This window comes from Oncorhynchus kisutch, linkage group LG4 (genome assembly GCF_002021735.2).
Source record: "Oncorhynchus kisutch isolate 150728-3 linkage group LG4, Okis_V2, whole genome shotgun sequence".
Lineage (NCBI taxonomy): Eukaryota > Metazoa > Chordata > Actinopteri > Salmoniformes > Salmonidae > Oncorhynchus > Oncorhynchus kisutch.
Genome location: NC_034177.2, coordinates 19,332,475 through 19,398,847, shown reverse-complemented (window position 1 = coordinate 19,398,847; position 66,373 = coordinate 19,332,475). Strand labels below are relative to the sequence as shown.

General features: G+C 42.8%; 3 protein-coding genes across 3 annotated transcripts; 1 reads left to right on the top strand and 2 right to left on the bottom strand.

Annotated features, from left to right (window-relative positions):
- Nucleotides 1-11,452: 11,452 nt before the first annotated feature.
- LOC109889202 (kelch-like protein 23) lies at nt 11,453-13,831 on the bottom strand. Its single transcript, XM_031822599.1, has 3 exons — nt 12,782-13,831; nt 12,182-12,593; nt 11,453-12,060 (listed from the first exon to the last, which is right to left on the bottom strand). Exons 1-3 carry the CDS (start codon nt 13,743-13,745, stop codon nt 11,757-11,759), a joined length of 1,680 nt encoding a protein of 559 aa, XP_031678459.1. The 5' UTR covers nt 13,746-13,831; the 3' UTR covers nt 11,453-11,756.
- Nucleotides 13,832-28,795: 14,964 nt separating this feature from the next.
- tmprss9 (transmembrane serine protease 9) lies at nt 28,796-52,578 on the top strand. Its single transcript, XM_031822598.1, has 16 exons — nt 28,796-29,236; nt 32,055-32,234; nt 32,340-32,467; nt 32,571-32,638; nt 32,879-33,054; nt 33,303-33,344; nt 33,446-33,559; nt 33,671-33,836; nt 34,174-34,448; nt 34,563-34,705; nt 35,219-35,480; nt 37,130-37,243; nt 48,456-48,624; nt 50,230-50,495; nt 50,630-50,766; nt 51,255-52,578. The coding sequence occupies exons 2-16, from the start codon at nt 32,099-32,101 to the stop codon at nt 51,414-51,416; spliced, it is 2,358 nt and encodes a 785-aa protein (XP_031678458.1). The 5' UTR covers nt 28,796-29,236; nt 32,055-32,098; the 3' UTR covers nt 51,417-52,578.
- Nucleotides 51,914-53,829, bottom strand: LOC109889203 (mitochondrial import inner membrane translocase subunit Tim13). The gene is made up of 3 exons (XM_020480453.2): nt 53,580-53,829; nt 53,116-53,184; nt 51,914-52,934 (listed from the first exon to the last, which is right to left on the bottom strand). The coding sequence occupies exons 1-3, from the start codon at nt 53,697-53,699 to the stop codon at nt 52,836-52,838; spliced, it is 288 nt and encodes a 95-aa protein (XP_020336042.1). The 5' UTR covers nt 53,700-53,829; the 3' UTR covers nt 51,914-52,835.
- Nucleotides 53,830-66,373: the final 12,544 nt, after the last annotated feature.

The window sequence follows — 66,373 nt, the reverse complement described above, 5'->3', positions numbered from 1 at the left end:
ACCGCAGGACGGCCTCAGCTTTCATAGGAAAACCATTACTTTCCATTCCAGATTATAGTTAGTGTTCACAGCAGATTTCCAGCTTGTTTTGCTGAAACTTCCTTTTCATTTTTGTAGAGTCGTGTTTCCTCAAAGGAACTGCCTGCAGAGGTGGTTGATGTTTTCAATGATAACTACAGTATGTATCTGGACGTTGTCCACTGAGGTTTAGTAATTATACACTAGTCCTGCCCCTCAGGACCCAGGTTACCTGCTCCCTGCCAAGCTTTCCCATCCTCTCCTCATTCAAATGGGCAACTGAAAGGTCACTTATTTGAATCCCCAAGCCGACAAGGTGAAAAGGGAGAGTTTGGGATCTGCAAAAAACACATTTTCAATTCACACATTAGTATTAATACACACTTGTACATGTGCAAAATAGGACAATTATAAGCACCCACCTAATTATTATGATTATTCTCTCCTGCTATTCCCTCTGCGGTACTGATAAAACATCTACCTGTAATCTTTCCACAGATTGTGTCACGTACGGTGCATTCGGAAACTATTCAGACCCCTTGATTTTTTTCCACATTTTGTTACATTACAGCCTTATTCTAAAATTTTCTAAAACATTTTTTCAATCTACACACAATAACCCATAATGACAAAGCAAAAACAGGTTTAGAAATAAAAAACAGAAATCACATTTACGTAAGTATTCAGACCCTTTACTCAGTACTTTGTTGAAGCACATTTGGCAGCGATTACAGCCTCAAGTCTTCTTTGATATGACACTACAAGCTTGGGACACCTGTATTTGGGGAGTTTCTCCCATTCTTCTCAGCAGATCCTCTCAAGCTCTGTCAGGTTGGATGCGGAGAGTCGCTGGACAGCTATTTTCAGGTCTCTCCAGAGATGTTAGATCGGGTTCAAGTCCAGGCTCTGGCTGGTCCACACAAGGACATTCAGAGACTTGTCCCGAAGCCACTCCTGCGTTGTCTTGGCTGTGTGCTTAGGGTCGTTGTGGGCTATTGTATTCCTGGTCGTAATGCTGGTGAGTTACCGCCGCTCTGGTATCCAAAAGTTCTTTCCGGCTGTATGTAAAAAAACATTATGGGCTAATAATGTACGAAATAACAAACAAAAAAGAATATTGCAAAGTTGCTTAGGAGCTAGAAGCAGAGCTGCCATGTCTGCTTCACCGTAGGGAGGGTGCCAGGTTTCCTCTTGACGTGACGCTTGGCATTCAGGCCAAAGTGTATCTTGACTCCTGTCAGTCACCATATTCTTATCGGCAGACTCAGTAGCCTCGGTTTTTCTAATGACTGCCTTGCCTGGTTCACCAACTACTTTGCAGACAGAGTTCAGTGTGTCAAATCGGAGGGCATGCTGTCTGGTCCTCTGGCAGTCTCTATGGGGGTGCCACAGGGTTCAATTCTTGGGCCGACTCTTCTCTGTATATATCAATGATGTTGCTCTTGCTGCGGGCGATTCCCTGATCCACCTCTACGCAGACGACACCATTCTGTATACTTCCGGCCCGTCCTTGGACACTGTGCTATCTAACCTCCAAACGAGCTTCAATGCCATACAACTCTCCTTCCGTGGCCTCCAACTGCTCTTAAACGCTAGTAAAACCAAATGCATGCTTTTCAACCGTTCGCTGCCTGCACGCCCGACTAGCATCACCACCCTTGATGGTTCCGACCTAGAATATGTGAACATCTCTAAGTACCTTGGCTGTCTGGCTAGACTGTAAACTCTCCTTACAGACTCATATCAAACATCTCCAATCTAAAATCAAATCTAGAGTCGGCTTTCTATTCCGCAACAAAGCCTCCTTCACTCACACCGCCAAACTTACCCTAGTAAAACTGACTATCCTACCGATCCTCGACTTCGGCGATGTCATCTACAAAATAGCTTCCAATACTCTACTCAGCAAACTGGATGCAGTTTATCACAGTGCCATCCGTTTTGTTACTAAAGCACCTTATACCACCCACCACTGCGACCTGTATGCTCTAGTCGGCTGGCCCTCGCTACATATTCGTCGCCAGACCCACTGACTCCAGGTCATCTACAAGTCCATGCTAGGTAAAGCTCCGCCTTATCTCAGTTCACTGGTCACGATGGCAACACCCACCCGTAGCACACGCCCCAGCAGGTGTATCTCACTGATCATCCCTAAAGCCAACACCTCATCTCCCTCACCAACTTCAAACATCTGCTATCTGAGCAGCTAACCGATCGCTGCAGCTGTACATAGTCTATTGGTAAATAGCCCACCCAATTTTACCTACCTCATCCCCATACTGTTTATATTTATTTACTTTCTGCTCTTTTGCACACCAGTATCTCTACCTGCACATGACCACCTGATCATTTATCACTCCAGTGTTGATTTGCAAAATTAATTATTTGCCTACCTCCTCATGCCTTTTGCACACAATGTATATAGACTCTTTTTTTTCTACTGTGTTATTGACTTGTTAATTGTTTACTCCATGTGTAACTCTGTGTTGTCTGTTCACACTGCTATGCTTTATCTTGGCCAGGTCGCAGTTGTAAGTGAGAACTTGTTCTCAACTAGCCTACCTGGTTAAATAAAGGTGAAATAAATACATTTAAAAAATGGTCTGACAGTCCTTTAGGTGCCTTTTGGCAAATTCCAAGCGGGCTGTCATGTGCCTTTTACAGAGGAGTGGCTTCCGTCTGGCCACTCTACCATAAAGGCCTGATTGGTGGAGTGCTGCAGAGATGGTTGTCCTTCTGGAAGCTTCTCCCATCTCCACAGAGGAACTCTGGAGCTCTGTCAGAGTGACCATCGTGTTGTTGGTCACCTCCCTGACCAAGGCCCTTCTCCCCAGATTGCTCAGTTTGGCCGGGCGGCCAGCTCTAGAAAGAGTTTTGGTGGTTCCAATCTTCTTACTTTTAAGAATGATGAGGTCACTGTGTTCTTGGGACCTTCAATGCTGCAGATGTTTTGGTAGCCTTCCTCAGATCTGTGCCTCGACACAATCCTGTCTCGGAGCTCTACAAACAATTCCTTTTTGCTCTGAAATGCACTATGAACTGGGAGAACTTATATAGACAGGTGTATGCCTTTCAAAATCATGTCCAATCAATTTGATTTACCACAGGTAGACTCCAAGGTGGGCTCTAATTAAGGATGATTGATGGAAACAAGATGCAACAGAGCTCAATTTCGAGGATCAAAATAATGGGTCTGAATACTTATGTAAATAAGGCATATTTTTATTTTTAGTACATTTGAAAAATGTCAACCTGTTTTTGCTTTGTCATTATGGGGTATTGTGTGTAGATTGATGAGGAAAACGTTTTATTTAATCCATTTTAGAATAAGGCTGTAACATAACTACAGTAAATGTGGAAAAAGGGAATGGGTCTGAATACTTTCGGAATACAATGTAGATCTTATTTGTACTGTTTTTTTTTTTTAAACAGCCTTTTCGGCATTCTGTACCATTGTTAAATCAACCAGTACTGTACCCAGCTGACTGATTTACAGCAGCAGGGGTGAAGGACTGCTGAAGCCCAGGTTATAGTATCCTCTACAGTTGTGTGGTTTGTTTGTTTCCAGGATTTCAAAGAACAGATTATCCACCACCATTGCTACCGTTTTCCTCATCGGGTTCTCGTACTGTGCCAACTATGTGCACGTTGGCACTCAGATGATGCTAGTTCACTATTCCTCAGACTTCCTCCTAGAGGTAGGAGATCAGTCTCAGCTTACAAGTCTCACACAAATCATACACACAGTAAACTAAAGTCAAGTAAAATAGGAATACAATAATTATTCTTATCATACATGCTCAAGCTAATTTGGCATTACCATTTTCCCACAGACTGTTTTGATGGGTTGTGTGGTTATTTAAGCAAGGTTCTTGGCTGACATGGAGGTCACTGTAAACTTGATTTGAATACAGGGATTGTTTATTCACATAACATCCTCATCTATTTTGACCATGAATGTCTCTATTTTCATAGCAATCAAACATTTGGTTTTAAGTAGCAATTTTTTTGTGGAAAGCAAAACTCGTCTTGGGGGTCAACTTCTCTTACCTCTCTCAAGAGACTTTCAGCTCTGAAATACGACTCCTATTGTCACATTTATTCCTAAAAGTGTTTTTAAACAAACTCCGTAAAGTCTAGTATTGCCTTGATGTTATCTCATAATAAACATTGTCTCTATCATCTGAGCCTGATGAAATATGTGTGGCTTGTGGTGAGGATCGAGGCATGAAGAATACCTCCTTTAGAAGCAGTCAATGGGAGACATTGGAACAGAAGGGGACAAGGTGTCAGGTAGCCTAGCGGTTAAGAGTGTTGGGCCAGTAAGGTTGCTGGTTCGAATCCCCAAGCCGACTAGGTAACAAATATTCCAATGTGCCCTTGAGCAAGGTACTTAACCCTAATTACTCCTGTAAGTCGCTCTGGATAAGCGTAAATAGCTAAAATGTGTAATGTATGTTAGAGAAAACCACTACACTTGTCCATCAGAGAGTAGGAACTCGGAGCTCATACAATATCATCCCTGTACTGTACATTACTATTTGCTCAACCACTGTGCTATATTAGTAAACCCAGATGATAATTAAGCAATAAGGCACCTTGAGGATTTGTTGTATATGGCCAATATACCATGGCTAAGGGCTGTGTCCAGGCAATCTGAGTTGCAGCCCTAAGCCGTGGTATATTGGCTATATACACCATTGACATTGACTAGTGGTCTTCCCTGGCCGGTGAGACTGGAGGCTTTTTCACAAATTGGCGCAACAATTTATTAGGAGTGTATTATGAAGGTCAAGTCTAATAAAAGTAGTAATAAGATTACTTAGGGTCCATTTTATAGTCATTTTATAGATTGTTTACAGTTGAAATTGAATGTTTACATACACTTAGGTTGGAGTCATTAAAACGTGTTTTTCAACCACTCCACAAATTTCTTGTTAACAAACCATAGTTTTGGCAAGTCGGTTAGGACATCTACTTTGTGCAAAACACAAGTAATTTTTCTAACAATTGTTTACAGACAGTTTATTTTACTCATAACTCACTGTATCACAATTCCTGTGGGTCAGAAGTTTACATACACTAAGTTGACTGTGCCTTTTAAACAGCTTGAAAATTCCAGAAAATGATGTCATGGCTTTATAAGCTTCTGATAGGCTAATTGACATCATCTGAGTCAATTGGAGGTGTACCTGTGGATTTATTTCAAAGAATCCCTTCAAACTCAGAGCCTCTTTGCTTGACATCATGGGAAAATCAAAAGAAATCAGCCAAGACCTCAAAATCTTTTATAAGGCTCCATAAGTCTGGTTCATCCTTGGGAGCAATTTCCAAATGCCTGAAGGTATTACGTTCATCTGGACAAACAATAGTACACAAGTATAAACACCATCGGACCACGCAGCCGTCATACCGCTCAGGAAGGAGACGCGTTCTGTCTCCTAGAGATGAACGTACTTTGGTGCGAAAAGGGCAAATCAATCCCACAGCAAAGTACCTTGTGAAGATGCTGGAGCAAACAGGTACAAAGTATCTATATCCACAGTAAAACGAGTCCTATATCGACATAACCTGAAAAGCCGCTCAGCAAGGAAGAAGCCACTGCTCCAAAACCGCCATAAAAAAGCCAGACTACGGTTTGCAACTGCACATGGGGACAAAGATCGTACTTCTTTGAGAAATGTCCTTTGGTCTGATGAAACAAAAATAGAACTGTTTGGCCATAATAACCATCGTCATGTTTGGAGGAAAAAGGGGGAGACTTGCAAGCCCGAAGAACACCATCCCAACCGTGAAGCATCGGGGTGGCAGCATCATATTGTGGGGGTGCTTTGCTGCATGAGGGACTGGTGCACTTCACAAAATAGATGGTATTATGAGGGAGGGAAATGATGTGGATATGTTGAAGCAACATCTCAAGACATCAGTCAGGACCCCAAGCATACTTCCAAAGTTGTGACAAAATGGCTTAAGGACAACAAAGTCAAGGTATTGGAGTGGCCATCACAGAGCCCTGACCTCAATCCTATAGAAAATTTGTGGGCAGAACTGAGAAAGCGTGTGCGAGCAAGGATGGCTACTAACCTGACTCAGTTACACCAGCTCTGTCAGGAGGAATGGGCCACAATTCACCCAACTTATTGTGGAAGCTTGTGGAAGGCTACCCGAAATGTTTGACCCAAGTTAAATCAAATCAAATCAATTTATATAGCCCTTCGTACATCAGCTGATATCTCAAAGTGCTGTACAGAAACTCAGCCTAAAACCCCAAACAGCAAGCAATGCAGGTGTAGAAGCACGGTGGCTAGGAAAAACTCTCTAGAAAGGCCAAAACCTAGGAAGAAACCTAGAGAGGAACCAGGCTATGAGGGGTGGCCAGTCCTCTTCTGGCTGTGCCGGGTGGAGATTATAACAGAACATGGCCAAGATGCTCAAATGTTCATAAATGACCAGCATGGTCAAATAATAATAATCACAGTAGTTGTCGAGGGTGCAGCAAGTCAGCACCTCAGGACTAAATGTCAGTTGGCTTTTCATAGCCGATCATTAAGAGTATCTCTACCACTCCTGCTGTCTCTAGAGAGTTGAAAACAGCAGGTCTGGGACAGGTAGCACTTCCAGTGAACAGATCAGGATTCCATAGCCACAAGCAGAACAGTTGAAACTGGAGCAGCAGCACGGCGAGGTGGACTGGGGATAGCAAGGAGTCATCATGCCAGGTAGTCCTGAGGCATGGTCCTAGGGCTCAGGTCCTCCGAGAGAGAGAGAAAAAGAGCATTAGAGAGAGCATACTTAAATTCACACAGGACACCGGATAAGACAGGAGAAGTACTCCAGATATAACAAACTGACCCTAAACTACTGCAGCATAAATACTGGAGGCTGAGACAGGAGGGGTCAGGAGACACTGTGGCCTCATCCGATGATACCCCCAAACAGGAAGGATATCTTCAACCACCAACTTACCATCCTGAGACAAGGCCGAGTATAGCCCACAAAGATCTCCGCCACGGCACAACCCAAGGGGGGGCGCCAACCCAGACAGGAAGATCACATCAGTGACTCAACCCACTCAAGTGACGCTCCCCTCCTAGGGACGGCATGAAAGAGCACCAGTAAGCCAGTGACTCAGCCCCTGTAATAGGGTTAGAGGCAGAGAATACCAGTGGAAAGAGGGAAACCGGCCAGGCAGAGACAGCAAGGGCGGTTCGTTGCTCCAGAGCCTTTCCGTTCACCTTCACACTCCTGGGCCAGACCACACTCAATAATAGGACCTACTGAAGAGATGAGTCTTCAATAAAGACTTAAAGGTTGAGACCGAGTCTGCGTCTCTCACATGGGTAGGCAGACCATTCCATAAAATGGAATGGTTGTTTTGTGTTTGTGCACCACTACTGTTCAAGTTTAGTTATTGGTTTAAAGTTTCACCGTAATAAAGATGTGGAACTTCAATCACGAATGCGCATTGATCCACTCATTACGACGATCGTGACATTGGCTAAGGTGTATGTCAACTTTAGACTTCGACTGTACATGTGTAAATCAAATGTAGGCCTCAATGCAAATATTCCATTGCTTCTGATGCACGCACATCTCAACTGTGTTCAACAGTGTTGGATCCTGCCTAGCCATCGGTCTCAAGAGGACCACAATGGAAATAGGTCCCAGACTTTATTGTGTTATTCTCCATGATTTTATTCATGTGCATGTATGCTTTTTTAATGAACTAAACTAAAGTCAGAATAGAGTACATAGTGTTTACTGTAAATCAGATGGATGTGTTCAGAAGTAGGGTGGCAGGTAGCCTAGCAGGTAGAACATTGGGCTAGTAACCGAAAGGTCACTGGTTTGAATACCTGAGCCATATGGGGGTAAAAAATCTGTTGATGTATTCTTGAGCAAGGCTCTTAACCCTAATTTGCTCCAGTGGTGCCATACTACTATGGCTGAACCTATAAAACAACACATTTCACTACACCTATCTGGTCTGTGACAATAAAACATCTATCATGTAAGAAATGTTCAAAATGCAAGGCTTGAGGAAGGGTTCATTTACTGTTTTCTATGACACTACTTCCTGATTTTCAGAATAGTCCACAATACCCTGTTTGTTACTTTAGATTTATTCCAGCCTTTCCTTTCCTAATACTTCTTCAATGCCCTGCTCCTTGTGCTGCAAGCTCTGCACATCTTCTGGGCCTGGCTGATCCTACGCATGGTCTACAAGTTTGTCTTCATGGGCAAGGTAAGTAGACTAAAGTCGTCATCATCATTTACCTTACTGCCTAGTAGGGATTTCATTGGTACCATGATACAGTACAATAATAGATTATTTGTCAGAAGTAGCTTGGTGCTGAATCCTTGTAGTAAAGCCCATAATGATAGAAATTGACAGTTACACTATACATTATCTTCATTGATTTATTTATTCTCTGTATGGACGTGTTTCATCCTAAACGTTCAACACACAGCAGACAAAACGTGTCCCTACAGAGAATACATGAATCATTGAAGATTATTATGGTGTACAGTCCTTTTCTTTCAATATACAGTACATATACATGTCCCAGAGTACTACCTTTAGAGCATAGTGTTTGTAAGATTTATTGGCATTATCAATAATTTCTCTTCTGTACCATCTGGTAATTGTCCGTTATTTTTTAAAACCCTTTTTCTCCCAAATTTCGTGGTATCCAATTGGTAGTTACAGTCTTGTCTCATCGCTGCAACTCCCGTATGGACTCGGGAGAGGCGAAGGTAGATGAGCCGTGCGTCCTCTGAAACACAACCCAACCAAGCCGCACATCTTCTTGACACAACGCCCACTTAACCTGGAGGCCAGCCGCACCAATATGTCGGAGGAAACACTGTACACCTGGCGACTGTGTCAGCATGCACTGCGCCCGGCTCGCTACAGGAGTCGCTAGTGCGAGATGGGACAAGGACATCCCTGCCGGCCAAACCCGCCCTAACCCGGACGACGCTGGGATAATTGTCCGCCTCCCAATGTGTCTCCCGGTCGCGGCCGGCTGCGACAAAGCCTGCCTTATACCACTGCGCCTCTCGGGAGAGATTTACAACCTTGGCCTGTCACTTAAATATATACAGTGGGGGGAAAAAGTATTTAGTCAGCCACCAATTGTGCAAGTTCTCCCACTTAAAAAGATGAGAGGCCTGTAATTTTCATCATAGGTACACTTTAACTATGCCAGACAAAAAATAAAAAAATTACAGAAAATCATATTGTAGGATTTTTAATGAATTTATTTGCAAATTATGGTGGAAAATAAGTATTTGGTCAATAACAAAAGTTTATCTCAATACTTTGTCATTGCCAACAAAGGGTATATAACAGAGGTCAAACGTTTTCTGTCTTCACAAGGTTTTCACACACTGTTGCTGGTATTTTGGCCCATTCCTCCATGCAGATCTCCTCTAGAGCAGTGATGTTTTGGGGCTGTTGCTGGGCAACACGGACTTTCAACTCCCTCCAAAGATTTTCTATGGGGTTGAGATCTGGAGACTGGCTAGGCCACTCCAGGACCTTGAAATGCTTCTTACGAAGCCACTCCTTCGTTGCCCGGGCGGTGTGTTTGGGATCATTGTCATGCTGAAAGACCCAGCCACATTTCATCTTCAATGCCCTTGCTGATGGAAGGAGGTTTTCACTCAAAATCTCACGATACATGGCCCCATTCATTCTTTCCTTTACACGGATCAGTCGTCCTGGTCCCTTTGCAGAAAAACAGCCCCAAAGCATGATGTTTCCACCCCCATGCTTCACAGTAAGTATGGTGTTCTTTGGATGCAACTCAGCATTCTTTGTCCTCCAAACAAGTTGAGTTTTTACCAAAAACGTATATTTTGGTTTTATCTGACCATATGACATTCTCCCAATCTTCTTCTGGATCATCCACATGCTCTCTAGCAAACTTCAGACGGTTTACTGAAGTACATTACTGTTTACTGCACTGTCAAAATAATGGTCTGGCCAAACAACAAGAACACTGGTTTTACTTTTAGATCAAAAGAAACAACCTAGTAATCTATGGCCTTTTTGTTCATTATACTAACAACTGACATTAATAACACAAGTATGATGGTAGAATTTAGAAAAATGTATACATTTAGCTTTTTATTAAAATTAAGGATATCTCAGGCAACATTGACAGCCTCTAGAATTAAATGTGCAGTTACTGTAGCTTTGTGGTTTTAGCTGACAATTTATACAAACTTCCCAAGCATTCTCATTTTTTGTCATCAATTTGTCATACTGGCCATATTCCTTGTTAGAATTGTGATATCGCCCTCTAGTGAAGAAAATGAGAACATGCCTATTCGTTGGGGCGGGGCAGGAAACTCTGCCTTATGGAGCAGCGTCATGACCAGGCATTTAACATTTTATAAGAAAAACCTTGTGGGAAAAAATAATGTTTTTCTATAATTGTTTTATATGAATATCACTGTGACAACAGAGAGGAGTTTGCAGCATGTTTCACCAATAGGTTGTTTTACTCTGTGCTACTGAACTTGAATACTTTCTGTCACAAGCACTTGTTAGAAAATATGACAATGTTTTAGATTCTGTCTGAATCTATAACTGGAATGTCTCAATCGATACAATTTTACTACTCATATTGGTTACAGGAGCTTTTGCAAAAATGTGATGTCATTGATTGACAAAATGTTCAAGCACTAAAGACATGATACTTCTGTGCTGTGAAAAGATGGGGGTTTGGAATTACTCTTTTGCCCAGAGACGTGTCAATCACAATCATCTCTATCTCACACTGGATTAAGAGATCTGTATGAGCTTGTCCTGCAATGACAGCGATAATCATATGGGATCTGGGACCAGGGTAGGAACACACTTCTTTGAGACTGACTATGTTGTTACCAGGGTCTAGGTGTGCCTCACACTGTTAATGCTGCTTTTGTACTGTAACACCAGTGTTACACCCTTATGTTATACTAGGGACATGTTGTTTCCATAGCTAGGGCTGACAGTGAGGCCTTGTGAAGAGCAGAATCAACAACCTCTGCATAACCAAAACAGTTGCTTTGTTTGGAAGGTATTAAAGTTCACAGTTAGTTGTTATGCTCAAAAACATACAAAAATATATTCTTAGCAAAGAGCAATTTCTCAATCAAGAATTTAGCTAGAACTGTCTGGGAGTGGTCTGAGTGGGGAGGGGAAAACTGAAAACTAGCTGTTATTGGCAGAGAGGTTTGGAACTCTCTTTCTTATTGGTCTATTAACTGTGAAATTGTGAAAATTATGATAATTCCCTTTTTAGTGTAAGAGCTGTTTGAAAAGACCGCCTGAAATGTTTGACTATTTTGGTGGGATGAAGGGCATTATCAGCATGTTCAAATGTTCACAACCTCATAGTGTGGAAATGTACTGCATATATAAAACACGGGGAAAACCTTCCATCATGATTATTGGATGTTTATTTTATTACAAGTTCTATTAGTGCAACGATACAAATGGCAATAACACATAACTAGTCTTGTTCTGAATGCACACATACGTTTGTTCACTCTGGCCAGTTCAACAAAATCAATAAATAACCTTTATCAAACTATTGATAAATGTGTTTGTACCTTTCCATTCAAAAGCTAAATCAATAGCTGATAAGTGTCTGACCATTTCAATAGAATATCTCTTATATTGGGGAGAGGGAGTTGGTGAGAAGGATGTGAACTGCTAAATGATTACTGGCAACTCACCAGTGTCATGTGACCAAGCGCATGGTAACACAGCCACGGAGAGGCACAGGACAGGGTATGGCATTGTCTATTTCCATGCAGGTGTCGATGTAAGGATCCATCAGTACCATGTTGGAGAATGCTTTGTTCATCTTTCGCTCGCTCAGCAGGTAGATCTGCCCATTGACTGTGGTGCAGCCACCAAAGAACTTTCTGTCCAGACATTCTTCTTCTAGAACTGTCCATTCATCTGTTTCCACATCTAGCCGCAATGCCTGACCTCCCAGGAGATAGAGGGCCCCGTTGAGCACTGTTGCAAGAAGGTCATACCTATGGGACATAAATCTATTTTTATAAGGAACCTGCCCCAGACAAAAGTCTGTTGATGCAACCTAGCTAGTTCCATGACTTTCAACCTAGCAGAACTAGTGCAAGCTCTGATTTCACTTACCTGGGCAGAGGGGAGTAGGTGACCACGTCCCATTGGTCCTCCTTCACCAGGTATCTCTGAATGCCACTGTACACCTCCCCATTCTCATCCAGTCCACAGGCGACATAGATATACAAATCGCGAGCAACGGTGGCAGCCCTATCCACAGCCCGCACCATGGGGCTGACATCCTCCCAGACCTGTGCTCCCAGAGGCAGCTTCTCCACGTGGGCCACAGGCCCCTCGTCCATGGTGCCCCCCAGGACGTACAGCTCCTGCCCCAGGCCCACAGAGCAGTGGCTGTGCCTGGACTTCTGCAGCGGAGGGCCATCCACCCAGCGATTGTTCCCACACTGGAATATCCGCACCCAGTCCACGCTGTACCAAAAGATCTCATCACGGAAGTTTCCTCCGGTGACTACAATGTTTTCTCCTGGTAGAGGAAGAAACAAGAGCCTGGCATAAATTACTTGAATTATGACTCCTATGGCTTATTCAAGTATACATGCTCCCGATAGCATACGGATAGTAAGTTCATGGATCACTTTAGCTGACTTAATTTATTCAGAATAAGAAAGGGTGTTTAACTTCAGAAAGTGAGTCAAATTGTCAAATCATTACCTACTGCTGCCACAGAGTACTGTGTGAGATTCTTCCTCTGAAGTGGTGCATGGGACTGCCATCTCCCACTGTGGGGGTAAAACTGGTAGAGAGACTGTTTGTCCTGGTCATGGGGCCCTCCGAGTATGTACAGTGTCTCGCTGGCCCGAGGTATGGACCTGCCCATAGACCAGCTAGTAGGAAAATTGTCATTCAGTTTACAGATGAGTTTGGCTTGTGGGTCAGACCCTTTGAGCCTGGTAAGCAGATCAGTGATGTAGGGCAGAGACAGGCTCTCTAGTCGCACCAGCTCCACCAACTCCATGAAGTCCTCCTCCCGACTGGGGTCAAAGGTTGCCCAGCGTAAGGTCATCTCCAAGGCTTGATCCTCCCTGGATACAAATAGTTTATCACTGGCAAGAAGGTCCGCCACACTCTCCTTAGACAGATACATGAAGTCCTCCTCTGTGGCGATAGCAGGTAGGTGGGTTAGAGCCACCTCACGTGCTGCTGTGTAGAGCTCCCGGCATCCCAGCTGCCAAGCGTAGGACATCATGCCCAAGCAGTTGCTTAGATGCAGCTCTCTCTCCAGGAACTTGCAGCATAGGAGCCTGGGTCTCTCCAGCTGGAGGAAGTCTGCTGTCTCTAGGATCCTCAGGACATTTTCTCTGCTGAGCGATAGCTTGGATGTCTGGGTGTATTCCATCAGGACACGAAACTGGTCCGCACCCACACCTTTGATCTCAACGTGGCGCTTGCCACTCTCTCTGCCGCCGCCATAGAAAAGTGCACGGAAATAGGGGCTCTGAAGAGCCAGCTGTTGACGGTTCACAAAGAAGGATTCTGTCTCTATGTGAAGAACTGTGTCAGGTATCTTCACATTTATCTCAGCCTCCTCGTTGGAACTATCGTTATCGGGGCATAACACAGGAGAAGGTGTTGCTCTTACAGTATACGGCACCAGCTCTGGATTTCTGCAGGCCATGTCACAACAGCCACGGTCCTCCCCTCGTCTTACTTTCTCTGGTGCGACCTTTCTCTGGTTCTCTGTTGGCTACCAATGGGGAAAATAGGTCAGGTCAGTTTGCAAAACACAAGCTAAATATAACTGTGGCCTATGTGCCAACCAGACAGCAGGCATACCAAACTATTTGTTGTGGGTGAAAGGGGTTTGTAAAGACCCCATGTAATAACATTGAATTATAACGTTGGCTCCTTTATAAATCGCAGCTTTATGTGTTAAATAGAGAATTAGCAATTTACATGTATTTTTGTAGCCCCTGCATGTGACCCCTGCTCTTTCCCGAACATGAGAGATTTCTGCACAGAGGGAAATTAATAAATATCAGGTCAGGTTTTTTTGGAAAAAACACCTCTTTATTATTAATAGAATATTCTATTGTTATGGTCTCAACTACACACAAAAAACGTCAGATTGGAGGACTAATCAGGTCAAACTGTCACTGAATTTACGGAACAGCGAAAATGGCCGGGAGTTCGTGTTTTGTTCGTCTTGTTTGAATGAATAAACAAAAATAATTGAGCTAATTTCCATACATTTTGTAAAGGGTTCAACTTTTAAATATTTTTGTAGTCTTTACTTATCATTCCGACTAGATAGAGACACCTAGCTCTGCTCCATGGCATTACATGTGGCTTGAGTCTACTTCAATGCCCTCTATCGTTACTCACCAAAGTGAAATATGTTAAAGTTCTGACAATTCGACGCAATGTGCGAGCAGGTCCATGGGCATACGTCGGATCTGCATTACGAGCTGTGTGCGCATGGACAAGAGCTAGTCTGAAGACAACCAGAGTGCTCGAAAGTAGTTTATTTTGGACAAATGACAACTTAAATAAGTTTGTCAGCACTCCTGCAACACTTATGTTTGCGAGTAACGAAAGTATATTAAAGCCAGTCAGTAAACATAATTAGAAAACAATCCTCGATGGAGGGTAGCCATGTAAACTCCAACCTCAGCTGCATATCTAATATGCTGTTTATTAGCAGTAAAGATATTTTCGACTAAGCTTTACTTGGTGATAGTTTCTTTGTTCTCGATTTGGAAGGGGCCGGTGTCTTATAAACCTCTGTGTCCAGTTGCAGGTGGAACTCCAATAAGGAGGACATATTCAGAAAGATATGAAAACCACGTTCTGTGTGGTGCATACGTTGGATAAATTGAACGTATGTGTTGACGGCTTGACAGAAATGGTAGCGGAAGGTGAATGTTGAATTTATGTTGCATACATATCCCGATGAGGCTCTACCATTTTGCGCAATAACACTGTCGGTGTGATCGAGGTGTTACAAATGACTAGTTCCTGCAAAGATGCCAAACGCCAGATCTCCAGCAGCTAAAGTGGCGAGGAACCTCCTCCTGTGGTGCAAAAAGTAGATTAAATATTTTTCAGAATATTCAGTTTTTTGGAGTACCACCTGCAACTGGCCACAGAGGTTTATAAGACACCCGTGCATTCCTAATCAAGAACGAGGAGTATCGCCAAGCAAAAGGTGGTCAGAAATTTGATGACTACGGCTAAATAGGAGCATAGTAGCGACGGCTATCACAAGCAAATGAAATTAATACGCATACGTTAAATTGATGATAGTCGTTTGATTTGATATCAGTTATATTAATCGAAATATGCAGGCCGTTGAAGTCGAGGCTCAAGCCACACATAACACCCTGGACCAGAGCTAACATGTTTCCAATCCACACATGACACATTGTCAATTCATAAGTTATTTCCTCTGCAGCATAAATTAAGAACTATATTTGACCTTTCAAAATATATTGACATACCAATCCGAGTGAAATTTCAGAGAGGATAAGAAGGTAATTGTCGCAGCTATTTTGACCTAGGACTGGTCATTCATGTTTTGAAATTCAATGCACCTCAATTCCAAACAGTAATTGTATTCACTGACAATCGTTCACAGCCAGTGGTGTCCTGAAGGGTTTTGAACCTCTGTTGAACCTACTGTTGGATGAAACAGTTCAATACATATGTGGAAAGGGATACAAACTCCCTTGTGATACAAATTTAATTGCATACTCATGTCCTCTCTCCTTGCCTCCTTTCTCAAAACCCATTGGAGGAGAAGGTCAGAGAGGAGGAACCTCTGTCTTTCTCATCCATTCCTAACACCTTTTTACAGCAGCAGGAGGGCTAGCCAGTAGCAGCACCTCCACCACCTCTCTCCTATTACTCTCAGGGGATGCATCTCAATAGTCTACATTGGCTTCCTCTCCTTGTATTCTCCCCTTTATCTGTTCCCGAAAAGACAAGATCGGTGAAAGCAGTAGGACTACTAGAAATGTTTCTAGCATTTGTCCAGCTATTCTTTTTATTTTAATTGAACCTTTATTTAACTAGTAGTTCATTTATTAGTTCATTTATTTATTTTTAATTGAACCTTTATTTAACAAGGAAAGTCAGTTAAAAAACAAATTCTTATTTACAATGACAGCCTACCAAATGGCCCCCAGCAGGGACGGCTGCTGGGATAAAAAATAAAAAAATAAAAAAAATCACTTTTTTATATTTTTAATTCACCTTTATTTAACCAGGTAGGGCAGTTGAGAACACCTTTATTTAACCAGGTAGGGCAGTTGAGAACACCTTTATTTAACCAGGTAGGGCAGTTGAGAACACCTTTATTTAACCAGGTAGGGCAGTTGAGAACACCTTTATTTAACCAGGTAGGGCAGTTGAGAACACCTTTATTTAACCAGGTAGGGCAGTTGAGAACACCTTTATTTAACCAGGTAGGGCAGTTGAGAACACCTTTATTTAACCAGGTAGGGCAGTTGAGAACACCTTTATTTAACCAGGTAGGCTAGTTGAGAACACCTTTATTTAACCAGGTAGGGCAGTTGAGAACACCTTTATTTAACCAGGTAGGCTAGTTGAGAACACCTTTATTTAACCAGGTAGGGCAGTTGAGAACACCTTTATTTAACCAGGTAGGCTAGTTGAGAACACCTTTATTTAACCAGGTAGGGCAGTTGAGAACACCTTTATTTAACCAGGTAGGGCAGTTGAGAACACCTTTATTTAACCAGGTAGGGCAGTTGAGAACACCTTTATTTAACCAGGTAGGCTAGTTGAGAACACCTTTATTTAACCAGGTAGGGCAGTTGAGAACACCTTTATTTAACCAGGTAGGGCAGTTGAGAACACCTTTATTTAACCAGGTAGGGCAGTTGAGAACACCTTTATTTAACCAGGTAGGGCAGTTGAGAACACCTTTATTTAACCAGGTAGGCTAGTTGAGAACACCTTTATTTAACCAGGTAGGGCAGTTGAGAACACCTTTATTTAACCAGGTAGGGCAGTTGAGAACACCTTTATTTAACCAGGTAGGGCAGTTGAGAACACCTTTATTTAACCAGGTAGGGCAGTTGAGAACACCTTTATTTAACCAGGTAGGGCAGTTGAGAACACCTTTATTTAACCAGGTAGGGCAGTTGAACACCTTTATTTAACCAGGTAGGGCAGTTGAGAACACCTTTATTTAACCAGGTAGGGCAGTTGAGAACACCTTTATTTAACCAGGTAGGGCAGTTGAGAACACCTTTATTTAACCAGGTAGGGCAGTTGAGAACACCTTTATTTAACCAGGTAGGGCAGTTGAGAACACCTTTATTTAACCAGGTAGGGCAGTTGAGAACACCTTTATTTAACCAGGTAGGGCAGTTGAGAACACCTTTATTTAACCAGGTAGGGCAGTTGAGAACACCTTTATTTAACCAGGTAGGGCAGTTGAGAACACCTTTATTTAACCAGGTAGGGCAGTTGAGAACACCTTTATTTAACCAGGTAGGGCAGTTGAGAACACCTTTATTTAACCAGGTAGGGCAGTTGAGAACACCTTTATTTAACCAGGTAGGGCAGTTGAGAACACCTTTATTTAACCAGGTAGGGCAGTTGAGAACACCTTTATTTAACCAGGTAGGGCAGTTGAGAACACCTTTATTTAACCAGGTAGGGCAGTTGAGAACACCTTTATTTAACCAGGTAGGGCAGTTGAGAACACCTTTATTTAACCAGGTAGGGCAGTTGAGAACACCTTTATTTAACCAGGTAGGGCAGTTGAGAACACCTTTATTTAACCAGGTAGGGCAGTTGAGAACACCTTTATTTAACCAGGTAGGGCAGTTGAGAACACCTTTATTTAACCAGGTAGGGCAGTTGAGAACACCTTTATTTAACCAGGTAGGGCAGTTGAGAACACCTTTATTTAACCAGGTAGGGCAGTTGAGAACAAGTTCTCTTTTAAAAATGCGACCTGGCCAAGATAAAGCATAGCAGTTTGAGTTACACATAAACAAACGTACAGTCAATAACACAATAGAAAAATTATTGTACAGTGTGTGCTAATGTAGAAGATTAGGGAGGTAAGGCAATAAATAGGCCATAAAGGCGAAATAATTACAATTTAGCATGAACACTGGAGTGATAGATGTGCAGATGATGATGTGCAAGTGGAGATACTGGGGTACAAAAGAGCAAGGAGATACAAATCAATATGGGGATGAGGTAGTTGGGTGTGCTATTTACAGATTGGCTGTGTACAGTGATCGGTAAGCTGCTCTGACAGCTGATGCTTAAAGTTAGAGAGGGAGATATAGAGTTGAAGTCGGAAGTTTACATACACTTAGGTTGGATCATTAAAACTTGTTTTTCAACCACTCCACAAATTTCTTGTTAACAAACTATAGTTTTGGCCAGTTGGTTAAGAAACCTACTGTGTGCATGACACAAGTAATTTTTCCAACAATTGTATACAGACAGATTATTTCACTTATAATTCACTGTATCACAATTCCAGTGGGTCAGAAGTTTACATACACTAAGTTGACTGTGCCTTTAAACAGCTTGGAAAATTCCAGAAAATGATGTCATGGCTTTATAAGCTTCTGATAGGCTAATTGACATAATTTGAGTCAATTGGAGGTGTACCTGTGCCTCTTTGCTTGACATCATGGGAAAATCAAAAGAAATCAGCCAAGCCCTCAGAAAAAAAATTGTAGACCTCCACAATTCTGGCTCATCCTTGGGAGCAATTTCCAAACGCCTGAAGGTACCACGTTCATCTGTACCAACAACAGTACGCAAATATAAACACCATGGGACCACGTAGCCGTCATACCGCTCAGGAAGGAGACGCGTTTTGTCTCCTGTTGCGAAATGGGAAGCCGATTCTATATTTCATTTTGGATTGGAGATGCTTAATGTGAATCTGTAAGGAGAGTTTACAGTCTAACCAGGCACTTAGGTATTTGTAGTTGGGTGCGGGCAGCAATCTGTTGAAGAGCATGCATTTAGTTTTACTAGCATCTAAAAGCAGTTGGAGGCCACGGAAGGAGTGTTGTATGGCATTCAAGCTCATTTGGAGGTTTCTTAACACAGTGTCCAAAGAAGGGCCAGATGTATACTGAATGGTGTCGTCTGCGTAGAGGTGGATCAGAGAATCACCAGCAGCAAGAGTGACATCATTGATATATACAGAGAAAAGAGTCGGCCCGAGAATTTAACCAAGGCTATCGATAATGCAGATAAGAATGCGGTGATTGACAGAGTCGAAAGCCTTGGCCAGGTCGATGAAGACGGCTGCATAGTACTGTCTTTTATTGATGGCGGTTATGATATCGTTTAGGACCTTGAGCGTGGCTGAGGTGCACCCATGACCAGATCGGAAACCAGTTTGCATAGTGGAGTAGGTACGGTGGGATTCGAAATGGTCAGCAATCTGTTTTTTTAACTTGGCTTTCGAAGATTTTAGAAAGGCAGGGCAGGATGGATATAGGTCTATAACAGTTTGGGTCTAGTGTCTCCCCTTTGAAGAGGGGAATGACCGCGGCAGCTTGCCGATCCTTGGGGATCTCAGACGATATGAAAGAGGGGTTGAACAGGCTAGTAATAAGGGTTGCAACAAGTCCATCACGACGAGAGACAACACAACACTACATAAAGAGAGACCTAAGACAACAACATAGCAAGGCAGCAACACATGACAACACAGCATGGTAGCAACACAACATAACAACAACATGGTAGCAACACAAAATGGTAGCAGCACAAAACATGGTACAAACATTATTAGGCACAGACAACAGCACAAAAGGCAAGAAGGTCGAGACAACAATACATCACACAAAGCAGCCACAACTGTCAGTAAGAGTGTCCATATTTGAGTCTTTGAATGAAGAGATTGAGATAAAATTGTCCAGTTTGAGTGTTTGTTGCAGCTCGTTCCAGTCGCTAGCTGCAGAGAACTGAAAAGAGGAGCGACCCAGGGATGTGTGTGCTTTGGGGACCTTTAACAGAATGTGACTGGCAGAACGGGTGTTGTATGTGGAGGGTGAGGGCTGCAGTAGATGTCTCAGATAGGGGGGAGTGAGCTCTAAGAGGGTTTTATAAATAAGCATCAACCAGTGGGTCTTGCGACAGGTATACAGAGTTGACCAGTTTACAGAGGAGTATAGAGTACAGTGATGTGTCTTATAAGGAGCATTAGTGGCAAATCTGATGGCAGAATGGTAAAGAACATCTAACCGCTCGAGAGCACCCTTACCTGCAGATCTATAAATTACGTCTCCGTAATCAAGCATGGGTAGGATGGTCATCTGAATCAGGGTTAGTTTGGCAGCTTTGGTGAGAGGAGCGATTACGATAGAGGAAACAAAGTCTAGATTTAACTTTAGCCTGCTTTGATATGTGCTGAGAGAAGGACAGTGTACTGTCTAGTCATACTCCCAAGTAAGCTCTAAACCCTCTGAGGTAGTAATCTCACATGTGGGGAGAGGGGCATTCTTCTTACCAAACAACATGACCTTTGTTTTGGAGGTGTTCAGAAGAAGGTTAAGGGTAGAGAAAGCTTGTTGGAGACTAAGAAAGCTTTGTTGTACACACAATCCTGGGAGGGATATAAATATAAATGTAAATGGATGAGAGAGCTTACTACTGCCTGTGCTATGTTGTTGATGTAAATTGAGAAGAGCTTGGGGCCTAGGATCGAGCCTTGGTGTACTCCCTTGGTGACAGGCAGTGGCTGAGACAGCAGATTTTCTGATTTTATACACTGCACTCTTTGAGAGAGGTAGTTAGTTAACCAGGCCAAAGACCCCTCAGAGACACCACTACTCCTTACTAAAGAACAAATTCTCATTTTACAATGACGGCCTACCCTGGCCAAACCCTCCCCTAACCTCAGTGGTGTAAAGTACTTTAGTAAAAATACTTTAAAGTACTGCTTCAGTAGTACTACTTTAGTACTCTTTGAAGGACTAAATGTCAGTATTTTTCATTTCAACCACACTTCTGTATTCAAAAGAAAGCAGAGCCTCAGAAAACAGTGTTTTCACAAGCAAGACTGTCTACACATTGTATTGTGGCAAAACTATCAGTGTTTTGTGTTATGTCATCTTTATAGTTATGCTGCCATATATCCAGAGAACTCTGCCTCCCAATAGCCAATGTTTGCGCATTAAATTACTATTGACTGCCTGTCTGTGTTTTGCTTGTTGATATGCTACATACAGTGCCTTGCGAAAGTATTCGGCCCCCTTGAACTTTGCGACCTTTTGCCACATTTCAGGCTTCAAACATAAAGATATAAAACTGTATTTTTTTGTGAAGAATCAACAACAAGTGGGACACAATCATGAAGTGGAACGACATTTATTGGATATTTCAAACTTTTTTAACAAATCAAAATCTGAAAAATTGGGCGTGCAAAATTATTCAAAGTTCAAGGGGGCCGAATACTTTCGCAAGGCACTGTACATATAGCTTGCCTACATAGCAGTGGTGTAAAGTACTTAAGTAAAAATACTTTAAAGAAAGTACTATTTAAGTCGTTTTTTGTGGTATCTGTACTTTACTTTACTATTTATATTCTTGACACCCAAAAGTATACCTTACATTTTGACAGGAAAATTGTCAAATTTGAAGAAAACTGTGCTGTCTCGTTTGCTTAATATAAGGAATTTGAAATTAATTGTACTTTTACTTTTGATACTTAAGCAGTGGCGATTTAGCAAATACATCTTGGTTGGGCAAAAAACAAAACAAGTGGGATGCATGCCAGCAAAGCCACAGCACAACACTAAGCAATACATTAATTGCACTATAACGGTGACAAACGGTGTCCACCAACTGTTAGGCCCTACATAAAGCTGTCCCAACAGCAGTCCCAACATCTTACCACTGCTACACCTGGCTATCAGCGGAGCCTTGTCTGGCAGCGAAATAGTTAATTTAGCCTCATTAACTGCCTTTTAAGCAAACATAGCTGATATGGCTGACTTGCTTAAACAAATGTGGTTTCTAATGACAATTGAGATGTACAAACTATGGCATAAAGGGACGACATAAGAGGCAATCCGTCATTTAGATTAAGACATTAATGAGCGAGCTAGGATGGACGTAGTCAATATAACTATTTGTTTAACACTTTTGAAATGTACAGCGACAGAATTCAGAACATGGGCCATTCTTACAGTGTTCTCCCTGTACACCAAGTCAGAACCGTAGGATAAATAAAGCAGACAATGAACGATTTTACATAATTTTACATAGTAAGCAGACAATGAAAGCTTTTACAATATTCAATGATTACATTTCTCTAAAACAGGTTATAGGCTACCTGTGCACCACTAAGTCAGAACAGTAGGTGAAAGTAAGTGGGGTAAATATACCAAATTATTAGGGTGAGGCACATGGGCTACTAACATCTTATTACACAACATACACTTAGTATTAATTTCCTAGCTACAGCATACATATCTCCCTGGCATATTACATAATTTATGTAGCAGCATACAATGCATTTTTGGACTCACCTTATTATGCTGTGCTCATTTGAACAGGAAGGTGGCGCGACGGTTCTTCGTGGGCAAAACAACTGGGAACTTGGGAAAAAAACAAGGTTGAATCATGTTGACATCATTGGTCTTCAGGTCGTAGCTCTAGAAAGAGGCCAGATTTACAATTCGGAGTTGGATGACCGTTCAAAATGTATTTTCCCGACTTCCCAGTTGTCTTGAACTCACTGAAGTCAAGTTTTCGCAGTTCCGAGTTAACAGTTGCTTTGAGTGTGGCACCACTCATGCTTCATTGACACCATGACCAATGTTGAATGCTTATCATTTAAAATCTGGAAAAGAGCCCCTTAATCGCAGATTTGGGACCATACAGCCACTCTACTGAATAGCAGGCTAGTGATTGCATTGCAATGCTTGCAGTTAGCCTCTGTCACTAATTTCTTCCAAACCACTCATTGTTGAATTTGTGATTTCCAACTTGTTGTGGAATGTTTATGTCCAATGGCCGATGAACACAACTACGTTTTATCTATAATTTCTCGTCATTATTTCTCTTCATAGGACAAGCATTAAAAATGATTGTCGACTTGATTCATGATGTTGACATGATCAGTCCAATCAAAGCTACTGTACATACAACGTGATTTGCCGTAATTTTATCTGTGGCCAATGACCTTGAGCCTTTTTGGATGAGCACTTCTATTGTAACTATATCAAATAAAATATATTTTTGTTGTTGTTACATGCGCCGGATACAACAGTGAAATGCTTACTTACAAGCCCTTTACCAACAATGCAGCTTTAAGAAAAATAAGTGTTACGTAAACAATAGATAAGTAAAAAATAAAAGTAACAAATAATTAAAGAGCAGTAGTAAAATAACAATAGTGAGGCTATATACAGGGGCTACCGGTACAGAGTCGTTGTGCAGGGGCACCGGTTAGTCGAGGTAATTGAGGTAATATGTACATGTAGAGTTAAAGTGACTATGCATAGATAATAAACAGAGAGTAGAAGCAGCGTACGGGAGGGAGGGGGTCAATGCAAATAGTCTGGGTAGCCAATTTATTAGCTGTTCAGGAGTCTTATGGCTTGGGGGTAGAAGCTGTTAAGAAGTCTTTTGGATCTAGTAGAGAAAACAGTCTATGACTAGGGTGGCTGTAGTCTTTGACCATTTTTAGGGCCTTCCTCTGACACCGCCTGGTATAGAGGTCCTGGATGGCAGGAAACTTGGCCCCAGTGATGTACTGGGCCGTACACACTACCTACCCTCTGTAGTGCCTTGCGGTTGGAGGCCAAGCAGTTGCCATACCAGGTAGTGATGCAACCAGTGCTCTCGATGGTGCAGCTGTAGAATCTTTTGAGGATCTGAGGACCAATGCCAAATCGTCTCCTGAGAGGGAATAGGCTTTGTCGTGCCCTCTTCACGACTGTCTTGGTGTGTTTGGATCATGATACTTTGTTGTTGCTATGGACACCAAGGAGCTCTCAACCTGCTCCACTTCAGCCCCGTCGATGAGAATGGGGGCGTGCTCGGTCCTCTTTTTCCTGTAGTCCATAATCATCTCCTTTGTCTTGATCACGCTGAGAGAGATATTGTTGTCCTGGCACCACACCACAAGGTCTCTGACTTCCTCCCTATAGGCTGTCTCATCATTGTTGGTGATCAGGCCTACCACTGTTGTATCATCTGAAAACTTAATGATAGTGTTGGAGTCGTGCCTGACCATGCAGTCATGAGTGAACAAGGAGTACAGAAGGGGACTGAGCAAGCACCCCTGAGGGGCCCCCGGGTTGAGGATCAGCGTGGCGGATATGTTGTTACTTACCCTTACCACCTGGGGGCGGCCCGTCAGGAAGTCCAGGATCAGTTGCAGAAGGAGGTGTTTAGTCCCAGGGTCCTGAGCTTAGTGATGAGCTTTGAGGGCACTATGGTCTTGAACACTGAGTTGTAGTCAATGAATAGAATTCTTACTTTGGTGTTCATTTTGTCCAGGTGTGAAAGGGCAGTGTGGAGTGCAATAGAGATTGCATCATCTGTGGATCTGTTGGGGCGGTATGCAAATTGGAGTGGGTCTAGAGTTTCTGGGATAATGGTGTTGATGTGAGCTTCTGTCCAGCCTTTCAAAATACTTCATGGCTACAGACGTGAGTGCTACGGGTCAGTAGTCATTTAGGCAGGTTACCTTAGTGTTCATGGGCACAGGGACTATCGTGGTCTGCTTGAAACATGTTGTTATTATAGACTCAGTCACTCAAATGTCAGTGAAGACACTTGCCAGTTGGTCAGCGCATGCTCGGAGTACACGTCCTGGTAATCCATCTGGCCCAGCGGCCTTACTCACATCGGCTATGGAGAGCGTGATCACACAGTTGTCCGGAACAGCTGATGCTCTCATGCATGTTTCAGCGTTACAGTCCTTGAAGCGAGCATTGAAGTAATTTAGCTTGTCTGGTAGGCTCGTGTTACTGGGCAGCTCGCGGCTGTGCTTCCCTTTGTAGTCTGTAATAGTTTTCGAGCCCTGCCACATCCGACGAGCATTGGCACTGGTGTAGTATGATTCATTCTTAGTCCTGTATTGACGCTTTGCCTGGTTCGCCAGCGGGCATAGCGGGATTTCTTATAAGCTTCCGTGTTAGAGTCCCGCTCCTTGGAAGCGGCAGCTCTACCCTTTAGCTCAGTGCGGATGTTACCAGTAATCCATGGCTTCTGGTTGGTGTATGTACGTACAATCACTGTGGGGACGACGTTATCGATCCACTTATTGATTAAGCCAGTGACTGATGTGCTGTACTCCTCAATGCCATCGGAAGAATCCTGGAACATATTCTAGTCTGTGCTAGCAAAACAGTCCTGTAACTTAGCATCTGCTTCATCTGACCACTTTTTTATTGACTGAGTCACTTGTGCTTCCTGCTTTAGTTTTTTTCTTGTAAGCAGGAATCAGGAGGATATAGTTATGGTCAAATTTGCCACCAAATGGAGGGCGAGGGAAAGCTTTGTACGTGTCTCTGTGTGTGGAGTAAAGGTGGTCTAGAGTTTTTTTTCCCTCTGGTGCACATTTAACATTCTGGTAGAAATTAGGTTAAACTGATTTAAGTTTCCCTGCATTAAAGTCCCCAGCCACTAGGAGTGGCACCTCTGGATGAGCGTTTTCCTGTTTGCTTATGGCCGTATACAGTTCATTGAGTGCGGTCCTAGTGCCAGCATCGGTTTGTGGTGGTAAATAGACAGTTACGAAGAATATAGATGAAAACTCTCTAGGTAAATAGTGTGGTCCACCGCTTATCATGAGATACTCTCCCTCAGGTGAGCAAAACCTTGAGACTTCGTTAGATTTCGTGCACCAGCTGTTGTTTACAAATATACACAGACCCCCACCCCTTGTCTTACCGGAGGCAGCTGTTCTATCCTGCCGAAAAAGCGTGAAACCCGCAAGCTGTATGTTATTCATGTCGGCGTTCAACCATGACTCGGTGAAACATAAAATATTACCGTTTTTAATGTCCCGTTTGTAGGATATATGTGCTCGTAGTTTGGCTATTTTATTATCCAATGATTGCATGTTGGCTAATAGGACCAATGGCAAAGGCAGATTACCCACTCGCCATCGGATCCTTACAAGGCAGCCAGACCTACGTCCCCAATATCTCTGTCTCTTTCTCCTGCGAATAATGGGGATGAGGGCCTTGTTGGGTGTCTGAAGTAAATCCTTTGCATCTGACTCGTTAAAGAAAAAATCTTTAACGAGTGAGCAAAGCTGTCATCATGGCAAAGGGTTTTGATTTATTTTGATTTGTTTAACACATTTTTGGTTACTAAATGATTCCATATATGTTATTTCATAGTTTTGATGTCTTCACTATTATTCTACAATGTAGAAAATAGTAAAAATAAAGAAAAACCCTTGAATGAGTAGGTGTTCTAAAACTTTTGACCGGTAGTGTAGTTCTTCATGTACAAGCAGCAGCGGCTGAAACTTGGAGGGGGAAGTGCGCAGATGATCCTGCACATATGTAGAAATCTTTAGTAAAAAAAATCTGGGTTCCAGAAAATCCGGAACCGCAACCACTGTAAAAAGAACATTGTGGAGGGTTGGTAGCTTTCTGGCTATAGTGTCACATTTATAGCTAAGTTAGAGGGGCTGAACAGCTCTTTTCATCCTCCAGGAAGGGAGGCTTGTTGATTGTGATCAGCAGGCTGTAATTCTTAGCTGCTGTAGGGGGCTACTCAAGCTTGTGGGCACAAACAAAGAGACGCTTGTGGGCGGCTCGGGTCTTCCTGGGGTCTTAAGCGGTGCATGGCTGCGAAATGAATATAGGGGAAACACTGTTGACTCTTGAAAGCATTTACATTTAAACCAGCTACTGGCAATTATTTATCTGTAGATAGATCAAAATGTAATGCCACTTTATTTTCATCCTAAATAGTGTACTGCGTGAGTGGCACAGTGGATGTGGTCTAAATGCACCATGTAACTAGAACTGATAAGCGAAGTTGGCTAGAGAGACTGCAGTCCTGGTAAGATAAGTAAAGATCTGCCAAGAGCAGTGAGCCCAAGGCATCGAGCCAAAAGTTAAAAGAATTCCAGGACTCTCCCCTCCATCTTGAAGTGTTTTACTATGTCAGGAGATAAGGTAATGATGTATACTGAACAAAAAATATAAACGCAACACGTAAAGTGTTGGTATTTCTGCCTGTAATAAAGCCCTTTTGTGAGGGAAAACTCATTCTGATTGGCTGGACATGGCTCCCAAGTGCGTGGGCCTATGCCCTCCCACGTCCACCCATGGCTGCAACCCCTGCCCAATCATGTGAAATCCATAGATTAGGGCCTAATGAATATATTTCAATTGATGGATTTCTTATATGAACTGTAACTCAGTAAATTCTTTGAAATTGTTGCATGTTGCGTTTATATTTTTGTTCAGTATAATAGCCTACATGACCACAAATATTTAGACACTACATGATAAAAAGTAAGTGAAAGTTTGTAAGTGTAAGTAAGTGAAACACCTGCTCGTCAAAAAAATCTCATTCCAAAATCTTGGGCATTAATATTGAGTCCCCCCCCCCCCCCCCCCCCCCCGTGGCTGCTTTAACAGCCTCCACTCTCCTGGGAAGGTTTTCCACTAGATGTTGGAACATTGCTGCGGAGACTTGCTTCCATTCAGCCACAAGAGCATTAGTGAGGTTAATCACTGATGTTGGCCGATTAGGCCTAGCTCACAGTCGCCGTTCCAATTCATCCCAAAGGTGTTCGAGGGGGTTGAGGTCAGGGCTCTGTGCAGGCCAGTGAAGTTCTTCCACACCGATCTTGACAAAACATTTCTGTATGGACCTCACTTTGTGCACAAGGCATTGTCATGCTGAAACAGGAAAAGGTCTTCCCCAAACTGTTGCCACAAAGTTGGAAGCAGAGAACCGTCTAGAATGTATGCTGTAGCTTATTTCCCTTCACCTTAACTAACGGGCCTAGCCAAAACCATAAAAAAGAGCCCCAGACCATTATTCCTCCTCCACCAAACTTTACAGTTGGCACTATGCATTCAGGGAGGTAGTGTTCTCTTGGCATCCGCCAAACCCAAATTCGTCCATCGACTGCCAGATGGTGAAGCGTGATTCAGAGTCCAATGGCGGAGAGCTTTACACCACTCCAGCTGACGTTGGCATTGCGCATGGTGGTCTAGACTTGTGTGCAGATGCTCGGCCATGGAAACCAATTTCATGAAGCTCCCGAAAAACAGTTATTGTGCTGATGCTGCTTCCAGAGGCAGTTTGAAACTCGGTAGTGAGTGTTGCAACCCGAAAACAGATGATTTTTACACATTATGTGCTTCTGCACTTGGCGGTCTGTGAGCTTGTGTGGCCTACCACTTTGCGGCTGAGCCGTTGTTGCTCCTAGACGTTTCCACTTTAAAATAACAGCACTTACAGTTGAACGGGGAAGCTCTAGCAGGGCAGACATTGTATGAATTGACTTGTTGGAAAGGTGGCATCCTATGAAGTTGCCACGTTGAAAGTCACTGAGCTCTTCAGTAAGGCCATTCTACTGTCAATGTTTGTCTATGGAGATTGCATGGCTGTGTGCTCGATTTTATACACCTTTCATCAATGGGTGTGGCATTAATAGCCAAATCAAATAATTCGAAGGGGTGTCCACATACTTTTGTATATATAGTGTATATCCAATCAAAACTTCTTTTGGTTTGACATTCAACTCCTATGAAATTCACCTTTTTTTTAGCTCAAAATAAATGTCACAACATTTCAAGTAATTCCATGATGAATACTAGGGAGCACCCTTTGTTTTGATTTACCTGTAGATTTTTACACACCTTATAATACTGTTAGGTCACATCATTTGTACAATGAAGCCTATGTAAACCGGGATGTAGCCAAAACCTTTTTTAAGGCTCTAGGTGGGATCAGGGTTGGTGGGAGGGGGGACTCAGAGGATTTGTGAAGCGAAGTACATGAACACAAGGTGATTCTAGCGCCTTCACGCCCACTGGCAGGTTGAACAAATACTGGACCTGTTTCCGATGTATTTAGTCTCCATGGATCTTTTGTCTGTCCCGATTCATCCTCTGAAAAGGATACTGTGATCGTCAGTGTCGGACATTGGAGACGGGACAGGTGAGTTGGCATACTTTAAATCGTTTTACTTTTTACTGTAAGCAGTTACTAATGAGTGCTAGCACCTGTCGTGTCGAATTGCTCGACATAACTTTATGCGTAAAAGTGGCGCTTAGGGTTTCTAAAATTACATTAAACTAGTTTAGTCTGCTCATCTCACAATGCCATTGGTGGCGTGTAGACTCATAGCATTTGTTTTTCTTACATGGACTTCAAACAACAGACTACTTCTCCTATTTATCATGCTTTTTATTTGGCCTATCCATTCCTTAGGGCGATCCATTACTCCGATGAGCTTTTGACGGATGAGCGTACGTTTCGAAATCGGCCAAATTGAAGCCATCAAATAAGAAACTTAGATGAAAATCATAAACACCTAAGTATAGCCTACTAAATATGTATAGTTTTATTTCACCTCCACTTTTATTAATAATACCAATGTCTAGTGATATTGATTGTGCATGTTTACTTATAGTAAATTGCTAGCTTTCTTTGCATTAGTAGCTAGGTTTTCATCCAATTGCTGACAGATTTTCATGCGATTATTCTAAAATCCGCATAAAGAAAATATCCTATGTGAATTTTCCCACCATTGGTGTTTCCACCAAATGGACTTGTTAAGGATAAAAATCAGTGCGTGGTGATTTAGTGCACACAACATTTACGTTTTTGTTAAAATTTTCATGTACCCAATAAAAACCTAAAGTTCAATGTGTTTCTATCGCATTTTCAACTTTACCGATAGTTTTGTCACAAAAACGGTTGAGTTTAATAGCAAATGTGCTTACTCTGGTATTGGAGTGTGCAGGCCTGCAGATACAATGCATGTAGTAGGCTAGACATGATGACATTATGGATAACAGCGAGAATATTTGTATTTGTCAAATGGCAGTCAAGCATTGACCATGTCACCAGAATAAGACCCTCGATATTTATTGGAAAGGAGCATCAAAATCACCTTGCAGTTTTCACCACCCTGGGAAGTTCATCATAATTGAATACATCTGTAGCCTAATAAAATGCATGGTTTCCAGTCATAGTGGGAGGGCCACACATCATATCATCGCGTGAAGTTTACTTAGATTTGTCGTAGTGGGAGGACCACACAACATCTCATCGCACAGCCTGGTCAACCAGCCAGCCAGCGTTTAACTACATGTTCTCTTCAATATTATGGTTATTATATCAATATTTGTGCATAAAATGGTTCCGCCGAAATTTCTAGTATAATTCATTTTACCGACACAAAAAGATCCCACCTTGTCTAGCGTTTTTGGTTTTGTGGACATTTGTAACGTTTACCGAAACATGTTCTGTTGTCATCAGGCCTGTCATTACATTTGTTTTATCTTACTGTGTACTTTACTCGCATACAACGGATGGATGGAAACCTGGTTTAAAACTTTTAATGGCCTAGTTAAATAGAATATTTAGTTCCATTGCTCCAGGGTGGTGTATTTCAACTAATGGAATAACATTGGATGGGAGACCAGCCCTTTCTCCCCATGAGAGCCGCACCCATCATTATGATGACCTTAATTAACAGAGTTATGCAATGTAAATATCATCTGGTCAAAAATAGATATCTCATGTAACTAAATATCACCACAAGTTGTAGTATCATTGCGGGATAAAGAAGTTTGACCAGTAGCCCTACATTATATTCCATTACCCTAAATCTTTGCTAGCTAAAGCTCTGCCTTATCTCAGCTCACTGGTCACCATAGCAACACCCCCAAAGCCAACCCCTCCTTTGACCGCCTTTCCTTTCAGTTCTCTGCTGCCAATGACTGGAACGAATTACAAAAATCGCTGAAGTTGGAGACATATCTCCCTCACTAACTTTAAGCATCGGCTATCTGAGCAGCTTACCGATCGTTGCAGCTGTACACAGCCCATCTGTAAATAGCCCATCCACTACCTACCTCATCCCCATATTGTTTTTATTGACTTTTTTGCTCTTTTGCACACCAGTATTTCTACTTGCACATCATCATCTATAACTTCAGAGTTAATTTGCTAAATTGTAATTACTTCGCCACTATGGCCTATTTATTGCCTTACCTCCTTACTCCATTTGCACACACTGTATATAGATTTTTCTATTGTGTTATTGGCTGTACTTTTGTTTATCCTATGTGTAACTCTGTGTTGTTGCTTTATCTTGGCCAGGTTGCAGTTGTAATTGAGAACTTGTTCTCAACTGGCCTACCTGGTTAAATAAAGGTGAAAAGAAAATTGCCCTTAAATTTCATACCCATCTTGCCATTATTCTTTATAACTTTCTGTTAAATGGAGTTTGATATGCTTCACGTAGAGTAGGCTACTATTACAGGGTTACATTTAAGGTGTACAGGCTACTATTACAGGGTTACATTTAAGGTGTACAGGCTACTATTACAGGGTTACATTTAAGGTGTACAGGCTACTATTACAGGGTTAAATTTAAGGTGTACAGGCTACTATTACAGGGTTAAATTTAAGGTGTACAGGCTACTATTGCAGGGTTACATTTAAGGTGTACAGGCTACTATTACAGGGTTACATTTAAGGTGTACAAGCTACTATTACAGGGTTACATTTAAGGTGTACAAGCTACTATTACAGGGTTACATTTAAGGTGTACAAGCTACTATTACAGGGTTACATTTAAGGTGTACAGGCTACGACTACAGGGTTACATTTAAGGTGTACAAGCTACTATTACAGGGTTACATTTAAGGTGTACAGGCTACTATTACAGGGTGTGCCAAAAAAAGGAAAGCTTACAATGCATTTCCCAATCTTTGACTGACTGAGTATTCCATTCCATGTGCAGATACTGGAATGCTCTGTATGAGGTAAGGTTGCTTTGAAGCCAACATGGAGTTAAAGAAGGATCATGAGTGGCCCCCAGGGGAGCCCGCTCCTACTCCCCCCAACTCTGTCTGCTGTAGGAACATCACCCTGGCTTTTATCCTAGTCTTATTCATCAGCGTCTTTGTGGGCTTGTTGGTTGGTGAGTCATGTAACTTACATAATGCCTATTACAGATAATGTATCGGCTATTTGAGTAGTAATAATCAATTGCATACAGATGTTTGATCCTCTCTGACATCAACAGCATACTTGGTGGAAGAGGAGCATTACTTCATGGAGACGGTAGAGTTGAAGGGTCTCAAGTATGGTCCTGACCTGCAAGATGAAAGCTCTGCATTCTCTATAGTGCTCACTTCTACTCTAAAGACTAAGGTAAGAGCTGACTGCACTGAGATCCTGGGACCTGATTTCATGTCACGTTCACATTTCAATGATTTTATTAATAAATAGTTCAAATCTTTCAATCCACTTGCAGATCAAGAATATTTTCATTGCCTCATCAATAGCACATCACTATATCGACTGTAATATTGTTACCTATGGGTAAGTCCAAAGATAATGAATGTTACACTGAATAATAACATTTATCGAAAGAAACTTACGTGCATGCATACATTTTACGTTTGGGCAGTCCCGGGAATCAAGCCTACTATCCTGGCGTTGTAAGCGCTATGCTCTACCAACTGAGCTACAGAGGACCGCACATACTTATATGAAATAATAGTAAACAAGTGTTTTGGAACCTTTTATATTTGTTTACTTTGATGTTTCCATTTATTCCAGTAACATCAATGGCAATGTGATGGCCACATATCGACTGGTCTTCAGCGTGTCCAAGGTCCAGCAGTACTCTGATAACTTTATTCAGGACCTTTTGAGGGTAGGACTGAATGCCCTGTTTCATGGGAAGTCCATAAAAGTGCCTGAGTTTGGAGAGATCAACACTATTGTTTTACTGGGTACTATGTCATCTTTTTTTGTCCGATAGTTATGATGTATGACAGAAAATCCCACTCACACTCAAACACCCTGACTAACATATATCCTGATTGTAGTTACATTGTTTTGACCAAAACAGATCAAGAGATGTTGAAAAAGAGGGGGTATAGATAATGCATAGTTCACAACTATCATTTAAGTGTATAGTTAGATATTATGTCATGCTTTCTTCCTCATTCAGTCTTTTATTTTCATGTTCACTCCCCAGGGGCCAGTGGGAAGTCATTCTATAACATTGGAGACGATATGGGTGAGTGTTTCTATTCTACTCTGATATTGATTGCTCTAGAAAAGTCAGGGCACCACGGGTCAGGGTTTTCCGTCTGACCATATGATACTGTCTCTCCTCAGCCAGCTGTCCTGACAACACTTTTACCTGTGACAATGGGGAGTGTGTCACCAAGGTCAATGCCGAGTGTGATTTCATCCCGGACTGTGCCGACGGCTCTGATGAAGCGTACTGCTGTAAGTGCTCTTTAACCTATGACTGACAGACAGAGACAGATAGTCAGGACAGACAGAAACACTAAAACATACAATTTTCACAATATAGTAACTGACTGCTGTTGTCCCCAGCCTGTGGGACGCGCCCGGCCATGGGCAGTAGAATAGTGGGTGGAGTGGATGCCCGTCCTGGGGAGCTGCCCTGGCAGGTCAGTCTGAGGCTGCATGGCAGACACAACTGTGGAGCCTCCATCATCAACAGCCATTGGCTTGTCACTGCTGCTCACTGCTTCGAGAAGTAGGTTACTACACCATGCACCGGTTTCCACTAGATAGCACAGCCACAAAGTCTAAATTGGATTTAGCGTAAAAATGTGGTCTTAATTTAAGGTTAGGGTAAGGCATAAAGTTAGCAGTGTGGTTAAGGTTAGGGTTAAGGCTATGTTCAAAATCTCATTTTAAGAAGAGACATTGTAGAAATACGTGTGGTTTCTTTGTGGCTGTGGTAACTAGTGACAACTCCTTGCACCTGTCAATAGACTTGCCACACATAGGCTATCAACGTTGAGAAGTGAAGAGTGATTGGGTCAGTTTGAAGTTGAGTGAATTGACCTCTCTTTTCCAACTCCCTACAGGGACAATGACCCAAAAGAATGGACAGCCCTGGTAGGAGCCAGCCTGGTGAGTGGAGAAGAGTCAGAAGCCATCTCTGTGAACATCAAGTCTGTGTTTGTGTCCCCAGACTACAACCCTATGACCACTGACAACGATGTGACCATGCTGGAGCTAGAGACCCCCCTCACCTTCAGCCCCTACATTCAGCCTGTCTGTCTGCCCTCCTCCTCCCATGTCTTCAGCCCAGGCCGGAACTGTGTGGTGTCAGGCTGGGGGGCTCTCAACCAGCATTCTTGTGAGTTAACTTTTAATTTGTTTTTACAACCACAGCATAACTAAAGTCACACCTTTGCAAGTTACCCTTTGTATTGTGGTGCTCACTGACCCTGCTCTCTGTTGTGCTGTGTAGTTGATACGCCACCATCTCTACAGAAGGCAGTGGTTAATATCATTGATTCAAAGGTCTGCAACAAGTCGTCCGTTTACAGAGGCTCTGTGACCGACAACATGATGTGTGCTGGCTTCCTACAAGGGAAGGTCGACTCCTGTCAGGTGAGAAAGAGAGAGCGATGAGTCTGAAAAGCTATCTACTTGGAGACTTTGACATTTTTGGTTCCCCTACAGGGTGGCTCTATTTAAGTAAAAAGGCCAATATATATACACCACGGCTAAGGGCTGTTGTTATGCACAACGCAACGTGGAGTGCCTGGACACAGCCCTTAGCCGTGGTACATTGGCCATATACCACAAACCCCCAAGGTGCCTTATTGCTGTTATAAACTAGTTATCAACGTAATTAGAACAGTAAAAACATTTTGTTTTACATACCCGTGGTATACTCACAGCTTTCAGCCAATTAGCATTCAGGGCTCCACCCACCCAGTTTATAATACTGTAAAACATACAAAATACATGTCCTTTTTTTCTATTATTGTTGTGTGGAATGTGTACTTAGAGTTCAAATAACACATTGACCCTTAGGGCTGTCCTACAAATAGTGGGCTGGGATTATGGCATGTTGAAATGCTTATTAAATTCCCTGATTTTATATTAAATCACTATCAGGGTGACTCTGGAGGGCCATTGGTGTGTGAGGAGGCCCCAGGTCGGTTCTTCCTCGCTGGGGTGGTGAGCTGGGGCGTGGGCTGTGCTCAGATCAACAGGCCAGGGGTCTATTCCCGCGTCACCAGGCTACGCAACTGGATCCTCAGCCATACCAACCCTGGCATGGTCCACTACCCTGCCCACACCCCGCCAATGGTGCCAGTTACGACACCAACAGTCAGTCCTATTTCCAAGACAATGGTAGCAGCCCCACTCCTGCATGGTAATTTTGGAAGCAAGGTTATAGAGACATTTTAGGTAGTTGATGTTTGATTATTTGGAACATTTTCAGACCCCTTGACTTTTAAAACATTTTGTAAAGTTACAAACTTATTCTAAAATGATTTAAATTGTTCTGTTCCCCCTCATCAATTTTCACACAATACCCCATAATGACAAAGCAAAAAAAGTTTTGGGGACATTTTTGCTAAAAACAACAACAACAATTGAAATATCAAATTTACATAAGTATTCAGACCCTTTAAACAGTATTTTGTTCAGGCACATTTGGCAGCGATTACATCCTTAAGTCTTCTTGGGTATGACGCTATAAGCTTGGCACACCTGTATTTGGGGAGTTTCTCCCATTCTTCTCTGCAGATCCTCTCAAGCTTGTTCAGGTTGGATGGGGAGCGTCGCTGCACAGTTATTATCAGGTCTCTCCAGAGATCTTCGAACGGGTTCGAGTCCGAGCTCTGGCTAGGCCACTCAAGGACATTCAGAGACTTGTCCCGAAGCCAATCCTGCGTTGTCCTTGCTGTGTGCTTAGGGAGGTTATCCTGTTGATAGGTGAACCTTCGTCCCAGTCAGAGGTCCTGAGCGCTCTGGAGCAAGATTTCATCAAGCATCTCTCAGTACTTTGCTCCGTTCATCATTCCCTTGATCCTGACTGGTCTCCCAGTTCCTTCTGCTGAAAAACATCCCCACAGCATGATGCTGCCATCACCATGCTTCACCGTAGGGATGGTGCCAGATTTCCTCCAGATGTGATGCTTGGCATTCAGGACAAGAGTTCAATCTCGGTTTCATCAGACCAGAAAATCTTGTTTCTCATGATCTGAGAGTCCTTTGGGTGCCTTTTGGCAAACTCCAAGCGGGCTGTCATGCGCCTTTTACTGAGAAGTGGTTTCCGTCTGGCCATTCTACCATGAAGGCCAGACGAGATGGTTGTCCTTCTGGAAGATTCTCCCATGTCTACAGAGGAACCCTGGAGCGCTGTCAGATGACCATCGGGTCCTTGGTCACCTTCCTGACCAAGACCCTTCTCTCCCGATTGCTCAGTTTGGCCCGGGAGGCCAGCTCTAGGAAGAGTCTTGGTGGTTCCAAACTTCTTCCATTTAAGAATGATGGAGGCCACTGTGTTCTTGGGGACCATCAATGCTGCAGAAATGTTTTGGTACCCTTCCCCAGATCTGTGCCTAGACACAATACTGTCTTGGAACTCTACGAACAATTCCTTCGACCTCATGGCTTGGTTTTTGCTCTGACGTGCACTGTCAACTGTGGGACCTTATATAGACAGATGTGTGCCTTTCCAAATCATGTCCAATCATTTGAATTTACCACAGGTGCACTCCAATTAAGTTGTAGAAACATCTCAAGGATGATCAATGGAAACAGGATGCACATGAGCTCAATTTTGAGTCTCATAGCAAAGGTTCTGAATACTTATGTAAATAAAGTATGTTTTTTTATTTTAATAAATGTGCAAAAATATCTAAAACCCAGTTTTTGCTTTGTCATAATGGGGTATTGTGTGTAGATTGATGAGATTTTTAGAATAAGGCTGTAACGTAACAAAATGTGGAAAAAGCGAAAGGGTCTGAGTACTTTCCGAATGCACTGTAACTAATCATTGTGTTTTTTTGGCAGGTGTGAACTGTAGTGAGAACTTCATGTGCAGGGCTGGGGAGTGTGTCAGCAAAATGAACCCTGAGTGTGATGGTGTCATTGACTGCTCTAACGAGGCTGATGAGAAGAACTGTGGTGAGTTTATCGCTGGCCTGTCGCCTGTCTCACAAACTGTACAACTGTCTCAGTTGTCAACATACAATACCTTCAGAAACTATTCACACCCTTTGACTTTTTCCACGTTTTGTTGTGTTACAGCCTGAATTTAAAATTGATTAAATTTAAACTTTGGGGCACTGACCTACACACAATACCCGATAATGTCAAAGTGGAATTATGTTTTAAGAAATGTTTACAAATGAATTAAATATTAGTTTAGGAGTAAAAATGTGCAATAATAGTGTTTAACATGATTTTGAATGACCCCACACACACAGTTATCTGGCGAGCAGTGAATTTCAAACACAGATTTGAAAGGTTTTCTAAAGCCTCGCAAAGGGCACCTATTGGATTTCACAGTGAGGCCAATGGTGACTTTAAAACAGTTACAAAGTTCAATGGCTGTGATAAGAGAAAACTGAGGATGGATCAACAACATTGTAGTTACTCAACAATACTAACCTAAATGACAGAGTGAAAAGTAGTAAGCCTGTATAGAAAAAAAATCACCTCTTTTCTGAGTATATACCCAGCATCTCAGAATGTGCTTCATTCTATATTTAGTATCACGTTTCAACGTAAGACCCAGATGCAGACAACATTGAATTAACAACAGTTTAATAATCCAACAGGGGCAGGCAAAGACAGTTCAAGGGCAGGCAGGGGTCAATAATCCAGATAGGTGGGGCAAAGGTACAGGACAGCAGGCAGGCTCAGACAGAAAAGGTCAAAACTAGAAAACAGGAACAATCAAGAGACCGGAACAGAGGGAAAACCGCTGGTAGGCGCGACGAAACAAAACAAACTGTCAACAGATAAACAGAGATCACCGGTATAAATATACAGGGGATAATGGGGGAGATGGGAAACACCTGGATGGGGGTAGAGACAATCACAAAGACAGGAGCCCCCCCCCCTCCTGGGTGCATACCTGGTTGACCGGGGTGTCGGCATTGGAAATCCGCGATGAGGAACTGGCGGGGAGCCAGGACTTCTCCTCCGGGCCATAACCCTCCCTGTCAACCAGGTACTGGAAATCCCTGCTCCGAGGTCGAACCTTCAGGAGTCACCTCACCATGTATGCCGGTTGGCCGTTGATGAGACGAGGGAGAGGGGTGGGCCTGGAAACAGGAGACAAAGGGCTGTGTGACATGGGTTTAACTCGGGACACATGAAACGTGGGGTGTATACGAAGGGTACGGGGCAACAGAAGAAGAACAGCAGAGGGGTTAATAATTTTAGAGATGGGAAACGTGCCGATAAACCGGGGGGAGAACTTGCGGAATTCCACGCGGTGGGGCAGATCCCAAGTGGATAGCCTGGATTTAGCCATATCTTCTGCCGAGATGATACCGGAGAGCCATGGTCCGATGGCGATCCGCTTGTCGTCGATACCTGGAGGTGGTCTTGAGGAGGGCCGGCCGGGCTCTCCTCCAGGTACGACGACTGCGGCAGACAAACATCTGAGCAGAAGGTATGCCGACCTCTTCCCTGCTTGGGGAAGAGTGGGGAACACTCAAATGGCGATAGCCTCGTGGAAGAGCAAGGAAGGGGGTTGCGGTCATATTCCACCCACACAAGCTGCTAGCTCCAGGTGGTGGGGTTGGCGGATACCAGGCAGCGCAGTCTTGAGGTCCTGGTTGGCTCGCTCCGACTGACCATTGAACTGGGGTGGAACCCAGAGGACAGGCTGGCCGACGACCCAATGAGGGTGCAGAACGCCTTCCAGAACCTGGATGAGAACTGAGGCCCCCGGTCGGAAACCATGTCCACCGGCAGTGCATGGATCAGGAAGACATGCTGCAACATGAGCTAGGCCGTCTCCTTGGCCAAGGGTAGTTTGAGGGGGTGAATGAAGTGGGCGGCTTTGGGAAACCGGGGCGACCACAGTCAGGATGGCAGTGTTGCCCTTAGACGGGGGGGGGGGGCATGACGAAATCCAGGGATATGTGGGACCAGGGACGGTGAGGGATGGGCAGTGGTTGCAGAAGACCAGCCGGAGCTTGCCGAGGAGTCTTCATCAGGAACCATAGTAGGCCACCAAAAGCATTGTCACAGGAAGGCCAGGGTCTGACGGGAGCCCGGGTGGCAGGCAAGCTTGGAGGAATGGGCCCACTCCAAGACCGCAGAGAGGACAGCATCAGGCACAAACATCCGGTTATCTGGGCCCCCCTCCAGGGTTCGGCTAGGACCACTGCGCCTCCCGGATCTGTTTCCCTATACCCCAGCTGAGTGCCGTCACCAAGCATGAGGTGGGAAGGATGGTCTCGGGCTCCGGGGCGGTAACTGTGGGGCCATAGAGGCGAGACAGGGCATCCGGCTTGACGTTCTTGGACCCCGGCCAGTAAGAGAGGGAAATGTTGAACCGGGTAAACAGCAGGGCCCATCTCGCTTGCCTGGAGTTGAGGTGCTTGGCGGTGCAGAGATACACCAGGTTTTTGTGGTCGGTCCACACAATGAACTGATGTTCCGCCCCTTCCAGCCAGTGCTTCCATCGCTCCAATGTCATCTTCACAGCGAGAAGCTCCCGATTCAGCACATTGTAGTTCCTCTCCGTGGCATTGAGGCGGTAGGAGAAGAAGACACAAGGATGCAGCTTAAGCTCCAGGGCAGAACATTGGGACAGGAAGGCCACCACTTCGACATCTGAAGCATCGGTTTCTCCTCTCCTAGGCAATCAGCAATTAGTACCAGGAGGTGTGCTCTTCACCTTTGCAAGGCAATTAGCAATTCATATTAGTACTTCAGTCTCCCCTGTTTTCTCAGCGGTGGTCTTTTCAGCGGCAGCCTCGTCACAAACTAAGACCATTGCCGAGTCAAAGACAGTTCAGCCGAGTTCTGCAGTGTTATTTGAGGAAGGAAAGAAAGGAAGGCTCCACACCACTCTCTCACTTGAGTATCTTACCTAGTTACTTTCAAATGATCTAATTTGGCTCTTTTGTAGCTTTGGCAACTATGTGTGTGTTTTCTATCCCAGTTCGCTTCTCTTCCTGTAGGCTTTACAGACGCTCCCCACCACTTGGCTGCAACCTTTCTAATTTAGAGTACCCGGCGCGTACAACCCATGTGGAATTCCTGGTCTCTGGCAGCGTTTGGAACTGCCAATCTGCGGTCAAGAACGTTGAGTTAATCTCAGCCTATGCTGACTTTTTGGCCCCGATGAGACATGGATCACCCCAGAGAACACTGTTACTCCAGCTGCTCTGGCTTTATCTGATAACGTTTTCTCTCAAAGTCCGAGAGCATTTGGTCGTCGCGGGGGTGGCACAGGGCTACTAATTTCTCCTAAGTGGAGATATTCTCTTTTCTGCCTCATCTGTCCATCTCCTCATTTGAATTCAATGCTGTCACTGTCACTTGTCCACTAAAGCTTAACATTGTTGTCATCTATCGCCCACCAGGTGCCCTTAGAAAGTTCTCTTTGAGGTTCCCTCAATGAGCTTGACACCTTGATAAGCTAATTTCCTGGCGAGATCTCACCGCACTTAGAACTTCAACCTTCTGATGTCTGTCTTCGATTAATTTCTTTCCAGCTCTCTCTTTACCCTCCTTGCCTCTTTTGACTTCACCTTTTCCTAGTCTCCTCCCAATCACAAGGCAGGCAATATGCTAAACCTCATCTTCATGCCGTTCGCCCCCAGGTCTCTGATCACTACTTTATTTCCTTTTCTGTCTTCCTGTCCTCCAATCCTAGCCACTCAGCCCCTACCCAGATGGTAATGTGCAGTAGCAATCTTCGCTCTCTCTCCCACTACTCTACCCCCTTCTATCCTATCATCTCTCCGTTCTGCTGAATCCTTTTCCCTCCTGTCTCCTGATTCTGCCTCTTCAACCCTACTCTCCTCTCTTTCTGCATCCTATGACTAGCACTATCCCTCTTTCCTCCAGACCAGCTCAGCCATCCCTTCCTGCTCCATGGCAGAGTGACTAATTGCGAGCTTACAGAACAGTGAAAATGGAGGAAAACTAAACTTCTGGAGGACCTATCATCCTTCCACTCCCTCACTCAACCTTCTCTTCTTCTGTATCTGCTGCTAAAGCCACATTCTATCACTCTATATGTCAAGCTACTGCCTCTAACCCTAGGAAACTCCTTAATCTTCCACGCCCTCCCCTCCCTCCTCCTTCTCTGTGGACGACTTTGTCAACCACTTTCATTCACTCAGCCACTGGTCCCACTCACACCGAACTACCCTACGCCTTGACCTCTTTCTCCCTCTCTCTCTAGATGAAATCCTGCGACTGGTGAGGTCCAGCCTCGCGACAACCTGCCCTCTCAACCCCATCCTCTCCTCCCTTTTCTAGACCATCTCTGGAGACCTCCCTCATAAACTCATCCCTGACCACTGGCTGCGTCCCCTCTGACTTAAAATAGCCTGACTCGCAACCCTCTTCAAGATACCAACACTTGACTCCTCTGACCGGTATCCCTTTATTTGCTTTCCAAAACACTTGAGTGTGCTGTCTCTGACCATCTCTCTCGCTATCTCTCTCATAACAATCTTCTTGACCCTAACCAGTCAGGCTTCTGCTCTTCTCTGTGTCACTGCCAAAGCTAAATGTCTATCCTCTGTTCTCATCCTCCTAGATCTAACCGCTGCCTTTGACACCATGGACCATCAGATCCTCCTCCCCACCCTCTCAGGGCTAGGTGTCTCAGGCTCTGCACACTCTTGGATTGCATCCTACCTGGCAGGCTGCTCCAACCAGGCAGGGTTTCCAGGTCTAGATACAATTCCTGCCCTAATAACCACTCAAAACCTGCCCAAAAGGCCTGAAAACTTTCCACATTTATACAATAAACCCTTTTTCCATAACGTTATCGAGCCAAGAAGAAGGAATATCTATGTAACTTGTAACAACGTTAGAAGCCAAATTGATCAAAATTATTATTATTGCGAGCTATGACGTAATAAAATAATTAAATATGTTGCAAGAGAAAAGATCATTTGCCCCTATTAAACTCGCCTGATCATTTTCCATCAATGGATGTCGATTTAACTAATTTGACTGCTCTGATTAAGCAATAAGGCATGAGGAGGGTATGATACTGTATATGGCCAATATACCATGGCTGAGGGCTGTTCTTAAGCATGACGTAATGCGGAATGCCTGGATACAGCCATTAGCCGTGTTATAGGGGCCATATACCACAAACCCCCGGGGTTGTTATTATATACTGGCTACCAACATAATAAAAAAAATATTTTTTTGTCATACCCATGGTATATGGTCCAATATACCACGGCTTTCAGCCAGTCAGCAATCAGGGCTCTAACCCGGTTTAAAATGTTAAATAAATCCCCTTTGCGCATGTGCATATCTATAGATAAATCTGACAGGAGAGTTCGAGTGATAAAAGTTGGACAGAGGATCTCAAATTCTCTGAGCAAGAAACACTTAAAAACTGAATGTTGGGCTATTTTATAGCATATTTTATAGCAATTGTGCCATTATTATGTGCCAGACGTTAAGACTACAAAACGTTATAAATGGCCCATTTGAGAGATTGAATTGTAATTTCAATAGGCATAGTCCACAGTAGCGGTGCATGGGTAAAATCACCAGGGAAGCCAATCGAGAGAAAAATGTCATATTACAACCTATGTGTTATGATAACTACATTGTTTTCTCTATAACCTGTTAGTTCATATGCCTTGACAACGTGACATATAGGCCTAAGGCCGAGACAATATGACGACCCAGTGGCAGAATAAATTCAACCATACATTTATTTTATTACAAAACCGGAGAGCAGCATCTGTCCGGTGAAGTCCACAAAACATATTGGATGTAAGAAACAGTTACAGGACCTATAGCAATGTCAAGCAAGGTAATGTTTCCAACATGTTTTGTACTACAAAACAACTATTGTATAGAACCATGGAGAGTTACCTCAAGTCGCAAAGAAAACTAGAGCTGTCTCCACTGTTCCAGAACCATTTCAACATCATCTAATCACCTATGCTTAGTGATACTTAGATACCAAAAATGATTTAGTCCAATCAACGTACGCTAAATATGATGTGGCTGTCCATGGTACTGATGTCTCTCTCTCTCTGTGTGTGTGTGTGTGTGTGTGTGTGTGTGTGTGTGTGTGTGTGTGTGTGTGTGTGTGTGTGTGTGTGTGTGTGTGTGTGTGTGTGTGTGTGACTCACCCTACAGTACTAGTAGTGAAACGCCAATGCCATCCTCCCCTTTCATGTTGCCTAAACAGTCTATGACTCTGTCATACAGTACATACTTTTAGTTTTTGTTGTCCTAGGCTACCTGGCTTAAATACTTGCTCGCTAGCCTAACATCCTTTTATGGGCAACTATACGCCAGGCCATCTAGTTAACATTAGCATACTACATCTAGCTAGATGTCGAACTCCCACCCTCTCAGGTTAGGGGCCAGCACGGAGAATTAAGTAAAACCACAAGTCCAAATCACTATCTCCATCCATGACTAATTTAGGAAAGGGACCATTTTAGCTAGCTAGCCACCGGAGGATGACAACACAACGAGATCCAACAATAAAAGTTTTTTTTCTGTCAATAATGACATTTGACCTGTAATGTGATTGGTCTGAAGCCAAATCCAAACTGCCACTTTTTTTGTGGTGCACCAGGACCATTCACAGTTCAGCCTGCTCAGTTTAGCTCAACGCTGATTGGCTATTATTTGATGTATATATACTTTTTTTTTATCAAAGTAGGCCAAATGTCTTCCCTTGTATTCAATGCTAATGGTGGAAGCAATGTCACCAAACAGCAACAGATAGATATGCTACACATACTGAGACAGAGGGGCACTGTTCGGTTCCCTCGTGTGCTTTCTCAGCCTCTTGTGAATTGAATGACATTTATGAAAAACAGAAAGACTAAAGATTCATTATTATTATAATAATTTTGAGACTAATTCAATCAACATGAATAGGGAAGCGATTTCGAGGGAAGAAGTGCTTGCGTTTCCCAACAGCCTGCTGGAAAAGGCTACTGAGGATGGGGTCATAATTTCAATCACTGAATTAAATGAATAATATGTATATGAACTGAATATGCTTGTCAACAACAGCTAGTGTTTTTATTTTCTATATGTTTTACTTGTAGCCTAATCTGTGTACCATTACGGTCAATATAATGCGTTCTAACAACTGATCGGCAATTGCGATAGAGCTTTGATAACTTCCGATTGAATTAATTAAACATGGCCATTAATAATTGCATAATAACACAAGGCTAAAATTGGCACAAATTGATTTGCAATGACTCCAGTAATATCGTTATTTCCACATTTATTTTATCAAATGTTAGCCTGGTATATACATTAATAGGCGAATTGATGGCGAACAGAGGCAAATGTCAGTTGCATTGAGGACTTTTCCCCATTAAAAGAACCAGGCGTGGGATTTCCATAACTTCCATTTCAGATTTCCAATCGCGCAGCCCCCGATACCCAAGAACTGATGAGCATGCGTAAAACACTTCGCTTGATACCGTTTTCATTAAGAGAAGTCGACATTAGAATGGAGTTTAAACCACCTCAGCGTCAAGTTATGTAATGCGCTCTAGTGCCCACAAAGTCATTTTCCAGTGCTTTGGCTCATTTATTTATTTGATGTGCATCAGTTCTAGCGTGTTAATATGTTTTATGGGAAAGGGTTGGAAAAAATAGGCGTCTGCATAATGACACACAATCTATACTGAACAAAAATATAGTGAAAAAAAAAAAAAAAAATGTTAACGCAACATGCAACAATTTCAAAGATTTTTACTGAGTTACAGTTCAGATGAGGAAATCAGTCAATTGAAATAAATTCATTAGGCCCTAATCTATGAATAAAACATGACTGGGAATACAGATGTGCATCTGTTGGTCACAGATACCTTTAAAGAAATGTGCCTCACAATGGGCCACAGGATCTCTAAAATTGTTTGTAGCTTATGCTTGTCCATAACACCACCGCCACCATGGGGCACTAAAGTTCACAACATTTACATCAGCAAACCGCTTGCCCAAACAACACCATACACGTGGTCTGCGGTTGTGAACCCGGCTGGATGTACTAACAAATTCTCTAAAACTATGTTGGAGTCGGCTTATGGTAGAGAAATGAACATTACATTTTCTCGCAACAGTTCTGGTGGACATTCCTGCAGTCAGCATGCCAATTGCACGCTCCCTCAAAACTTGAGACATCTGTGGCATTGTGTTGTGTGACAAAGCTGCACATTTTAAAGTGGTCTTTTATTGTCCCCAGCACAAGGTGCACCTGTGTAATGATCATGCTGTTCAGGTAGATGGATTATCTTGGCAAAGGAGAAATGCTCACTAACAAGGATGTAAACAAATATGTGCACATAATTTGAGAGAAATACACTTCTTGTGCGGATGAAACATTTCTGGTATCTTTTATTTCAGCTCATGAAACATGGAACCAGCACTTTACATGTTGCGTTTATATTTTTGTTCAGTGTGCATAGCCTGCCTAACACTAGTAAAAAAGTTGTCATGACATGCGCGAGTGCTGCTCTTGCTCCTCTCACTCAAGTGGCTCAGCCAATAGTGGACTAAGTTGCCTACTGCAGTGCTCTCTCAACACACACACCCCTCCAGCCCTTCCCACCACTCACTCACTCAGCAACAGCCTGCCTCACTGCCTGACAGTCAGCAGCAGGTCACAGTGAAATCATTTTTGTAAGAGAAATGCCATGGTGGTCGCGGTGTAACTTAATACACTATATATACAAAACTATGTGGACTGCCCTGCTAAAGCTGCCCTGGCCAACTGTAAGTGCTGTTATTGTGAAGTGGCAACATCTAAGAGCAACAACGGCTCAGCCGTGAAGTGGTAAGACACACAATCGCACAAAATGGGACCACCAAGTGTTGAAGCGCGTATTGTGTAATAATTGTCTCTCCTCGCTTGCAACACTCACTACCGAGTTCCAAACTGCCTCTGGAAGCAGCCTCAGCCCAGTAAATGTTTGTCGGGAGCTTCTTGAAATGGGTTATCATGGCTGAGCAGCTGCACACAAGCCTAAGTTCACCTTGCGCAATGCCAAGCATTGGCTAGAGTGGTGTAATTCACACCGCAATAGGACTCACTCTGGAGTGATTCTGGCAGTCCGATGGACGAATCTGGGTTTGGCGTATGCCAGGAGAACGCTACCTGCCCGAATGCATAGTGCCAACTGTAAAGTTTGGTGGAGGAGGAATAATAATCTGGGGCTGTTTTTCATGGTTCGGCCTAGGCCCCTTAGTTTCATTGAAGGGAAATCTTAACGCTACAGCATATAATGATATTCTAGACGATTCTGTGCTTCCAACTTTGTGGCAACAGTTTGGGGAGGCCCTTAACTGTTTCAGCATGACAATGCCTCTGTGCACAAAGTGAGGTCTATACAGAAATGGTTTGTCGAGATCTGTGTGGAAGAGCTTGACTGGCCTGCACAGAACCCTGACCTCAACTCCATCGAATACTTTTGGGATGAATTGGGCTGCTCTTCCTCTCGGGGGAGGCCTGCCCACTCAAAGACCTCTCCAGCACAGTTGACAACTCCCCAGTGTCCTCCTCCCAGAGTGCAAAGAACCTTGACGTGAACCTAGACAACACCCTGTCATTCTCTGCAAACATCAAAGCAGTGACTCGCCCCTGCAGGTTCATGTTCTACAACATCCATGGAGTATGACCCGACCACACACAGGAAGCGGAGCAGGTCCTAATCCAGGCACTTGTAATCACCCGTCTGGACTACTGCAACTCGCTGTTGGCTGGGTTCTCGTTTGTGCAATCAAACCCCTGCAAATTATTGAGAATGCTGCAGCACGACTGGTGTTCAACCTTCCAAAGTTCTCCCTTGTCTCACCACTCCTCCACCCACTCCACTGTCTTCCAGCCGAAACTTGCATCCACTACAAGACCATGGTACTTGCCTACGAAGCAACAAGACAAACTGCCCCTCCTTACCTTCAGGCTATGCTCAAACCCTACACTCCAACCTGAGCACTCTATTCTGCCACCTCAGGTCTCTTGGCCCTCCCACTCCTACAGCTTTCCCCTGAAGCTAAGACACCAGCGTTCCTGCCCATCATCCGAAAAACCTCTTAAACCTACCGCTTCAAAGAGTTTCTTAAATAATCCCACAGCATCCCCGCCTCACCTGACACCTTCCTTAGCTCTGACTTTGCTGATACTATAGCTACTTTTGAGTTAAAAATGTTGTACTTTCTATGTCTGATACGCGGTTGTCTCACCTAGCTATATTAAGAAGAATGCACTAACTGTAAGTCACTCTGGATAAGAGCATCTGCTAAATGACTAAAATGTAAATAACGCACTAAAGTGAAACTGCAGAAAATGTGGCAAATAAATTAACTTCATGTCCTGAATACAAAGCGTTATGCTCGAGGCAAATCCAACACAACACATCATTGAGTACCACTCTTCATATTTTCAAGCATATTGTTGGCTTCATCATGTTATGGGTATGCTTGTCATCGGCAAGGACTAGGGAGTTTTTTAGGATAAAAATAAATGGAATAGAGCTAAGCACAGGCAAAATCTGTCTCAGTCTGCTTTCCAACAGACACTGGGAGACAAATTCACCTTTCAGCAGGACAATAACCTAAAACACAAGGACAAATATACACTGGAGTTGCTTACCAAGTCGACAATGCTCCTGAGTGGCCAAGTTACAGTTTTGACTTAAATCAGCTTGAAAAATCTATGACAAGACTTGAAAATGGCTGTCTAGCAATAATCAACAACCAACTTGACAGAGCTTGAAGAATTGTTTGAAGAATAATGTGCAAATATTGTACAATCCAGGTGTGCAAAGCTCTTAGACTTACAGCTGTAGTTGCTGCCAAAGGTGATTCTAACAAATATTGACTCAGGGGTATGAATACTTATGTAAATTAGATATTTCTGTATTTCATTTTCAATAAATTTGCTAAAATTTCTAAAAACATGTTTTCACTTTGTCTTTATGGGTTTTGTGTGTAGATGGGTGAGAAAAAAAAACATTTATTCAATTTTGAATTCAGGCTGTAATGACAAAATGTGGAATAAGTCAAGGGTATACTCTCTGAAGGCACTGTATGTAGCAGATGTAGATGGACCCAATTTTACAATCCCTCTTCAAAACATTGACGACTTTTAAAGTTCTAAGTTACCATCCTGTACTCTCTCTCTCCTTAGACTGTGGCATGCGTCCGGCAGTGGGCTCCCAGAGGATTGTGGGTGGCTTGACAGCACGGAGGGGGGAGTGGCCATGGATTGGCAGCCTACAGTATCAACGCTTACACCGCTGTGGAGCCACTCTCATACACTCTAAGTGGCTCCTGACTGCTGCCCACTGCTTCAAAGGGTACAGAATACATCACTCTCTGTCAGGGCCTAACATATATTGTAGACCATTCACAATGTCACATACTGTAGAAGAGTGATTCCTCATGAAACACAGACAAAAAAAGACCATGATTTGGGGGATTTTCATGAAATGTAATCCAAGGATTAGTCCTTTGGAGAAAAATTGTTGACATATATTTGACATTTGTATCTAAAGGATAATATAGAAATTATTTATCAAAGTTGGCATATTTATGACATTTTGGCCTTACCCAGGCCTCCTTTAAGACTCCGAGTCGTATTTAGATTTCCAAAACAGTTTTTTCTTTCCATTCATTTATGAATATTGACAAATATAAACATACATTTTTCTATACATTTTGAACATAATATACTCTACAAGCATTTCAAAGTTCCAGAGCGGGATCTCTGCTAGTTTTAAAGTTATGGCCTATTTTAGTATATAGAGAAATTGGCATAGTCGGCAATGTATCCAATCACAGCACTTTCTTTTACTTTATCCATTGCACATCCAGCAAATCACCAGCAGAGGGTGACCATTTTGAAACCATTTGCACATTCACTCTTTTGGTAACACGTACAAATTCAATCATAACTCTAAAAGTAGCAGGGGTCCCAATTTTGAAATGCCCGTAGAGCAGGGTTCCCCAACTGGCAGCCCATGGACCGAATTTGGCCCCCCTAGTTTTTTAAGCAAAAACAATACATTTTTTTATTTTTCATTGTTGGACATAAAATACTAAAAACACCAGGAAATCAACTCCAATTTATTTTAATTTTGGAAATCTGTTCCCAAGTATTCCCACGCATAATAGAGAGACGTGATCGTATACAAATGTAAGCAAGGCTTGAAATTATTGTTTTAGCCAAATATTATATATGTTTGGGATTCTTGCAGTCAATTTGCAGTCTACAAATGATTTGTAATTATGTTTCCGGCCCCCGACCATCCGCTCAAGAAAAAACCCATCTGAATCTAGTTGATGACTCTGCCGAAGAGTATATTACTTTCAACAATATAAATAATTGCCAAATAAATTGTCGTTTCAATATTCAGCTTTATATTTTTCAATATTCATAAATTAATGTTTAAAAAAGTTATTGAAATCAAAATACGACTCATATTACAGAGCAAGCACATGACACCAATGTTTGCTTTGTAGCACCTACAGATGAAACACTAATGAGTCTGGGTAAGACATGAGTAAGGCTAAAATGTCATAAATATATGAACTTTTATAAATTATTTCTCAATTATGTTTTAGATAAAAATGTCAAATATGAGTCAACAATCATTCCTCTAAAGTACTATTCTATGGATTACATTTCATGATAATCCTCAAAATCATGGATTTGTTTTGTCTGGGTTTCATGAGGAATCATTCATAAATTGTTCACTTACACAGGGAGGGACATAAGATTCCCCATAACATATCCTTCCATTTTTAAGAATAGGGTAAAGGTGTGCATGTCTGTCTGTCTCCAGTGCCCCTCATAAATAACTGTATATAGAACATTCACTTCTACACATACTCCAAAATCTATTCCCTCCCGAAACGGTCAGTTAAATCATCAGCTCATTGTCCTCATCCCATCATCGTAGTAACTCCAACCCTGTCGCCTGGTCAGTGAGTCTGGGTTCAGTGCTGAGGTCCGGGGTGGGAGCTCTGGTTATCCCCATCCAGAGGATCATACTACACCCGGGCTTCAACAGCACCAACATGGATTATGATGTGGCCCTGCTGGAGATGGCTGTCCCAGCACCCAGGTCCTACACAATCCAGTTGGTTTGCCTCCCCTCTCCTGTACACAGCTTTCTGAAGAACACAGAGTGCTACATTACTGGCTGGGGCTCCATGAGGGAGGGAGGTGAGAGTATTATCAGATATCAAGACATTCTTTTGTGATAAAATGTTTCATATGTTCAAATAAGTGGTGTGTATAAATCTTGAAATGTCATTCTTTGACAATGTGACTCATGTTAACATTTGTCTCACCCACAGGTTCTCTGACCAACCTGCTCCAGAAAGCTGATGTGAACATCATTGAGCAGTCAGACTGCCAGCAGGCATACGGCAACAGCCTCACCCCAAGCATGATGTGTGCCGGCTACATGGAGGGGGGCAAAGACACATGCCTGGTAAGAGCTCAAATGACATGAAGTGCAGTGCACACTATCTCCATGTTAGATGCAACTGAAGTCTTTTAAAACATTTCAACTCCAGGTAAAATGTTTCTGTACTCTTTCAAGTGGTTGTTTATCCTAAGACACTGCTGTACTTAAGTGATGCTTATCTTTACATTTTTTCTCCTTAAAACTGCAGTCAGTCTCCTCTTAAGCTGCTTATGCAACCAAGTCAGCTGATTTGCATTCCTGGGTTCAGGCATCCAGCGTCTAGCTAGCCAAATAGCACTCTACTCAGCAAAATAACAAAAATAATGCCACACGCAGTCAGTTCTCAAAAGTACATTTATGGTGACAAACATTTAAATCAGGTGACTTATTTTTGTTCTTATGCGCTAAAGCCATCTTCCCAGGACCAATGCACATTTGGGATGTACTTATTGCCTTGTATTTTCAATTCTCTAACAAAGTTGTCAACCGAGGTCTCCGTTTCTGAAACGCAGGGAGATTCTGGTGGCCCCTTGACATGTCGTGAATTCTCTGGCCAGTGGTTTGTTGCCGGGGTAACTAGCTGGGGACATGGCTGCGGACGGACTGCTTTCCCAGGAGTCTATATGCGGGTCACTGCCATCAGGGAATGGATATCCAACTATCTGCACTTCTGAGGCTATGGAAGAGAGAAGGAATTGAGACTGACAGAGACATCATACAATACTTGAGGACACAAAATGGGTTTTCTACATTGCAGCCACCACTGGCATGTGTGTGTTACTGGTAAAGGAAGATATGCCACCAGTAAACTGCCTGGAGAGTCCAGCTGAAAGTTTAATCTTGGACAATAAATGTGGATAACTGGTCCATGGACATTTTACTACAACAATACATTATTAAATGGGGAAGTGTATTTATTTTAGTCTTTGTGGGTCCAAAAATATATTTCATTTTATTGGCATTTACCCAACTGTCATTTGTCTTATTTAGCCAATCACCATTTTGATGCAAGTTCAATAGACCAACCAAAACTAAAATGTTTGACAATTATGTGCACAGCTATAGCAGATTCTTGTCAGGAAGTCTTGCATGAAAGCATCTTTACATGGCTAAATCTACATAGCTTCTAGAAGCTGTTCAGGCACTACATGAAAAATGATAGCCACTCTGGTTCCTCAAGCAACAGAACATTTATTCATTTTCAAAGGACAAAAACAGCAATTTGACAAAATTTAATCTGGATTTATTTATTTCTGACAAGTGAAAAAGGCTATTCCAGTCAGTCACAAACACCTCAGTCCTCTGAGCAGCACCCACCATTCAGCATTCACAGGCCATTTCTTTTTTTACTTCTCTACACAAGTCAAAGGGCTGAATGAAGTGGAGCTGTTCCCAGAAATCTGACAAACCAAGCACACAAAGCCAGCTGGGTTCAACACAAAGTCTGCACCACAGCAGACCTTGTTAAAACAGACCCACTACTGTGGTGGGCAGATAGAGTGACAACTGGAACGAAAGTCTTGACAATACTGTTTTGTTCTCAACACGTATTCTGATATAGGATTCTTTGGCTTGGCCGGGTTCACAGTTATGAAAACAAAAACGTGTTCCTCAATTCTTCCCCATGAGAGAAACTAGGTTTACAGATGAAAGTGGTGGTAAAATAAACCTTACCTAACCTCTTCAGGGAACTGTTTCACCCACACAAACACATAGCCATGGCCTGTGACAAACTGAAGAATTGGGTACCTGGCACTGAATTTAAGGGGACGGTTACAGAGAGTAGACTAGTTTAGAGAGTGATTGAAAAGTGACATAATTGCAGAAAATCTTTTTTCATGAAAATGAATTCATGACTCTTGTAATAAAAATAAACATTATAGAAGAGATCCATTTGTTAAACTATCCTTTAGTGAAAGGAGAATGTCCACAAGTATGGCTGCTGTTCACAAGGTCGGCAAACCAAACCTGTACGTGAGGTGTTGTCACAGAAGTTTGTGTGGCATCGTGCCAGCCTCAGCCACTACAGTTAACACCTTCCCTGCCATATGTTTGGGCTTTGATAAGGTGTGGCTGACAGAGTAGGATAATGTTCATATACGAGCCCTTTCCCTCTGTAGTCTGGAATTGTAGGCACGGGACACAGTATTCCATGCATCCATATATCGATCCATGCACATAGCGATGCATTTCTGCAATAAACAAAAATATCAGTCAGCATTACCACTGCATAATATTTGCATTTTATGATGTCTAAACATACCTCAAACATGTCTCAAATGACAATTCACTGACTCAAGTTAGGGGTCACAAATCAACCACTTCACATCCATATCCTGTCATAATAATCTGCAAATAAATAAACCGGCATACCTGTTCAGAGTTATCTAACGTGCCTCCTGGTTTGCCTATGCATTTCTTGAAGCATTTGTCTGTCATCCTCTACAACAAAGGAGAAAGATAAGATTTAACCCACCACCACTCACCTCAGGCTCCACGACTTGACAGGCAATTTAACTAACGTTACATTGAGAGTAGGCCTGGCCTACAGACCAAATATGCCGTTTGTAATTAACTATATACATGGAATAAAATATTTACATGGCTTGCTAACAAAGAGCGAGCATTCATTCATTCGACAGGCTAAGGTAGCTAGTTAGCTAACTAACGTTAGCCAGCTTGTAGCTATAAGGCCTATTGTATTCGTAGCTTACTAACTAGTTGTAAGGTGGTAGTAACTTATTGCTTTCACATCAGCTTTTTCAACTTGCTACGCAACAATTAGTTAACCAGTCAACTAGCTGTCCGGTGTCTAGTTACCTAGCATAGCAAATTACCTGCAAGAGCTCTTGCGCATTAGCCACCGCAATCTGGACCTTCACTTGCTCCATGATTGTCCCGGTGTCCATTTTACCGGACCCAGCACCTGATGAAAAGTCGGAACCAAATCCGTCCATAACTAATTGTAATAGCTAATATTAAAACTTTAAGAAATTAAACTGTAGCTACCTAACTACACGTGTAGCTCTTGCAACCACTTCGACAAGTTGCCCTTGAAACAAGATAATTCGATCACGTGACTTCCTGTAATTGTGATTCCAACATGGGAGATGTAGTTTTCAGTTTCCTAGCCAGTTCAGGTCAGAATGGGCCTGTTCACAGACAGGGTTTAGATTAATCCAGGAGTAGGACTTAATGTGTACAGTCGTGGCAAAAAATAGAGAATGACACAAATATTCATTTTCACAAAGTCTGCTGCCTCAGTGTCTTTAGATATTTTTGTCAGATGTTACTATGGAATAATGAAGTATAATTACAAGCATTTATAAGTGTCAAAGGCTTTTATTGACAATTACATGAAGTTGATGTAAAAACTCAATATTTGCAGTGTTGATCCTTTTTCAAGACCTCTGCAATCCACCCTGGCATGCTGTCAATTAACGTCTGGGCCACATCCTGACTGATAGCAGAGCATTCTTGCTTAATCAATGCTTGGAGTTTGTCAGAATTTGTGGGTTTTTGTGTGTCCACCCGCCTCTTGAGGATTGACCACAAGTTCTCAATGGGATTAAGGTCTGGGGAGTTTCCTGGCCATGGACCCAAAATATCAATGTTTTGTTCCCCAAGCCACTTAGTTATCACCTTTTTCTTATGGCATGGTGCTCCGTCATGCTAGAAAAGGCATTGTTCATCACCAAACTGTTCCTGGATGGTTGGGAGAAGTTGCTCTCAGAGGATGTGTTGGTACCATTCTTTATTCATGGCTGTGTTCTTTGGCAAAATTATGAGTGAGCCCACTTCCTTGGCTGAGAAGCAACCCCACACATGAATGGTCTCAGGATGCTTTACTGTTGACATGACACAGGACTGATGGTAGCGCTCACCTCGTCTTCTCTGGGCAAACTTTTTTCTGGATGCCCCAAACAATCGGAAAGGGGATTCATCAGAGAAAATTACTTTACCCCAGTCCTAAGAAGTCTTTTGCAGAATATCAGTCTGTCCCTGATGTTTTTCCTGTAGAGAAGTGGCTTCTTTTCTGCCCTTCGCCCTTCTTGACACCAGGCCATCCTACAAAAGTATTTGTCTCACTGTGCGTGCAGATGCACTCACACCTGCCTACTGCCATTCCTGAGCAAGCTCTGTACTGGTGGTGCTCTGATCCCGCAGCTGAATCAACTTTAGGAGACGGTCGTGGCACTTGCTGGACTTTCTTGGGCACCCTGAATCCTTCTTCACAACAATTGAACCGCTCTCCTTGAAGTTCTTGATGATCCGATAAATGGTTGATTTAGGTGCAATCTTACTGGCAGCAATGTCCTTGCCTATAAAGTGTAAAGACCTTTTTGTGCAAAGCAATGATGACGGCAAGTGTTTCCTTGCAGGTAACCATGGTTGACAGTGGAAGAACAATGATTCCAAGCACCACCCTCCTTTTGAAGCTTCCAGTCGGTTATTCAAACTCAATCAGCATGACAGAGTGATCTCCAGCCTTGTCCTCGTCAACACTCACACCTGTGTTAACGAGAGAATCCCTGACATGATGTCAGCTGGTCCTTTTGTGGCAGGGCTGAAAAGCAGTGGAATTTTTTTGGGGGGGATTCAAATCAAATCAAATGTATTTATATAGCCCTTCGTACATCAGCTGATATCTCAAAGTGCTGTACAGAAACCCAGCCTAAAACCCCAAACAGCAAGCAATGCAGGTGTAGAAGCACGGTGGCTAGGAAAAACTCCCTAGAAAGGCCAAAACCTAGGAAGAAACCTAGAGAGGAACCAGGCTATGTGGGGTGGCCAGTCCTCTTCTGGCTGTGCCGGGTGGAGATTATAACAGAACATGGCCAAGATGTTCAAATGTTCCTAAATGACAAGCATGGTCCAATAATAATAAGGCAGAACAGTTGAAACTGAAGCAGCAGCACGTCCAGGTGGACTGGGGACAGCAAGGAGTCATCATGTCAGGTAGTCCTGAGGCATGGTCCTAGGGCTCAGGTCCTCCGAGAGAGAGAAAGAAAGAGAGAATTAGAGAGAGCACACTTAAATTCACACAGGACACCGAATAGGACAGGAGAAGTACTCCAGATATAACAAACTGACCCTAGCCCCCCGACACATAAACTACTGCAGCATAAATACTGGAGGCTGAGACAGGAGGGGTCAGGAGACACTGTGGCCCCATCCGAGGACACCCCCGGACAGGGCCAAACAGGCAGGATAGAACTGTTTTCAACCAGCGATTGAGTTGTGAGACTGCTGTAGAGCCACTAGAGGGATATCTTCAACCACCAACTTACCATCCTGAGACAAGGCTGAGTATAGCCCACAAAGATCTCCGCCACGGCACAACCCAAGGGGGGGGGGGTGCCAACCCAACCCAGACAGGATGATCACATCAGTGACTCAACCCACTCAGGTGACGCACCCCTCCCAGGGACGGTATGAGAGAGCCCCAGTAAAGCCAGTGACTCAGCCCCTGTAATAGGGTTAGAGGCAGAGAATCCCAGTGGAAAGAGGGGAACTGGCCAGGCAGACCGTTCCATAAAAATGGAGCTCTATAGGAGAAAGCCCTGCCTCCAGCTGTTTGCTTAGAAATTCTAGGGACAATTAGGAGGCCTGCGTCTTGTGACCGTAGCGTACGTGTAGGTATGTACGGCAGGACCAAATCAGAGAGATAGGGAGGAGCAAGCCCATGTAATGCTTTGTAGGTTAGCAGTAAAACCTTGAAATCAGCCCTTGCTTTGACAGGAAGCCAGTGTAGGGAGGCTAGCACTGGAGTAATATGATCAAATTGTTTGGTTCTAGTCAGAATTCTAGCAGCCGTATTTAGCACTAACTGAAGTTTATTTAGTGCTTTATCCGGGTAGCCGGAAAGTAGAGCATTGCAGTAGTCTAACCTAGAAGCGACAAAAGCATGGATTAAAAGCATTGTTACGTAGATGGAAAAAAGCTGTCCTTGAAATGGTCTTGATATGTTCTTCAAAAGAGAGATCAGGGTCCAGAGTAACGCTGAGGTCCTTCACAGTTTTATTTGAGACGACTGTACAACCATTAAGATTAATTGTCAGATTCAACAGAAGATCTCTTTGTTTCTTGGGACCTAGAACAAGCATCTCTGTTTTGTCCGAGTTCAAAAGTAGAACGTTTGCAGCCATCCACTTCCTTATGTCTGAAACACATGCTTCTAGCGAGGGCAATTTTGGGGCTTCACCATGTTTCATTGAAATGTACAGCTGTGTGTCATCCGCATAGCTGTGAAAGTTAACATTATGTTTTTGAATGACATCCCCAAGAGGTAAAATATATAGTGAAAACAATAGTGGTCCTAAAACCGAACCTTGAGGAACACCGAAATGTACAGTTGATTTGTCAGAGGACAAACAATTCACAGAGACAAACTGATATCTTTCCGACAGATAAGATCTAAACCAGGCCAGAACTTGTCCGTGTAGACCAATTTGGGTTTCCAATCTCTCCAAAATAATCTGGTGATCGATGGTATCAAAAGCAGCACTAAGGTCTAGGAGCACGAGGACAGATGCAGAGCCTCGGTCTGATGCCATTAAAAGGTAATTTACCACCTTCACAAGTGCAGTCTCAGTGCTATGATGGGGTCTAAAACCAGACTGAAGCATTTCGTATACATTGTTTGTCTTCAGAAAGGCAGTGAGTTGCTGCGCAACAGCCTTTTCTAAAATTTTTGAGAGGAATGGAAGATTCGATATAGGCCGATAGTTTTTAATATTTTCTGGGTCAAGGTTTGGCTTTTTCAAGAGAGGCTTTATTACTGCCACTTTTAGTGAGTTTGGTACACATCCGGTGGATAGAGAGCCGTTTATTATGTTCAACATAGGAGGGGAAGCAGTATGTTCAACAAGCACGGGAAGCAGCTCTTTCAGTAGTTTAGTTGGAATAGGGTCCAGTATGCAGCTTGAAGGTTTAGAGGCCATGATTATTTTCATCATTGTGTCAAGAGATATAGTACTAAAACACTTGAGCATCTCTCTTGATCCTAGGTCCTGGCAGAGTTGTGCAGACTTAGGACAACTGAGCGTTGAAGGAATACGCAGATTTAAAAGAGGAGTCCGTAATTTGCTTTTCCTCAAAGAAGTTCATGAATTTATCACTGCTAAAGTGAAAGCCATCCTCTCTTGGGGAATGCTGCTTTTTAGTTAGCTTTGCGACAGTATCAAAAAGGAATTTCGGATTGTTCTTATTTTCCTCAATTAAGTTAGAAAAATAGAATGATCGAGCAGCAGTAAGGGCTCTTCGGTACTGCACGGTACTGTCTTTCCAAGCTAGTCGGAAGACTTCCAGTTTGGTGTGGCGCCATTTCCGTTCCAATTTTCTGGAAGCTTGCTTCAGAGCTCGGGTATTTTCTGTGTACCAGGGAGCTAGTTTCTTATGAGAAATGTTTTTAGTTTTTAGGGGTGCAACTGCATCTAGGGTATTGCGCAAGGTTAAATTGAGTTCCTCAGTTAGGTGGTTAACTCATTTTTGTCCTCTGGCGTTCTTGGATAGACAGAGGGAATCTGGAAGGACATCAAGGAATCTTTGTGTTGTCTGTGAATTTATAGCACGACTTTTGATGTTCCTTGGTTGGGGTCTGAGCAGATTATTTGTTGCAATTGCAAACGTAATAAAATGGTGGTCCGATAGTCCAGGATTATGAGGAAAAACATTAAGATCCACAACATTTATTCCATGGGACAAAACTAGGTCCAGAGTATGACTGTGACAGTGAGTGGGTCCAGAGACATGTTGGACAAAACCTACTGAGTCGATGATGGCTCCAAAAGCCTTTTGGAGTGGGTCTGTGGACTTTTCCATGTGAATATTAAAGTCCCCAAAGATTAGAATATTATCTGCTATGACTACAAGGTCCGATAGGAATTCAGGGAACTCAATGAGGAACGCTGTATATGGCCCAGGAGGCCTGTAAACAGTAGCTATAAAAAGTGATTGAGTAGGCTGCATAGATTTCATGACTAGAAGCTCAAAAGACAAAAACGTCATTTTTTTTTGTAAATTGAAATTTGCTATCATAAATGTTAGCAACACCTCCGCCTTTGCGGGATACACGAGGGATATGGTCACTAGTGTAGCCAGGAGGTGAGGCCTCATTTAACACAGTAAATTCATCAGGTTTAAGCCATGTTTCAGTCAGGCCAATCACATCAAGATTATGATCAGTGATTAGTTCATTGACTATAATTGCCTTTGAAGTAAGGGATCTAACATTAAGTAGCCCTATTTTGAGATGTGAGGTATCATGATCTCTTTCAATAATGACAGGAATGGAGGAGGTCTTTATCCTAGTGAGATTTCTAAGGCGAACACCGCCATGTTTAGTTTTGCCCAACCTAGGTCGAGGCACAGACACGGTCTCAATGGTGATAGCTGAGCTGACTACACTGACTGTGCTAGTGGCAGACTCCACTATGCTGGCAGGCTGGCTAACAGCCTGCTGCCTGGCCTGCACCCTATTTCATTGTGGAGCTAGAGGAGTTAGAGCCCTGTCTATGTTGGTAGATAAGATGAGAGCACCCCTCCAGCTAGGATGGAGTCCGTCACTCCTCAGCAAGTCAGGCTTGGGCCTGTTTGTGGGTGAGTGCCAGAAAGAGGGCCAATTATCTACAAATTCTATATTTTGGGAGGGGAAGAAAACAGTTTTCAACCAGCGATTGAGTTGTGAGACTCTGCTGTAGAGCTCATCACTCCCCCTAACTGGGAGGGGGCCAGAGACAATTACTCGATGCCGACACATCTTTCTAGCTGATTTACATGCAGAAGCTATGTTGCGCTTGGTGATCTCTGACTGTTTCATCCTAACATCGTTGGTGCCGACGTGGATAACAATATCTCTATACTCTCTACACTCGCCAGTTTTAGCTTTAGCCAGCACCATCTTCAGATTAGCCTTAACGTCGGTAGCCCTGCCCCCTGGTAAACAGTGTATGATCGCTGGATGATTCGTTTTAAGTCTAATACTGTGGGTAATGGAGTCGCCAATGACTAGAGTTTTCAATTTGTCAGAGCTAATGGTGGGAAGCTTCGGCTTCTCAGACCCCGTAACGGGAGGAGTAGAGACAAGAGAAGGCTCGGCCTCTGACTCCTACTCGCTGCTTAATGGGGAAAACCGGTTGAAAGTTTCTGTCTGCTGAATGAGCGACACCGGTTGAGCATTCCTACAGCATTTCCTTCCAGAAACCGTGAGAAAGTTGTCCGGCTGCGGGGACTGTGCCAGGGGATTTATACTACTATCTGTACTTACTGGTGTCACAGACGCTGTTTCATCCTTTCCTACACTGAAATTACCCTTGCCTAACGATTGCGTGTGAACCTGGGCTTGTAGCACCGCTATCCTCGCCGTAAGGCGATCATTCTCCTGTATATTATGAGAACAGCGACTGCAATTAGAAGGCATCATGTTAATGTTACTACTTAGCTTCGGCTGTTGGAGGTCCTGACAAACCATTCATTCAGTAAATTTGCATGGCAAAGAGGGACTTTGCAATTAATTGCAATTCATCTGATCACTCTTCATAACATTCCGGAGTATATGCAAATTGCCATCATACAAACTGAGGCAGCAGACTTTGTGAAAATTCATATTTGTGTCATTCTCAAAACTTTTGGCCATGACTGTACTAGTTAAACTATGACATTTAAGTCGCTTTCATGAACATGGCTTACATTTGCTTTAGTTAGTCAGAGACTATGGAGTCCTGGGATTCGGTCCAAACACTTAAAAGACACTCCCTCTTCCACTTACCCTCCTCGCCTTATGCCCTTGGGGGAATCCCCGCCGCCATCTTGGCGGGTGGTCCAAATGATTATCTAAGCATGGGAAGTTTGCAACGTAAGGCCCTCGTTTTTAGTCGGCTTTGCGAGTGTACAATTGTGTTTACTCCCAGGCCTGAAACTCTCCATAATTCAATTTGCGACGATTGTACATCCGCTAAGAAAAGTCCACAAAAACATAAAAACAACATTAGTGGAGAAGTCAACATACAAGTGTCAGTACAAACGAATGCAAATAAGTTAGAAAGTGTGCTACTAATGCACAAACGTTTCGTAAAAGGTAAATATGTTTTAGTTTGGTTATCTTTTGGGAATTGTAGAAATAAAACCTTTTCCTTCTTCATAAGTTCCAGCTAGGTATGCTAACATTAGCTAATTAATTTGCTAGCCATCTTACAGTAGGCTATTAATATTAATAATTATATATTTCATATTAAGTAGACATGAAATCATAATTGACTGTCGCTCATACCGGTAGTTGACAAAACAATCATCCCGGGATCAACGGGTGATGAATTTCTGGCCAAGGGTGGCCCATTTAAAAATCTTTCCTTCCTCCCTCGCCCTGTAAGTGTATACTCGTCAGACGTCATCATAAGTGTCCACTTAATTTGAGGGCTGAGGGGATAGGGTGTGTCTAAGTTTTTGGACAGCAAGTCCTGGAGTAAGGTAAGTAAGGCTAAACGAGAACACCTGTGTTAACACTTCTTGGCGCACCGATCCCTTTAGCGGGATCATTTTCGTCAACATCCGCTGAATTGCAGAGTGCCGAATTCAAATTAAATTACTACAAATATTGCACAAGTGCAATATAGCAAAACACAGCTTAGCTTGTTGTTAATCCACCTGGCATGTCAGATTTCAAAAAAGCTTTTTGGCGAAAGCAAACCAAGCGTTTATGTAAGGACATCTCTCTCAGCAGACAAAACATTACAAACAGCTAGCAGCAAAGTAGATTGGTCACGAAAGTCAGAAAAGCAATAAAATGAATTGATGATCTTCGGATGTTTGCACTCACGAGACTCCCAGTTACACAGTAAATGTTCCTTTTGTTCCATAAAGATAATTTTTATATCCAAAATACCTCCATTTGGTTGGAGTGTTATGTTCAGAAATCCACAGGCTCGAGCGGTCACGACGGGGCAGACGAAAATTCCAAATAGTATCCGTAAAGTTCGTAGAAACATGTCAAGCGTTTTTTATAATCAATCCTCAGGTTGTTTTTTCAATAAATAATAAATAATATTTCAACAGGACCGAAGCTTTCTCAATAGGAGAGAGAGAGAAAATGTATGCTCCAAGCTGCTCGCACATGCAAAACTCTGCTGGCACCCAGCCATCCACTGATGCGATGTGATCTTTCTCGCTCATTTTTCAGAATAAAAGGCTGAAACTATGTCTAAAGACTGTTCAGACCATGTGGAAGCCATAGGAAAAGGAATCTGGCTGATATCCCTTTAAATGGAGGGAAGGCATGCAATGCAACAGGGAGCTTTAAAAAAAATTTGCCTGCAAAATCAGTTCTGTTATACTCACAGACAATATTTTGACAGTTTGGGAAACTTTAGAGTGTTTTCTATCCTAATCTGACAATTACATGCATATTCTAGATTCTGTTTCATTTGGGTACATTTTTCATCCAAACATCAAAATACTGACCCCTACACTCAAGAGGTTTTAACCCTGATTAGGTTAAGTATGAGCACATGCTGTTGGTCTAATGGTGCTCATAAAAACCCGAAATGGAATAGAAAACACCATTACTGGTGTGAATCTTGAGACAAAGACAATGGCAGAGGCTAAAATAGTCAAAAAAAGAGTCAAACCATCCAGTTATTGAAAGTAAAAACAACGCTACTGCTACTGAGCAAAAGAAAGAGTGGTTGGTCTTCAAGTTAGATATCTTCATTATTATCAGTATTTTACATTTCTCTTTCATATTTGTGACATCACTTATATTGAATGATATCTGCCTTTATAGACTCTGTGGAATAACCTTAAACTGGCTTTAAAAAGAGAATGCTGAGATCAGAAGAGAGTGATTTACTACTGGTGGTGGACCACCAAAAAAAAAGACAAGACTGATGAATTGAGTGACTTGCTGTCTGTAATAATAGAGCACCAGCAACCTCTGGATGGTATACCAGACAATGACCAACCTCTGGATGGTATACCAGACGATGACCAACCTCTGGATGGTATACCAGACGATGACCATTTGGACATTTCAGATAAAGAACTGAGCACAAATGGTACATATACTAAAAAAAGAAAATTAGTTACTTCCTTTGGTATATATATTCCACTCTCTGAGTCAATCTTTACTCTTCTTTCATGCTAAGGACCATATGAGTTTATTTGTGCTTCTAACAATGTTCTTTTTTCAGAGGAAAGGTATGTGAACAGGTTGGAAGAGCCAGTGCACAGTGAGTGTGTACCCACTACATCTGCTATAGCATCCCTGAGAGAAGATGCTGCCACCACCTTTCAGCAGAGAACAAAAAAGATGACCATGTATGAAAAGTTAGCCAGAGAATTTCATGAGCATGAAATGAAATATCTGAATGAAGAACATGAAATTACAATTCTACAGGTTGGATTGGATATGAAGTTGGAAGAGAGAAGTATGATCCCAAAAATATAATGATGAGACAATTGTGATAACCAGCCATGGTGAACAATATATGTAAAACATTTAAATGTTGTCATTTGGATATTCATGAGGATTTTAATCACCACTACATTTTAAACCAGCCTTGGTTTAGTCACTTCATTTTGCTGCACACTATTTGAATTTTGTACAGAACAAACATTATCAAAGCAGAAATAAGCCATAATGATACATTCCATATTTAAATACATCTCATCTAGTTGAAGTGCTGCAATGTGAAAGCAACTCTGTATGCAAGTCCTCGTTGGTCATTGCCTGCCTCAGCCTTGGGCATATTAGCTTGATCCTGATCTTCCATTGGAGGAGGTAGTTGTGCAGCACAGCTGTAGCAATGATCACCTTGCAGCATCTTCTTGGCTTGAAACAAAGTGTATTAAGTAAACACTGGAATCGATTTTTCCATACTCCAAACATACACTCGACCACCCCTCCCGTGCGGGTATGAGCTTGGTTGTAGTATCTTTGCTGCTCAGCTGTTGTGGGATTTATGTATGGAGTGAATAAAAAGTTATTCTGACCATATCCACTGTCAATTAGTTGTCCTCTCTGAAACTGAGCACACAATGAAAAGTTGAAAAATCCTTGAATCGTGAGTTGCACCTTTCCAGTGGGCAACAATGTTTGAAAACTCAAAATTAGGAGTGCATACACCCTGAACATTGATGGAAAACCATTTCTTACAGTTCCTGTACACTTGATGGGAATATGACATCCATCTATACAGCCAATCACTCCTGGGAAGTGCCCATATTCATAGAATTGCACTTTATAGTTGGCTTGGCCAGCAGCATCAGGAAACTTGATGTAAAAGACCTCTCAGTTCAAAAATGGCCCTGTTTCACAATGAAAGTTTCCAGATGCCAAAAACCTCAAAGTGATCAGAACTTGGAGAGCATTGGTTAAAGGCCTTCCTCTTTGAGACAGAGAGGAAAGTCTAGGCTCAAGCAAAGATTATCTTCAATGCATTTTCTTTGTACATACGAAAGCGGTCTCAAAGCCATTTCATCAAAGTAGTTTAATGGATTACTCCTATGCACAAGTACTCATCTGGCTGGCCTCTGTAGTGCATGTTGGTCTTCATTCAGATATTCCAACTAGTCCATGCTCCCTCACAAACAGTACTAAGCAGAGGTTAAACCTGCCTCTTTGAATGATTAATTTAAGCTTCAATTTAGTCCTAGAGTAGCTCTAATCCTCCCTCTTGCAATCGGCTTTGTTTAATGCAGAACAGGATAAATCTAAGACTATTTTAAGATAAAGCGACTTGTACAGACTAGAATTAAGATAGCACAAAACAGGCATTTTACTCATGGAGTAGGCTTAAGCGTTGTCTGTGAAACCGGCCCTAAAAGTTGTATATCAAGTGCAAAGATTTTGTCTTGATTCATTCATTGAAATAAAACCTTTAACATAATCTGCCTGAATTGTTTTTCTTAACGTTGAAAGAAAAGCAGACATTGGCTGTGAAGTTAAGTTGTTTTGTAAGTATATAGCACATGTATCTGTCTTGTATTCCAAGTAACGTTTACAAGCAGGTAAATATTTGTATATTTTTCCATTTGTTTTCTGGTAAATATTTGAAGCTTGCTCGAATTGGCTGTAAATGTATAAACTTGCACATTAAATGTATTGCAAGTAAAATGTTCAATTGACTGTTCCGTTGCCCAGTTACAGACTTACTGGTCCTTAACCCTTTCTACCTAGTCATTCATCTTTTGTGTCCAATTCCAAATCAAATTTTAGGCCAGGGTTGGTATGGAATTGGACATTGGTTTCTAGTTAGTGTTTGCATATCTGAAGGTTCTAGATTTGTGTATGTAATATGGCAGAAGTGTCCTGGAGTCCATTACACAGCAGGGTTGAGTCAGCACCATATTGCTACACCTATCCAAGCCCCATCAGGTCAAGCACTACAAAGATAGAGTAGGGTGTTAAAAATCTTTCTCTCAGCCTGTACCTTGATATGGTTAGAGGGCTTCCAACTAACCCAGGCCCATGTTATTGAACTGGTTGCCTGTCGAGGACAAGTGACAAGAAGAACTAGCCACAGCACCTGATCAAGCATCTCCTGATTATGCCCCTTTCCTCATCCTTTAACTCTTTCTCTCCTCCCAACTAATACAGAGATTTGAAGGAGCAGAAGACTTACAAGGCAAGCATACATTGTTGCCAAGGGGCCCAACTTCCTGTGTCATGCCGATTCCTATTATTAATTGAAGCCATTTGGGATCTGCAGTAATGGTGCCATCGACGTGTTCAATAAAATAAAATAAAAAAAATAAAAATACAATAAATGCTCAATGCATACAACACCAGGAGCGACCCAAAAGTTATTGGTGGCCATTTCCTTGATACGGTTGGGGAAGTGGGGGGCTGTGCCCCCATTGTAGGAGCAGACATGGGGACGGAGAACAGTTGTGTGTGGGACATGCAATGGTACCTACGACAGAATGATGATGCCATTGGGGGCGAGATAAGCTTCTTATACGGTCGAACCACCAGCAATCAGAGAATCGAAAGCTGGTGGGGGTTTCTGCCTAAAGTGTGTTGATTTTTGGCTTGAGCGCCCCCATAGACTGCAAGATTCAGGTGATTTCGACAGACTTCTTGGACAAGAACCTTATGCTGTTCTGCTTTCTGGGCTTACCTGCCACACTGTACTGCACTTGCCTATAAACGTTATTCTTCCACGTCCATGTACCTCACCAATAATGCAATTACAAGAATATTTTGTAGTGTTTCCGAAAACAAGGACAGAATGTAACTCTTAATATGTTTTATTTCCCTTTGATTTCATATCTAATTGCAATTGAATTGCATGCTGTTAGGAGCAGACCAGCGTCCAACTTCAATCAATAGACCCCCCCACCCCCCAATCAAATCAAATGTATTTATATACCCTTCTTACATCAGCTGATATCTCAAAGTGCTGTACAGAAACCCAGCCTAAAACCTCAAACAGCAAGCAATGCAGGTGTAGAAGCACGGTGGCTAGGAAAAACTCCCTAGAAAGGCCAAAACCTAGGAAGAAACCTAGAGAGGAACCAGGCTTTGAGGGGTGGCCAGTACCCCAGGTGGAGATTATAACAGAACATGGCCAAGATGTTCAAATGTTCATACATGACCAGCATGGTCAAATAATAATAATCAAAGTAGTGGTCG

What these genes read in the sequence shown, in the direction of transcription:
- tmprss9 (XM_031822598.1), top strand. Translation starts at nt 32,099, where the DNA reads ATGGAGTTAAAGAAGGATCATGAGTGGCCCCCAGGGGAGCCCGCTCCT. An exon ending in AGCAGCCCCACTCCTGCATG is followed by an intron (nt 35,481 to 37,129) that starts GTAATTTTGGAA and finishes TTTTTTTGGCAG; the next exon opens with GTGTGAACTGTAGTGAGAAC. An exon ending in GGGGCAAAGACACATGCCTG is followed by an intron (nt 50,767 to 51,254) that starts GTAAGAGCTCAA and finishes TCTGAAACGCAG; the next exon opens with GGAGATTCTGGTGGCCCCTT.
- LOC109889202 (XM_031822599.1), bottom strand. Translation starts at nt 13,745, where the DNA reads ATGGCCTGCAGAAATCCAGAGCTGGTGCCGTATACTGTAAGAGCAACA. An exon ending in GTACTCTGTGGCAGCAGTAG is followed by an intron (nt 12,594 to 12,781) that starts GTAATGATTTGA and finishes TTCCTCTACCAG; the next exon opens with GAGAAAACATTGTAGTCACC. An exon ending in ACCTACTCCCCTCTGCCCAG is followed by an intron (nt 12,061 to 12,181) that starts GTAAGTGAAATC and finishes TATGTCCCATAG; the next exon opens with GTATGACCTTCTTGCAACAG.
- LOC109889203 (XM_020480453.2), bottom strand. Translation starts at nt 53,699, where the DNA reads ATGGACGGATTTGGTTCCGACTTTTCATCAGGTGCTGGGTCCGGTAAA. An exon ending in ATGCGCAAGAGCTCTTGCAG is followed by an intron (nt 53,185 to 53,579) that starts GTAATTTGCTAT and finishes CCTTTGTTGTAG; the next exon opens with AGGATGACAGACAAATGCTT. An exon ending in CGTTAGATAACTCTGAACAG is followed by an intron (nt 52,935 to 53,115) that starts GTATGCCGGTTT and finishes TGTTTATTGCAG; the next exon opens with AAATGCATCGCTATGTGCAT.